Source organism: Citrus sinensis, chromosome 3 (assembly GCF_022201045.2).
Source record: "Citrus sinensis cultivar Valencia sweet orange chromosome 3, DVS_A1.0, whole genome shotgun sequence".
Taxonomy (NCBI): domain Eukaryota; kingdom Viridiplantae; phylum Streptophyta; class Magnoliopsida; order Sapindales; family Rutaceae; genus Citrus; species Citrus sinensis.
Window position 1 is genome coordinate 35153577 of NC_068558.1, and position 60483 is coordinate 35214059.

Consider the following 60483-nt stretch of genomic DNA (forward strand, 5'->3'; position numbering starts at 1 on the left):
TGAAATAGCCTCCATTTGAGCTTGATAATCTTGACTTTTATAAGCCATCAAATGAACACGATAGTCGCCAACGTGATGAATAATGGAGCCGAATTTATCTTGCATGCCATCATGCATGAAATTAAGTCAGGGAGCATTTACGGAAGGCTTAACTATTGCTTCCAAATGGCAAAATGGCCATTTCAAAAATGCGAAGAAAGTGGCCTAGAGAGCTCGTGATGAAATCGCCATAACTGTTTCAACAGAATCGTTGTTTATCTTTTAGAAGAATCCCTTATTAGTTAATAACCATATATAATTTTTCTGAAGGAGAGAACACGTACACTAAGTTCATATCTAATAAAATTAACTCGATATCGTAATCTTTTTAATCAAAATTTTTTTTATTAAAAAAATAATGATTCCTATCAAAAATCAATTTGGGATGCTATACAACTTTAACTTTTGATTTTTTTTTGGTCGGTGGTGGGACTCGACTTTGACTACTATCATTCTGTGTTTCCACTGTCAAAAGTTCCTTTCTTTCTGTAAATATTTAAATTATTGTCTATCTTTTTATAAGGATCAAAAAAATTTATAGTTTATGATGTGTTTAACATAAACAAGATTTTTCAATGGCTGGCTTGATAACAACAACAATACTGAATTAAGTAGTCAATAATTTTCATTCTTGGCTGGTATTAATTGCAAAAAATATTTAGTCATTTTCTAGATGTTTATAAATTCATCTTGACTTAGACCTCCAGTTTGATGTGTGAAAAGTTACAGGAAATTTTGAAAAAGATCTTGACTTGACTTGACTGCTTAATTTGTATTGCCATTTCAACGCTCTATATATTCAAACTTGGGCATATTTTATTCGTACAACTACACTCTGAAGAATCTATTTTTTCTGTCATAGCATCTGAAAAATTTTCCTTCATGGCTTCTTCTTCGCTTGCTACAAAAGGCAGATATGATGTCTTCTTAAGTTTCAGAGGGGAGGATACTCGTGATAACTTCACTAGCCATCTATTTGCTGCTTTGCGTCGAAAAAGAATTAAAATCTTCATTGATGAGGAAGCTAATAGGGGAGACGAGATTTCGCTTGCTCTTTTGAATGCAATTGAAGGCTCAAAGATTTCCGTAGTCATTTTCTCAAAGAACTATGCTTCTTCGAAGTGGTGCTTGGATGAACTTGTCAAGATTCTTGAAAGCAAGAACCTTAGTGGCCAAATGGTTGTTCCAGTTTTCTATCATGTTCATCCATCGGATGTTCGGAACCAAACTGGAAGTTTTGGGGATGCTTTTGTTAAGCTTGAAAAACAGTTCAAGGAGCTGCCAGAAAAAGTTCACAAATGGAGCGGTGCTTTGACTGAAGCATCCAATATATCCGGATGGGATTCTACGAATATGAGGTAACTCTTAGCTCATCCATCGAGTAACGACAACAAGTTGGTTTTTTTTTTTTCCCCTCTTTTAACATGACGTGACAGTAACTAACAAGTATCCATACTAATAAACTGGAACTCAAATGTTGAAATTCTTAGTGTTAATATCATTTATACATCAAATGTTGAAATTCTTAGTGTTAATATCATTTATACATCTAAGAATAGTAATGATATGAATATAAGCTCCTTGAACCAAACTCAGGGTACAAAAAATATTAGTTAGATAAAAAAATATAAAATCAAATTTAATTAGTAAGCGGTCCCACGTGATTAGGGATGGCAAAAATCCCCACGGGGACGGGTACCCTCGGGGATTTTTCCCATTCGGGGAGGGTACGAGGATAATTTTATACCCAATTTTTTATTCGGGGAGGGGACGGGGAAAATTTTTTACCCAATTTTTTATTCGGGGAGGGGACGGGGATGAGGTGGAATCCCTATCCCCTAGCCATTTCCCCATTTTAATTTTTAATTTTATTTTTATTTTTAAAATTACTAATAAATAAATAAAAAAATTATAAAATATTGTTAAAAATAATAAATATCAAAATAGTTGTATGTTGGGAAAGTGGTCACCCTTTGCCGGGAATTAGTTGAAGAGTATTAATTGAAGTTTTCACCAACTGTTTATTGCTTTGATTATACTGGTAGTAGTTCTTCTACTAGATCTACAGGGGATTCTTATAAGAAAGCAACCAAATGGATGACAGGTTTTGATGATTATGTAAACAATGGAGATTGTGCAGTTGTTGCAGATAAATTAGATTAATATTTGGATGAGAAAGTTATACCCCGGATGGAAGATTTTAATATTTTGAGTTGGTGGAAGACAAATGCTAATAGGTATCCTACATTAGCTTGAATTGCTAGAGATATTTTGGCAATTCCAATTAGTTGCTTCTGAATCAGCTTTTAGCACCAGTGGTAGAGTTGTGAGTCCATACCGTAACAAACTTCATCCAAGCACATTGGAGGCCTTAATGTGCTGTCAAAGTTGGTTACGAGCTTACAATAGCAGTATGAGTTTATTTTCATTGTAATTATATTATACATTTATTAATATTTGCACTTATAAGTTACGTTACTTATATCATTTTCATTGTTTTAGGTTTGAAATCTGAGGCTATCTCTCAATTTGCCACATTTCTTGAGGAAGAACAGGAGGAGCAGGACGAGCAGGAGGTAAATAGTTTTATTAAAAATATTAATTAAGTATTTACATTTATTTCATTTATTTTATTGCCGATATAAAAATAATTTTTTTTTATTGTAGGATTATGAAGATTGAGTCATTGACAAAGATAATTATTTTAATAATTTATATTTTGAATGTGACTTTGTAATGGATCAATATTAATGTAAGATATATTTTGAACTTTATTTTTATCTGAATTTTTTATTTTAATATGATTAATTTAAAATCAAAAATAAAAAAATGTATTAGACTATTAGTTATTCGGGGATCGGGGACCCTCGGGGATCCCCTGTTATTATTCGGGGAGGGGATGAAGATTCTCTCAAGCAATTCTGACGGGGACGGGGAGGGGACGGGGACATATGCAAAATATTGGGGATGGGTATGGAGAGATTGGTCCCCTCCCCTCCCCTCCCCATTGCCATCCCTACACGTGATGAAAATTATTCGACGAATATTGTATTTAAAAATTGATCAATTAGTAAAAATGCCTGAACCCCTTTCATTATTGATGTAAAATTATTAAGAAATTTCTTTAGGAAAAATGCCACTCACACCTCGAGATTTGCTTAAATGATCATGTAAACTGCCTTAGTATCATAAATAATCATACAAATCCCCTAATTTCATAAATAACTATAACGCTCTTTGATTAAAACAACTCAAATAAATATAAAAATAGTAATAAGATAAAAATAATAAATAAATAGCATATGATGCAAATAAAATATTACAATAAGTATAATTAACAAAATAATGTATATAATGAAAATTTATTTTAATATTAATTTATTATTAGTCTATCCTGATGGATTTTATTAATACTAAAATCTGTTTATCCAAAAATTTAAGATTTATACTAATGTAGACATAATTAAAAAAAATATTGAAAATAAAATAATATAAATTTTAAAAAATACTGTGAATGTTAGATATAATTATTTTAAGGGAAATTATCATTACATCACTTTTATTTTGCCTTATTTTCATCCAACCACTACAAAATTCTAAGATGTACTTTGCACCACCTTTCTTTTCACATTTGTATCACCTAGTCACTTTTACATTAACAATATTAAATAATTTTAATAAAATAACAATTTTACCCCCAAATAAATTAAAAGATCATTTTATTTTATAAAAACTTTAAAAAATAAAAAATATAATGATAAAAATATCCCTAAATTTAATAAAAATAAATCCCAAAATTAGAAAATTTCTTTTTAATAAAAATTATTTTAATATAAAATTATAATTATAAAAATAATTGCAAAATTTTTGGATTTAATAAAAATCCCCTAAATTATTAAAATTTTAGGATTTATTCTTTTAAGAAATAAATTCAGTTACTTTAATAAAATTTTACAAAATCATAATTTTTTAATAAATAAATTCATTTATTTTTATTAAAATTTTGTAAAATTATAATTTTTAATAAAAATAATTAATAAATTTTTTTAAAATCTAAATTTAGTAAAAATCAGTTGAGCACCTCTATTTGGGATTATTTTGTATTAAATTTAGGGATATTTTTATGATTATAATTTTTAATTTTAAAATTTTTTATAAGATAAAATAATCTTTTAATTTATTTGGGGGTAAAATTGTCATTTTATTAAAATTATTTAATAGTGTTAATGCAAAAGTGGCTAGTTGATACAAATGTGAAAAGAAAGGTGGTACAAAGTACATGTTAAAATTTTGTAGTGGTTGGATGAACATAAGGCAAAATAAAGATGGTGCAATAATAATTTTCCTTATTTTAATATTATTGAAAGAATATGACAGATTAATAATGTTAAAATAATTTTTTTAATATTCAAAATATTTTATAAATTTTATCTTATTATATATATATATATATTGTTATTTTAATTTTAATTTATATTTATTATAGAGCTTATTTAAAGTTAATTATTTCTTTGAATATTAAAAATTTATTAATGGAAGGCAAGTGACTTTTACCAGTGACAGATAAAATAGGCTAATTAATGCAATTTCAAACACATTGCCTACTACTTATCATAGGGCATGTTTTAGGCATGTTTATGCTAATTTTTCCAAGTCATATGTTGGTGCATAGTTGAAACAACTATTTTGGAAAGCTACTAAGAGCTGTAACAAGCATGATTTCGATAAGGCAATGGCAGAGATAAAAGTTGAAAAAAAAGCTGCATTTGAGTGGTTAGAAAGAGAACTACATGCTTATAATTGGTCGATGCACATATATAACAAAAATTACATGATAGAACATATTGACAACAATGCATTGGAGTGCTTCAACTGATGGATATTACCTTACCAAGATAAACCTTGCTTAACCTTGCTTGATAATGGTTGAAAAAAATCATATGTAGACTTATGAAATAGTTTACAGAGGGAAGAAATGAGGTAGCCACCTGGAAAAGACAGCTGACACCTAAAGTTTTGAAAGATAGGTAGACAAAAAAAGTAAGATTACATAAAAAATAATTATACAAACTTCTAGTTATCTGAATTTTCAATCCATCTAGGAGGCTTGTGGTGAAGTTAGAGACCAGAACGTGTGATTGCGATTATTAGGAAATTGCCGGCCTCCCTTGTCAACATGCGATGGCTGTCATTGGATATGCAAGACATGCAATTGACGAGTATGTTCCAACATAGTTTACTAGACAGGCTTACCTTAATACATATTAACCCTTGCTAAAGCTCTTTTTAACCAGATTTCTAATTAGTTCGAAGGGAAGTGCTTCATAGAAAATGTCAGAGAAGAAATAGAAAGTGGTGTTGCATTAGTGCATCTACGTACACAAACAAGTTCTTTCTCTATTATTAGGAGCAAGACTTGAAATGGGAGGCCCTAACATACCAGCGTACACTCTAGAGAAGCTCAAAAGTACTAAGATTCTCATTGTTCTTGATGATGTCAGAGAATTTGAACAACTACAATATTTAGTTGGATGGCTTGATGGGTTTTGTCCTGGAAGTTAAATTGTTGTCACCACTAGAGACAAACAAGTACTTCATAAAAGGGGAGTGAAAAAGACGAACATGTATATGAGGTTAAGAGACTTAACCATGGTGAAGAGCTTCAACTGTTTTATAAATATGCCTTTAGACAAAATCATTGCCCTTAGGATGATCTTAATGTATTGTCGAAGAAGGTAGTACGATATACCGAGGGTGATCCTTTAGCTCTCGAAGTCTTGGGTTCCTCCCTTCATCAGAAAAGCAAATAAACAGATTGGGAGAATGTATTAGATAATTTAAAACAAATTTTTTACGTCAATCACATTTATAAGGTGCTGAGAATTAGTTATGAGGAACTTAATTCAGAGGAGAAAAGTTTGTTTTTCGATATTGCATGTTTCTCCAAGGGAGAATATAAAGATCGCGTGGCAACGTTACTACATCATCGTCATTACAACGTGACTCATGGACTGAGTATCCTCGTTGATAAATCCCTCATTACAATATCTGAACATATCAACACGTTACAAATGCATGATTTATTGCAAGAAATGGGACGAGAGATTGTTCGTCAAGAATCTGCAAAGAACTTGGGAAACGTAGCAGATTATGGCATCGCAAGGATATTTGTCATGTATTCAAGCAGAATAAGGTAAAAAAAACAATTCTTGCTGAAGAGCTAGGACGTAAATAATTGTTGTAATGCGATAATTTCAAACTAAAGGTAATATCATTAAAGTCATGTTAGGTAACCAAAGTTGGTTGGTGTGAGTGGTTCGGCACTCTCACTCCTTAAGAGAGGTCAAGGGTTCAAGCCCCGCTCTCGTATGGAGTCACCACATTGGTCAGCACTTTACCCCTTACGGGTTGACCCGGTGCGAGTATGGATTAGTCTGGGTTGTGGTATAGGCTTAAAGGGATCTCCCACAGTTGGGGCCCACTCAAGACCACCTCGTGGTTCAGACAAAAAAAAAAAGTCATGTTAGGTAAGAGTTTAACATAAGGGTGTGGCAACTTGCCCTCTATAATATACTTCTGAACACTCTTACTAAGTGCACACATTTATAAATTTCGAAAAATCGCTTTTTATTATGAATACTCTCATAAATACCAAAATAGTTCTCATTTTATTCTTACACCCATCAACCAATGTCGCTTGATCTTCATGTTTATGCATAAAATACTAATGACATTTATCTTCTTCACCTGCTTCGAGCATGTTTCTTCTGCAATTGCCTAGTTCTTTTTCTTTACAAAAAAAAAAAAAAAAATCATCATCTATATGCCACTCATCTATTGGATGATGAGTAAAAAATTACTTCTTATTCAATTCTACCATTCAATTGATAATTGCTACATTAATTAAGACTCAAATGTTGGGATGATTAAAATTGAAAAGGTTATCAAACACTCATATATAATTTAACGACGTTGCAGAAAACAATTACAGCGGAAGCAAAAGAGCAATTGAGAAGTGAAGGAGTCAATGCCTAGTCAATGTCTGTGTTACCCCGGTGATCTAAACTCCAGAGAACTAATCTGGTAGACACCATCGCTCATCTTATGGATACGTGGGCCTTCACACGTGACCCACTAGATCAGAACCCATAAATCTATATCTCTATATTATATAAATAGCGTCATGTTTTAGTCATCGAATCTTTGCCTTATATAAACACTGAGATCCAAACAGGGAAAAGGATAAAAAGTTGTGACTTGTGAGATACAATCCAAAAAAGTTCATCAAATTTTGACTCCTAACCCGTATCTTATCCACTACTCTTCTCTCTCTTTTCATTTTAACGCTCGGCATGTCCTCTGGCCACTTTATATTTCAATGGTAAGTAAATTTTTAGAAAGCTGAGATATAAAATTTTATGCCAATTAAAAATTATGCAACTAGATTCGGATGTAATTCATAATTTATATCAAAATTATGGCTAAAAGTAGATTTTGGAACATACGTGGCCACGGGAGTGTCAAGTTTGTCCATATGGAGTTTATTTATTTTCTGGCTGTATATCTGTCAACTGGAATTGGGCCCTGCAATTCAATGTAGGAGATGCATCAACCAGTGACAAGCCATGCAGTCCTTCAAAGTTACTTAGAATTGAACCTGACAGATTATTTTGGGAGAGATTTAACATCTCCAAGCTTTCCATACTGCAAATTAGAAATATTTCTGTAATAAACGCCGTTGTTTCTGTTTCGCACACCTGATCAGAAGTAAAACCAAATTCACAAATTAAAGGAAACACACACACACACACACACACATATGTATATATTTGGTACCAAAAATATCAAACTTCTCCAGCCAACAAATGAACTTGCCTAACTACCAGCGCGCGAATCAACGAATGGATGAAATTAATTGCATCATAGAAGTGGGCTGCTAAGAAGTAGATTTTTTTTTTTTTATGCGTTGCAATGAGAATGAGTAATGAAAATTAATCTTTCGTTGTTAGGAAGCTCTGAAATGTTAGGAAGCTCCGACAACATGGGAGGAGGTAAAAACCCTAGTTTCGTGAGGGTTTTTTCACCGCCGTTGTAGGCGACGCGTTCAACGAAAAAAGCTCGGATGAGGGAAGAAGGCACGGATGAGGACAATCCGCCGCTGGTGACTTACAAGGAAACCCTAGTGGGCGATTCACAATATAGGGCGGCTGGGATTGGTGGAAGTGAAGCAGACTGGGAGTTTGAGGAGGGTGATGTGATTGAGAATCATGATGGAGTAATGCCATCTATAAGTTTCTCGGCCAGGATACAAGAGAAACTCATTCAACCATGGAAGAACTTGGTTGTGGTAAAGCTGTTAGTAAGGAATATTAGTTATAAGGCTCTTTGTGCTCGACTGGCTAACATGTGGAAACCTTCTATGGGTTATTCGATGATTGACTTGGAGAATAACTATTTCTTGGTACGATTTCGCAATGGAGGGGACGCCTTGGATGCTTTGACAAGAGGTCCATGGATCATTTTAGGCCATTATCTAACTGTGCAACAATGGACGCCTGATTTCGATAGCAAAGTTACGGACTTTGAATATGTCAATGTCTAGATTCGATTACCAGGCTTAGCCCTCCACTTATACCACTAGAAAACCCTTTACAAAATCGGCCAATTAGTTGGAGAAGTTATCAAACTTGATGACAATATAGAATCGTCGACAAGAGGTAAATTCGCAAGAATTGCTGTTAGGATTTCTCTTACAAAACCTCAAGTCTCTCAAGTTGAACTGAATGGAAGGGTTCAGAAGATTGAATATGAAGGGTTACCAGTCATTTGTTTTAAGTGTGGCATATATGGTCACAACAGTGGGGACTGCAGTGAGAACATTAACGATGGGCAATTTGGAGGAGAAGAGACTTCGGGAAAAGACAGCCAACGAGGAGATGTGCATGTTGCACAGGAGGATGGAAGGTCTGCGGATACCCACTTTGAACCTTTTGGACCTTGGATGGTTGCCTCCAGGAGGGGCGTAAACTAGCAAGTGGTAAGAAAACTGTGGGGGAGCCAAATCGGAATAGATCAATCCAAGGAAATATTGTATCAAGATTTCAAGTATTAGAACAAATTCATGAGGAGACTTTTAATCGTGTAATCCCAGAACTTCATGCTTTGCCCGACACATATCTACAATTCCAAGCTACCACCAGCAAAGCTAACCATGAGACAATACCAGCCAAAGCCAAGGAAAAAAGCCGCAGTTGTTATACAGAACCTACCTGAGGCCTTCCCATCCACGAAACCCTTTCAAATAGTTGATATCTCCCATGTACCATCGACTAGCCATAAAAACGACGTAAACAATATAATGCATGCAAACCCTAGCCTCATCCCTTGCCCTTTTACCCATGGCAAGTCCGCTGGCCATGTTACAACTACCGTTCCAACCACTTTAGACCCAACCAGACATACTGTGGTGTTTCGCTTGCCTCAGCTGAGTACACTTGTGGAATATAACTTTGCTAATAACACTTTGGCTGATGATGAGCTACAGGAAATTCAAAATCCACATTCTCCTAATCTAAATGACCCCCCTGACGCCATGGGTGGTTTTGATGATGGAGGTGTTGATAATATTACCAGGGAACTTGGTTTAACATAAGCTGATGCTATAAAAGAAGCCATGTCTGAAGGTGAAGAGTCAATGGTGGAGGAAACGCCCAGAGCATGCGTACAGCAGGTTCATGGGCAGTAGGTATAAGGATCATTTACCTCTATGTGTATATTTAATTACGATGATGTCGGTACTGTTTTGGAATATTCAGGGAGCGGCTTCCCATTCTTTTAGACAAACCTTTAAGACCATTATTCAAAGTTATAAGCCGACTATAGTGGTGGTTATGGAACCGCGAATTAGTGGGCGGAAAGCAGACAACTTCATTCAGGCGAGTGGTTTTGATCAATCTCATAAAGTGGAAGCAGTAGGTTTTTCGGGTGGAATATGGCTGCTATGGAGGGATCAGTTTCATGTAGAGATTACTTTTAATCACAAGCAATTTATTCATCTTAAGCTGCAGCATAACAATGTATTGATATCATGGATTACTGTGGTGTATGCTAGTCCAGTTTCGGTTATCCGCCGTGAGCTTTGGGATCACCTTAATCACCTGGCTACTATCACCAATGATCCTTGGATTGTTGGAGGTGATTTTTACTCGATCCTATTTCCAGAAGAGAAGATTAGGGGGTCTTCTACGGCAAGCGGTGTTTGCAAAAATTTCAGTAAATGGTTTCACAATAATGGGCTTCATGACTTGAAATTTAAGGGCCCCAGATACACATGGTCACGTGGCTCCCTTTCAAAGCGCCTTGATCGAGTTGTTTGTAATAAGGCCTGGTTTTTACAGAATCCTAATGCCTGGGTTTTACATTTTCCAAAAGTTGCATCTAATCATCGCCCCTATCCTAATTAGATTTGATCAAAGTTCCCGAAATAATAAATCTCCAAAGCTTTTTCGTTTCATGGCTGCTTGGTTGATAGATTCGAGGTTTACAGATTTTATGAAGACTCATTGGAATAATGAAATGCCTTATTATCGGGCGGCTTTGGAGTTTATCCAACAGGTGCAGCACTGGAATAAGAATAGCTTTGGGAATATTTTCCAAAGGAAGAAGGTTTTGCTGGCCAGGATTGGAGGAGTTCTAAGAGCTCTAGAACGGCGACCTCTCCGTAGTTTATATCGCCTTAAGGCTAAGCTTAAAAGAGAGCTGGAGGAGGTTTTGATGCAGGAGGAGCTGTTGTGGTTACAGAAGTCGAGAAGGGATTGGATTTTGTTTGGTGATCGAAATACTACATATTTCCATAAAAAAACAATTACTAGACGACGCCATAATAGGATAGATGCAATTAAGGCAGAGGATGGTCGGTGGCTCTATGACATGGATGTTATCAAACAACAGGCTACCAACTTTTTCTTTAACCTTTCTACTTCGAAGCAAGGGATGTATATGCCTTATTAGGTTTGTGGTGCTTTTCTGCGAATTGATGACTCTAGATTGGAATCCCTAGCTACAGAGATTGAGGAAAATGAAATTCAGCATGCAGTTTTCAATATGAGCCCACTTAAGGCGCCAGAAGTAGATGGTCTGCATGCGATTTTTTATCAGACTCAATGGCATATTGTGGGGGGGAGTCCTTTTGTAAGGCAATCAAGGAGGCTTTTCAAACTCAATCTATTACTGCTGAAGTTAACAGAATCGTGTTGGTTCTCATTCCAAAGAAGGAGCAACCAATTTCTTTTAGGATGTATCGTCCTATCAACCTCTGTACGGTGACGTATAAAACAATCACAAAAATTATAGCTAATAGATTGCAGGAGTTGCTCCCTGATTTGATTGGACCCCATCAAACTAGCTTTGTACCTGGCCGCCATATCACTGAAAATATTATAGTTACACAGGAGATTATCCATTCCATGTGGAGGAAAAAAGGGTGCAAAGGTTTTATGGCAATAAAGGTGGATTTAGAGAAAGCATATGATAGGCTGAACTGGTCTTTTATTCACAAAACTCTTCAGGAGCTGAACTTACCGACTATGCTTATTAATCTCATCATGGAGTGCATCACTATGGCCACGATGAATGTGCTCTGGAATGGTGAGCTTACTTCTGGATTTCGTCTAGGAAGGGGTGTTTGACAGGGTGATCCACTTTCACCGTATATCTTTGTGCTTTGTATAGAACACCTCAGCCATGGGATTTCTAAATCGATTCAACAAGGTCATTGGAAACCAATTCGATTAGCGAGAATGGGAACCCCTTTAAGTCATTTATTTTTCGCAGATGATCTATTGTTGCTATCGGAGGCTTCTAACCAGCAGGCTATAATTATTAATAAGTTTGTAGAGGATTTTTCTGCTAGCTCGGGAGCCAAGGTTAATAAATCCAAACCTTGGTTTATTTTTCTACTAATATATCAGTCATGAAGGCTTCCAAAATTGGCTCTGATCTAGGTTATTCAGTCAGTCACTGGCACTTTGGGGAAGTATTTGGGGATCCCTTTATGCCATAATCGGATGTCGAGGCAAACCTACCAAAGTATTATTGATAAGGTTGATCAACGACTTTCTGGGTGGAATGCTTCTCACTTGATCTTAGTGGGACGCATCACTTTGGCGCAATCAGTTTTACAAGCTATTCATGTGTACGCAATGCAAACCACAAACCTGCCACGAAGTATAAAAATGAAGATTGATCAGTTATGTCGGCGCTTTATTTGGAGTGGTTCGGCTGAGCATCAAAAAATGAGTTTGGTTAATGAGGATACGATTTGCACTCCAAAATGCAAAGGGGGCCACGGTTTCAAGAAGCTGAATATCATGAATCATGCCCTCCTTATGAAGAACACTTGGCAGTTAATCACTGAACCAACCGAGCTTAGTAATCAAGTATTGCTAACTAAGTATGGGATTAAATTGGATGAGGTTCTTACAAACCTGCCTACTCGATATGGGTCTCATTTTTGGAAAGCAATGGGAAACATTTGGGAGAAAACTCGAGTGGGAATGCGGTGGAACATTGGCGATTGGAAGAAGGTTAGGTTTTGGTGGGATTCTTGGGTGACAACTTCGAGCCCTTTGGCTGACTTTGTGACACAACGAATTCCAAATACGTTACTTAAGCGAGTAGCTGATTTTGTTGATGAAACTAAAAACTAGAATTGGTCTTTGTTTAGCCACTTGTTACCTAATAATATCCTTTTAAAGAGTGCTTCAATTCATCTTCCCAAAGTTTCTCACGGAGCTAACAGTTACTTTTGGGGAGTTTCCTCTAATGGAATTTTCTCTGTAAAATCTGCTTATGAGCTTTTAGATGATCCTGTTATCAATGCAGATCGTAATTTTTGGCGTTTGGCTTGGAGTTGGAAGGGCCCCCATAGCATCCGTGTTTTTCTTTGGCTCCTCTTGCATGGTCGGTTGAAAACGAGGAAGGAATTTCATAGGAGACATTTGGTTGTTTCTACTCAATGTGATAGATGTGGAGGGCCGGTTGAGGATATTCTTCATACTCTCCGCGACTGTGTTATGGCTAGGAGGGTATGGTCTTATCTCTTGCCTACCCATCATCCCCCTAGCTTTTTTCTTTGCTCTCTTACTGATTGGCTACAGATGAATTTGATGAATCTCAGGAGTATTGGAGAGTATGTTTTGGAGTAGCGGTGTGGAGATTATGGTTTTGGAGGAATGACGTTCTCTTTAATCATGGCTCGTGGGAGAGTGGCTTTATAGCCACAGACATAAAGGCTCGAACGCATAAGATTTTACGTTGTATTCACCAACCTTTGCTTGGGAAACAATAGCGAGTGGAGACACTTATCAGGTGGAAAGCTCCTATTTGGCCGTGTGACAGGTTAAATACGGATGGTGCCAGGAAGGGGTCTGGATATGCTGGGGCTAGTGGATTGATTTGAGACTCCAATGGAAATTGGCTCATGGGCTTCACTGTTAACCTTGGAATGTGTTCAGTTCTCTCGGCTGAGCTTTGGGGTCTTTTGCATGGCTTGAGAGTGGCTTGGGATCATGGCTTTAGACGTCTTCAATTGGAAGTGGATAATAAGAGCATAGTGCATTTTTTGGAAAGGGCTCATCCTTCAGCCAACGAAAATGCAATTCTTGTCAAAGCTGTTCGGGAATTATTAGCACGTGACTAGATCGTGCACATGGAGCATGTGTACAAAGAGGCAAATAGTGCTGCGGACTTCCTTGCTTCCTATAGCCTAACTACACCCATAGGCTTGCATGTTCTTCTTTTTCCTCCTCCTGCTATTTTTTATTTACTTTGTAATGATGCTTATGGGATTGCACACTCTCGTTTAGTGTTGCATTAACTCTTCGTGAGCCCTTATTTAATAAAAAAAAAGAAGTCGATTTTTTCGCTTACTTTGTAGTACGGTGGATGGTCAAACACGGCTAGAGAACTTATTTGAAAAATAGTATTAATTATTGACGGCTTACTTGATTTTTCCTTAAATGACAAGGACCGCATTAATTATAAATTATCCTTAATTTTTTAATTTTTTTTTCCAATCTATTCCTTTCTCTTAACATTTAATTTAACATTAACAATAACTATTAATTGTCCATTATTTAATCCAGTGGCAAACACTTTCAAGTTTACATTTGAGGGGGTTCACCTCTTTGTACATGCGCATGAAATTATTTTTTAATTATTACTATGCTGAGGTTATGGCAATTGTTTTAGTGATTGATTCTGACTATTCAATGGCAGTTCACCTTCAATTTTACCCTCCAACCCCTTTGGATTATTCGTAATTATTTAGCTTAATTGTCATTATATTTTGTCGAAAATGAGTTATAGACTCACTCACACTTTCACAGAGAATAATAAGATTACACAAACTGTCTTGCAAATCTCACCTCTTGCAGATACCTTACCTTTTCTTTCACTTGTGGTCTTCGCCTCTTGTAGAAGCTTTGCCTTTTCTTTCTAGAGATGCTATTGGCTTTTCAGACTATTGTTTCTGTTAACTTTTGGTTCCTTACTTTTCCTGCTTCCTGTGTGAAGCTTTTCAATATTTTAGTTTCTTGTATTGAATGAGCCGTAAAACTCATTTTGTCCCCCGCTAAAAGTTCTTCTCGTTTATCGCGGTTTTCATCAAGTAAAAATGAAAAAGTCAGTCGTTTTTTAGCCCAAAAATTTTGGTTACGAAACTCTTCAACATACATATGCCCCATTCCATCTCCTCACATGTGCTCACCACATGTGATGGTACAGGCAAGCTATTTTTATTCTGCTTGTCTCTTCCTATCTTGCCCTTACACTTGATAACGTTAACAGTTGGCCAATTCGAGGAAGCCAATCCCTCCAAGATGTAACACAAGTATTTCTTTGATAAAATGATTCAGGCCTTCATTATTCAACAATGGCTTATTTATACAAGCCAGACAAAAGAGAAACAGGAATGAAACAAGATAATCTCAACAAATCAAGAACTGGATACTTGAAAAACTAAGTTGATAATATCTCAACTAACTTAGGCTTATTCAACTTTACTACTACTTTAGACTTATTCAATTGGACCGAACATGACCATTAACTCAATAAGCATATCATATGATCTAACATTACTACAAACTGTCATGTTGTTAATTGATAATTTACCTTATCATCATCTCACTGTCACATGGTGAATTGTGTAAAGACCATGTATACGTTACACTGGTGATAAACTCTATCTCTCTACTTTATAAGTATAGCGTCACATTTTAGTCATCCAAATCTTTGCTTTTGTATAAACACTGAGATCCAACCGAGAAAAAAAATGTTGTTAGATACAATCCCAAAAGGTTTTATCAAATGTTGACTCCTTCTGACCCATATCTTATCCATCTATAGCTACCCTTCTGATGGTTGTCGAAGCCAACAAAAATAAATTCCTACTCTAAATAAATTGTGTATAGTGATTGAGCAGGGTCGTGTCCACAGAGATCGATAATTATTTAAATCCTTTTAAAATGTAAAACATAAAATGGGGGAATTGTTGACAATAATAAAAATCAAATTAAAATAATAAGAATGCAAATTAAAGTTGTAATTCAAATTGGAGAAAGCTCTAGTTGAAGGAATTAACTCAGCTTGATTCGACTACTGATCATTGATTCAAATATAGATTATTATTACTTATGAATAGACCGGTTATAGCTATTGAGACCCTCTAATAGCCAATCTCTCCTTAACTAGTCGATAACCAAGGTACGACCGTTGGATATTTCCCTAATCAATAGACAACCCTAGATACGATCATAGGATTTAATCAATTGACAGCTTGAAAAACCAGAGAGACCCAAATCCTAATCAACACATATGATGATTCATTTAAATTAGATTGTTTATTCTCATAACACAACTCACTGCTATGTTATTTGTCACAAACATTAAAATCTTCATACGATGAATCCTTTAATTGACAATAGATTAAGTTGATAATTAAATAGTGGCCAATTACCTAATTAACAAACATAATCATGAAACTAATTCAGAGAATAAACAAATACCCAAAAAGTAATAAAATAATTAAAACATAAGAAAGATCTCACAGTAGTGATGAATCAAAGCTTCATTATCCTTCAACCAGAAAAATAAGTTTAGTTCTTCATTGAGAGAAAAGAAAAATTAGATCTAGGGTTTCTTTCTTTTCCTCCAATCCAAATCCCCCTTTTTTTCACAATAGATTCCTCCCTTAAATACTCTCTCTCTCTTCTCTTTTAGAGTTCTATTTAAAATAAAATACTAATATCTAAAATATTAAATTCGTAATTACAAAAATAATCAAAAATATAAAATACGTTAAACTAAAAATTGCAGGTCCGCAGTTGACAGCACGCGCCCACGCCTTATCAACAAAGTTCTTCTGCCGCTCATAATTTCTCCAAGAGAACAATCATCCTTAAACATCATCTTATAGATCAATTTTATCACTAATCAATAGAATTGCACCTACAAAAGTAAAACACAAGTAAATCACTATTATTAAGTGCAAAACATCAATGTTAAGGGAAGTAAACAATGCAAAACTAGTGCATAAATTGCACTCTAACAAATTCTCCCACACCAAGATGATGCTTGTCCTTAAGCATATAACTCAAGACTAATCCCAAATCTCCACTCAATTCCAATCTCAACTCATCCAAAAACAATTTTAAGCAAGCATACCTCAAGAAATTAAGTCGATCAACATTCGAGAGATGAGGATTTTAAAGCATAGAATTTCATAAGATAGAATAAGAACATTCAACCACCAAGAAGATCCATTCAAAATTCAAGTGCAACAAGATTTAATAGCCCTCTCAATAACTTCACTCCATGCATTCAAAGTGTTTAGGGTATCATTTATGCACTCAAATCAAATCAAAGAATGCTATTACCATAAACTTGCTATTATATCACATCTCAATCCACAAAACATGAATAAAATGCAAAAATCTGAGGGTCTTAAAAAGGTTGTAATGGGGTTAAATAGGTTAAATGAAAAAGAAAGGTCTATGAAAGAAAAAGAGATCAAAATGAGAATAATGAACTCATTGAATGAACTTATGATATCAAAATGCTTATTTCTACTCAAGTCACCAAGAATGTAAACATTTTTTTTTCGATTTTTTTTCTTTTTTTTTCCTTTTTTTTGTTTTTTTCTTTTTTTTGTTTTTTTTTTTGAATCAAACAAAAGAAATGAACCTTGCACAATTTAATTCAAGCATAATGCTTGTTGATCTAATTGAGAAACTTCAATACAAGGTAGAAAAAGCAACAAAATATATCCACACAATGAGTCCAAAAATCTCCTTAAATTGAGGCTCAAAAAGAAGAAAAATGGTTAAGTAGACGAAGAGAATTAGATGGGTAATGGTTAAGGCTCAAACAAAGGTAGCAAATAAAGGTCTTCGGGTAGAGAAAAAGGAAAATGCGAGAATAGAAAAATGGTAAATGGTTTGCCTTTATCATTTTAATGCATAAAATCTCATAATGTGGCTTCAACATGCATAATAAAGCAAGTTCTAGAATAAACAAATTAGGATTGATATTCACATTACAAAAATAATTAGAGCAAAGTGGTTGCTCATAGGCTCAAATCCTCACAAAGTTGGTAAATTTGCCATCAAATCATGTACACTCTTCAAATGAATCAACCATCAATAGTGGTGTAGAATGAGAAGAATGTATGAGTGAGATATAAAAGGAAAGATAAAAAAGATAATAAGCGAGAAAGATGTATGTAGTAAAAAAAAATTGAAAGATAAAATGTGAGTGATGAAAGAATATGATAGAAAAAAAAATAGATGTGAATAATTTGAGATAGATGGGAAAAGAGTAGTGAGAGAGAAAGGAAAAGAAAATTAATAATATATGAAGCATACTAACTCAAAAATCATTTAAGGATGAGTAGAGTGAAAATAATAATTCCAGGCATCAATAATGCAAAAATCCCTCCCCCACACCAAGAACTTACATTGTCCCTAATGTAAGGTAATCAAAGCTCACATAAAAATTAAAGCGTAAGGATAAAAGATTAAAGGCAAAAAGAAACTTCCCTGAATTGTGGGCTTTGATCCACATAACGTCTATGGGCTTGGCGAAAATGGTGGGGTAAATCCCACACTCTCGAAGTATGCGGCCAAATTCTGCTCCATGTTCAGCTTGTGCTCCATTTTCTCTAACTGAATGCTCAAAGGTGGTGCGGATGTAGAAGGAATAGTTGGCGGGGCAGCAGTGTCGTCGTCTAACTCGTCATCAGAGGTAGCACCACTCCTAGCGTAAAGCTTCTCCAGAAGTTGAGTGGGTCCTGGTTCAGTAAACTGAAATCTCTTCTCCTTGAATTCGACCACACCTGTTCTTTCAAACACAGACATATCCAAAAATTCCTTTTTGCAAGCAGGATGCAAAACATTATTGTTGGGATCAAGCACACATAGGTTTATAGCTAACAGAGTAATGTATAGACTAAGAAATAAAGTCCTATACCGTTTAAGCACACTTTGAAATTGTTCCGCTAACCAAAAACCTAAATTAGGCCTCACATCATTTAACATGCACCAGATAAAATAAAATTCAGTTTTAGAGAAAACTCCTGAGTGATCTTTCTTGCCTAAAAAATTATATGCTAAGAATCGATACACACATTTCAAAACAGGATCACGTAAGAAAGAACTCTTTGATTTACTCGGGTCATAGGCATTGTGATCAACAGATAAATTACGCCAAAGACCATAAGGCTCAAAATTTTCGCTAAAGTCACAAGTTGTTCCTAAATATGCATCACTAGAAGAATAATCATCATCAATGAATCCTAAAGCTAGGTTAAAATCTGTGATAGAGTGTGAAAAATTTCGTCCCATTAACCTAAACTTGATGACATCCGGGGTATGCAAAGTAAAATCATTCGGCATATTAAATTGAAAAGTAGCATAAAACTCCCTAATCAACTCAACATAACCCAAACAATCAACATCAACAAATTTACGCAACCCAATCTTATCTATCAAAGAATCAAAATTATCCTTAACATTTAATTTTTCAAGAGTCGGGTAATGAATATACTTAGCTGGAAGTATTTTGCGCGTGGAAATATCTTTGTACCTCTCTTTCTCTTGTTGACTCGCGAATGCGAGGCACCCTCCGAGATTGGATTCCGCAAGTGGCAAAACACTCATGCCTTTTCCATGCTTCGATCTTTGTCTCACGGCTTGGCGTGAATATGAAATTGTGTTCCATGGAACCGTAGTGGGAGCGGCAATCTTAGATTTATTTGCGACGGGTGTCTTTTTAGATGACTTGGAAGTAGATGCTTTCCTCTTCGGCATTGTTACAATGATTGCACTCACGGATTTCGATTTACCCGGCTGGAATACAAGGCGTAGGCTGGTTGCGTTGCGTTGCTGCTCGGCTGGAGCTTGCGTTGCGCGCTAGTGCTGCTGCTCTCGCACGGTTGCTGCTGCTACGCGGGCTGCGGCTGCAGGTTGCTGCGGGTTAAAAAGATAATCAACAATGATTTTTTTTTTAATTAGGGATTTGTGAACAGTGATTTTTGATTTTTGATTTTTGTTTTTTTTTGTTTTTTTTAAATAAATAAATATATATATATATATATATATATATATATATATATATATATATATATATATATAAAAGAAAGAAAAGAAGGAAGGAAAAAATAAATAAATAAAAGTTTTTTTTTTTTAGTGATGAATCACTTTGAGACACAAAGAATTTCAGAAGTACTTTTCTAATAAGCACGTGGGCACGCCTTAAAACCATTTTACTTTAAAAATCACAGAAGTACTTATTGGTTAAGACGTGGGCACGCCTTATCAAAAATTTTCTTTTGGCTATCACTTGTTCTTCTGAATCGCTAGATGATTCAACTAAATTAGGCACCGTATCTATTTCAGAAAGCAAAGGCGACAATGATCGTTGCTTAGCTCACTTCGTCTGCTGTCTCAACTGGTGAGCTGTCTTCTCAATTTCAGGATCAAACACCTGTACGAGAAGAACGAACCATACACCAAGTAAAATGTAAAAAGGATTAAATAAATGACACCAATCCCCGGCAACGGCACCAAAATTTGATGGTTGTCGAAGCCAACAAAAATAAATTCCTACTCTAAATAAATTGTATATAGTGATTGAGCAGGGTCGTATCCACAGAGATCGGTAATTATTTAAATCCTTTTAAAATGTAAAACATAAAATGGGGGAATTGTTGACAATAATAAAAATCAAATTAAAATAATAAGAATGCAAATTAAAGTTGTAATTCAAATTGGAAAAAGCTCTAGTTGAAGGAATTAACTCAGCTTGATTCGACTACTGATCATTGATTCAAATATAGATTATTATTACTTATGAATAGACCGGTTATAGCTATTGAGACCCTCTAATAGCCAATCTCTCCTTAACTAGTCGATAACCAAGGTACGACCGTTGGATATTTCCCTAATCAATAGACAACCCTAGATACGATCATAGGATTTAATCAATTGACAGCTTGAAAAACCAGAGAGACCCAAATCCTAATCAACACATATGATGATTCATTTAAATTAGATTGTTTATTCTCATAACACAACTCACTGCTATGTTATTTGTCACAAACATTAAAATCTTCATACGATGAATCCTTTAATTGACAATAGATTAAGTTGATAATTAAATAGTGGCCAATTACCTAATTAACAAACATAATCATGAAACTAATTCAGAGAATAAACAAATACCCAAAAAGTAATAAAACAATTAAAACATAAGAAAGATCTCACAGTAGTGATGAATCAAAACTTCATTATCCTTCAACCAGAAAAATAAGTTTAGTTCTTCATAGAGAGAAGAGAAAAATTAGATCTAGGGTTTATTTCTTTTCCTCCAATCCAAATCCCCATTTTTTTCACAATAGATTCCTCCCTTAAATACTCTCTCTCTCTTCTCTTTTAGAGTTCTATTTAAAATAAAATACTAATATCTAAAATATTAAATTTGTAATTACAAAAATAATCAAAAATATAAAATATGTTAAACTAAAAATTGCAGGTTCGCAGTTGACAGCATGCGCCCACGCCTTATCAACAAAGTTCTTCTGCTGCTCATAATTTCTCCAAGAGAACAATCATCCTTAACATCATCTTATAGCTCAATTTTATCACTAATCAATAGAATTGCACCTACAAAAGTAAAACACAAGTAAATCACTATTATTAAGTGCAAAACATCAATATTAAGGGAAGTAAACAATGCAAAACTAGTGCATAAATTGCACTCTAACACCTTCTCTCTCCTTTTCCTTTTACACTTCAAATGGCCTCTTGCTACTTTAATTATATTTCAACGATAAGTACTTCTATTAACGAAGTTGAGATGTAATTAAAATTTTGTCCAAATTAATGACGAGCCTTAGAGTTTGATATTTCCAATCGGTATGATGATCAAAGCAAGATTTTTTTTTTAATCCAAAATAATGCAACTAGATTAGAATGTAATTCATAATTTATAAGGATCGTTAATTCTATTGGCTTTTGTAGCAAAACTATGGCGATAAGGAGATTTTTGAGCATTATCTCCCGAAGCTTTAGGCGAGAGATGGAATAATGGCTCTATATCAATGGTAGTTTCGAAATTGGGGCATGGAAGCAGTTGGTTTACAGAGGCCGTACAAACAGTTTATTTCTTATTTCTTTTCTTTTTCTTTTTTTTTTTTTGGGACAAAAACGTAGCTAGTCTTTTGTGGCCCTGCGAACTAAATTTTTCTATTTTGTGTTGTGTGTCTTCAACTAACATTCTTTTGTTGCGAATTGAGGCCTACATAGCATGATGTGTACGATTAGCTTGTGCAACAATGAGTAATGAAGGCATATATTTAAAACTCAAATAATAATGACTAGTCTAGCAAAAACCAATAGATATAGCAGAGCAGCCTCTCGTGCATGTTCATATTGGGAGATGAAGACGAAACTGAGGAAAGAAAATCTCTTGGATCCCCTTGATCACTTCCAGTGTAACACTCCGAAACTGTACACGTCGGGTTTTTCTGTGATCTTCATTGTGTAAGCAAGCTCCGCAAAGTCAACTGAAAAAAAAAAAAGAAAAAAGAAACATGGCTTACTCTGTTTTAAAGATCATTGTGTATTAATTAGAAAGCTTTCATAAGCCAACGGAACGTGTTACATAATGATATTCCTCAGAATGGCACCAAAAGAATATTATATACGTGGAGAAACAATGACAAATCCATACGTGCTTGCGCATACAGTCCAATTGCAAAGTGAGCTGAAAAGTGAGCTGCATATTCCAAATACAACAACACATTCTTGCTTGATATGCCTCGATGGTCAATCGGTGGAAAGAAATCGTGGAGCAAATATTATCACATTCATTCTCTGATTCCAACCGAATAAATTCTTTTGATGTTGCATTACTGCTCAAGATTGTCATTGTTAATCCTGAGCTTCATTGTACAGACTTTATTTGGTGATCTTTACCTCATGTAGATGCTTTACCTTTTCTTTCGCTTGTGGTCTTCACCTCTTGCATAAGCTTCACTTTTTCTTTCTAGAGATGCTAATGGCTTTTTAAACTATTATTTATGTTAACTTTTGGTTCTCTACTTTTCTTGCTCCCTGCGTGGAGCTTCTGATTTTTTTTTAAAAATTTCTTGTATTTAATGAAGGTAAAACTCATTTTGTCCCCCCTAAGCTGATCTGTTGCGTTTTCATTATTTCTTTTTTATTTTTTAGTCTTTGTTTAGCATCGCTTATGCAATGATCATAAGTATTTATTTAATTTCATAATCTCTTTTAAATTTATTATTGTTGCTAGTTAATTTTTTAGTAGAGTTTTTGAGGATTAACTAAGTTATTTTACCTTTACAAACAAAAGTTCAAATTCTGAAATTTTTAAAGTAAAGGTTGAAAAGCTTTTTAAAATGTTAAAATTTTAAAAATATCATTTACTTATTTGATAATTTTATTTCATTTATTTCATAACATAATTTTAAAAGAAATTGCCTATTAAAGTAATAATTTTTAATAAAAGCTTTTGTTCACAATCAAATAATTAATTCTTTTTTATTTAAAAATTTTACTTGTAAAAGCTCAACTAACAAAACTAGAGTAAAATAAGCTTTATTTGAAAAATTATACTAAAGCTCGTACACTAAAACTTTTCTTATATTGTCATGAATTTAATCAAGTGAAAAGAAAAAAGTCAGTTAGTTTTGAGCTGCAACAGTTTAGTTACAAAACTCTTGAACGTATCCCCCATTCCAACTCGTCAAATGTGTTCATCACTGCCCCGTATGCTCTTCAAACTAAAATATATTTAAAATCAAAACTCTGATTGGACGTAGTCTTTTATACATACCAGGAGGAATAGAGAAAACGAACGAATGCATAGACAGCTTCATGAGGCACCCCAGGAATTTTGATATATATGAAATCATTGTTTACCTTTGATTGCTGCAGAATATTCCCCAGCACAGGTGAGGCAATACTCTGCACAAATAACAGTTCTAACTTCAGGAATTTTCTCACATCGAAATTGAATATTAATGGTCCCAGGATTTCTTCTATCCATTTATAAACAGAGTAATTCCAAACACTGTATATTTATGTTGAATAGATGCCAACTCTTCAAGCAGGTTCAAAAATTGCTAACTTAGCCACTGGACCGTCTATTTAACATTCATAAGGTCATCTCCGAAGTGAAATTACTTTACAGTACTAAAGCAATTGTCATTGAGAAAACCCGGTGTAGCTCTACTTTAACAGAGAAGTAAGGTAAAGTTCAATAAACTAACCAGTATACTGGAATGAACTGGGATACAGGATTTGTCCTCGGTAACAGCATAGACATCTGCACCATTTCCTTCCTTGAAAAGCTTATCCCATACATCCTTTGTTTCCTTTGGAACAAAACTACAATGTAAAAATCTACTGGGATATTTGCTTTTTGTACAGGGTTTAATAGGGAGAGGGGGTGGCTTGGGTATACTACAGTTTTAGGGTACAGAAGAGGTGGGAACTTCCAGCACATGTAAAATATCGGCTGCATTCCCCTCCTCCACGTGTATATTAAACGACCCACAGAAGGATTCACCAGCGGCACAAAGCTAGGGAGACTCAATATCTGGCGAAGCCATCAGCTACAGAAGTATCTGAATATTCAAATGACACAATCTCGCTACAAGAACTGCATAAACAAAGTCAAATAAGAAAGTGAACAACAGTCACGAACCCGTTATACGAAGGAGCACTAATCAATCAAGAACTTGTATAATGTTTGCTCTTTAACTAACATAAAATAAGCAATTAAGAGCGGAAGTAACAAAAAATATCTAAATGCAACAATCAACGGTTGATGTTGTTGAAAAGTCAGCCCACAAAGCTTATTTTCACACGTTTTTTCTTGACAAATTGGAGGTTGGTGGCACAAATATTTGACAGGTTGTTGCCATGCATGCATTCAATTTTGGAGAAGCAAATTTGAAGACAAATTTCGATTTGAGAGAAATAGAGAGCAATTGCAAGTGAGTTCTTTGAGAGAATTTGAGAGAGCTTCCACTTGAGTGTTCTAGTGAGGTTCCATGTGGGTGTTTTGGGGTTGTGGGTTTTGTGAGTTTTTCTCACTTTTGTAAATTCAATTTGTTACTAAAATTATCTTCTAGTTTTTACTTGTGGACGTAAACATTAAGCCGAACCACGTAAATTATTGTGTCCTATTTTTCTTTACATTTGTTTAACACTACATTTATATTTCTCCTGTAGTTGCAATATTAGTAATTGCTCAACCTGTGTTTCCGCAACAGATGTGCTATAAACTAATCCAAATATATAACTACATGGTTCAAAAAAAATCTGAAGGTTGCATCAAAGTTCTTATATGAATAAACAAACAAGAATAGAATCAATACCATTCCCAAAGCTATTTGTTGAATCATGCTGTTCGTGGGATTAAAATACTTCTACAAAGGAATCTTACAAAATCCAATCAATCAAACACACGTATTCACTTTGAAATTCGTGTTCATCAGTTCAAGTAACAACAAAATTTGGTCAAATGAACCATGCCATAATGTACCCAGATCAATTTAGTGAAATAATATAAAGCTGTAACCAGAATCATGCTTAGCTCCACAGAAAAATATAAAGAATAAAAACTTTTAACCAGAGTCATGCTTAGCAGCAAATCTGGGTACAAAGTTAAGAAAAAATGAAGTGAAAATTGTGTGAATTAGGTGAGCTTTAATTTTCAAGGAAGGTAAAACGAAATCTTGAAGCAAAAGCGTTGACTGAAAAAACTGAAAAAAAATTAAAGCTTTAGTACATCGTCCTAGTCGATCAAAATTAGAAGAAGCAAAAGCTGGAGGAGATATTTGGAGTTTCCTTTTGGATTGATTTATCTCAGTAAAATTATTATTATTAATGTTAAAAGAAAGAATTTTTGATTTGATATGAAGTACTCGCCTACGTTGCAACAGTTGCAACGTACCACACTTTTTGTCCACATGCGTAATGGCCGTAGGATTTGGAGCGCTTTCATCTAACGGTTCAGATGAGTCCTGAATATAAGTAAAGTAGTCGGTTGCCAACCGAGATTGTAGATAAATATAATAAAAAATTAAATAACTCAAAACTGTTAAAAATTAGGTGATTGAATCAGTGTTGAGAGGACATGGTCGAATTCATTGCGAAAACCCATTAATTCTTGAAATCTGTTTCACACATAGTAAAATCAGATCATGAAATTAATTGCTAATTGAAGTGCGGTCGTATGAGGCTGAAGTAATTTTGAAATTGCGGCAGAGAAATTGAAGACAATTATATCGTTGTGGCAGCCAACAACGACCGACATTGGGTGGAGCCGAAACTTTAGGAATTAGGCAAATGTAATTATATGGGAAAAGGGTGGAAAAAAGTCTGTTTGATCCGTTGATTAGCCATTCGATCGGATGCAGCAGGTAACTACTGATAAGAAATTGTAAATTTTGAATGAAAGATTTAATTGTGGTAATGAAGTTAGGATTTTTTGTTATGTTTTTTATGGAAGAATTAGAGAAGGGGAGAATGCTTTCCAGGAAGCATTGTTTAATTTCTTTGTTTAATTATTGTTACTGGATTTGTAATGTATTTGAACTTGAAAATAAGAAAACAGTAAGATTTTGAATTCGTTGTTGGAGCTTTTAGAATTTAGATGTGTTTGGTTAATACTTATCTCATATTCTCCAGCTGCAATGCTTCTTTTTTTGATGTAACAACTCCCAGTTTGTTATATTTCTCTATTAGATTTTTTATTGTCAAAGGCTTTAGATTCTTCCAATTTCTTTTTTTTTTATCACTATTTTTCTCTTTCTAATACTGATGATTTTGGTTTTGGTCTTGTTTTGTTGTTTTAAAAATTTTCCAACCTATGTATTTGATCATGGTTTCATACCGTCAGGTTTTACAGACAAAGAGGACCAAGAAGGCAGAAATTGTTGGAAAGTATGGTATGTATTAAGGCTAGTTTTATTCATTTTTCCGGTTTGTTTAGTGTCCTCAAGTATAGATGTTATGGTAATATAGGCTTAGATTTTTTTTTTCCCTTGGGATATTTTTATATCAATAGCAGGTAGAAATATTATATCTCATTAAGCTTTGAGCATGAATTGTGGGTTATTGACATGTTTATTCAAGAAAGCTTGCTACTGGCATTATATAAATAGAAATTTATAATAGGAAGCATATTATGAAAAGCCTTGTGGTGGTCTTTCTCTAGCTTCTTGTTATCCCTAGTTTGATGCTTTAGTTTCTTTTTGCATGTGTGGCTTGGGGATCTTGGAATTATAAGTATTATTCTTTTCCAAGTACTCATTATGGTGCCAGTCTTAAGAAGGTGGAGGTCAGTCAACACAGTAAGTACTTCTGTGAATTCTATGGGAAGGTCATACATTCCCCTCTTTCCTGCTCTTTATCATTTTTCATTTCTTTTTATGCTCATGGTTCAATGACTGTTCGCTTTTGCTTGTGGATGTATTAAATGTTTACATATTCCTTGCTGTAGGAAGTATGCTGTGAAGAGGAAGGTTGTGGGAATCTGCGGTTGCAAAGACTCTGGCAAAGTTGAAAGCTGGAGGTGCTTACACTTTGAAGAAACATTCTCATTGGCTGTCATATTTACTTTTATAATTCAATTTAAATGATTCTAGATTCTGTCCTATGTTCCTTTTCAGGATTTCTAGTGCTGTGACCGTGAAAAATATCATTTGGAGGCTGAAGGAGCAGATTGAGAGTTAATTTTGTAGCCAATCTATCTTTTTTTTTCATTTATTTGTGATGGGAGTAATTCCTGGGGCAAGATTGTCTAAATGGATTTCTATACTTGGATATTTGGTTTAGAAAGTTTTGAATTTGAATCTCTTTATTAAATAGATTTTAATGGACTTTTAGTTTTATGGTATTAGCCGCATGGTCTATTGCTTCAAAATTTTGGTGTCAAAAATCATGGCTATAATTATTTAAATGGGCCACAATAAAAATTGATCTCCACCATTAGTAATCATTTATAAGAAACTAGCTCCAGTTGAAATCAGATATTTTGTTCGTGTATTTTAGTGAAATGAAATCAATTCCTTTAAAGGCATAAGTTGATTATCCTTTTGGATTTAATCTATTAAGGCATTGATTTGTTTCATTGAAAGAACTATTGAGTTCACATACAACAGAGGTTGGGCTCGAAGGTCTTCTACCAGCGCTCCAACTCTTGCATTACATTTAGCTTTACAAAACTCTTAAGAAGATGGAAAAAGACAAATATTAACTAAACACACAAGCTATTGTTGTCACCTCTGTTCTCTCCTTCCATTCCCCATTAGTCTAGGAATGCATATAAACATTTAAAAAGACAGATATAATATAGTTCTCTTTCACCATCTTACTCTAAGAAGCATCATTAATGCAGGGACTTCAAAAATTTGAGGCCCCTTCGACAAAGAAAGGTGATGAAGATAGGACGATGACTCACTAATCATCATCGTCTAAAAGTTGTCTGGACTCTAGTCAATTGTATTACTATATGAGATGCATATAGGTATATATCATAGAGTGGCAAGAGGGATGCTATCTTTGTTGTTGCTGTGATGCATTTGCTTTTGTACGGCCTTAAATACAGCAACTCTAGCTGCATTTATTGCGTTGTTAGCCGCTGCTACAGCCCTGTTAACTTTCTCATCTATCCTAGCCACATCATTAGCTTTTTCAGCCGCTTGTCGTGCTTCCTGATTACAAGATAACAATAAGAAAAAAAATCCCCACTCGAACAACAATTAACTTGAAGAAAGTTATGATGACATTAATAAGTTTGTGTAGCTCAGTGTGGTTTTCTCACAGACAACGAAAAATTTAAAAATAACTTCTGACTGTTATCTTAAATTTCATTAATCTTTCTAACATCAATAAAATGCTGAAAGTGAAGACGTGTTAATTATATTACAAAAGGAACATTAAAACATCTACAGTGGGACAATAAAGCTGTAATAAATTTTAGGCACTAGCAGCTGTAGAGTGGTAATTGAATAAAAGTTTGGTTAAAAAGGTTCAAATACATGCATTGCATTGAGTACTTTGGAGTGGTAAACTGCAATAGGTGATACAGGATGAGTCGTATTCTGTGTGCTTGGAATGTCAATAATTCCATTTTGCCTAGATAGGTTTTCCCATTTTTGAATGTGTACATTCCAAGCCCTTGTCTTACACCCTCATGCCAGACTCCTCCATACCAATGCCCATTGGCAAAACAATAGACGCTGAATCCATGTATCTTGTCCGCAAAATATACTCTAGCATATGTGTCCCCATTTCTAAGTAAGAAACTTGGATATCAATATGGGAAGAAAAAGATTCATATGCCTATGCATTAAAAAAAATAAACCAGAACAAACAATTACTACAATCTACCATTAAACTCACTATCTAATAAAATTCAGCAATGTATCCAAACCAACAAAATGAACACAAATTATCCTTATAAATGACATCTTCAAGATCACTATAACCTTTGTCCACTGATTAATAAAATTACCATCAAACCTAAGCTCACTTGCATTATCATCCAATAGATGTCAGCGAATCCACTAAGGGGTAACAATCTAGTACTAATGTAAGAACACTAATTTGAAACCAGTGAAACACAATCACATGATCAATATCACTAGTAAACTCATGGTGATGAAATCAAATGATATAAAGAGCAGACTTCATAGATCAAAACTACATGGCTCACACTATAATCCTTATTGACCATATTCTAATAGATAAATGCCTCATCTTTCCTCATCTATGCAAGTACCACTTCGTTAATTCAATTGAATGCAATTAACAATGTCCTCAAAATCGAAGTAAAAACCAGAAAAGTAGATCAATAACCATGGAAACCAATGCAAATTCAAAGGTCATCGGTCCCCAACTCTGACAACAAATAGCGCAATCCAATCACAAAAACTTTATAAACCTTAACACGAGACATCCCAATTAATTAATAAAACTAAATCCATAAGGGGAAAAACATTACCTGAAATGGCAATGGCCAAGGTCGTGCTTGACCCCCCACTTAAATTCGCCAACATATCGACTCCCATCCTCACAAGTATGAACTCCACATCCATGACTTTGCCCATTAGACCACTCACCTGCATAAGCATCTGTGGTATAAAACTTATAAACCCCAAATCCGTGCCTAAGATCTTGCCCATATTAGCCCCTATATCAGCTCCCTCTGGCCCAAGTCTCGACTCCGTACCCATCATATTTGCCAGTAACTCCAACCACCCTCATATCTGCCACTTAGATAATACACACCACTCCCAGAATATTTCCCCTTTTGATACCTATCTTTATAAACGTCGCCCTTGCTGTAAACTTGCACCCAGCAACCCGAATTACCCCTCTTTTCTAGCTTGGGCCTTGACCTAATTGACCAAAACACAGGCAGAGGCGGCCTCAAGATTTTGGAAGAATTAGCAAGCTTAATTGAGGAAGAACAGACGAAGAACAAACGGATAAAAAGCAGGCGAGAAAGAGCAAGATTGAGAGAGAGCAATAAAGCCGCGGACAAGGCAAAACCCAATAAGAAATCGAGAAAAAAATGAATGACTCAGATGAAAAACAAGAAAATAAAAAAGGGCAACGATAACAACATAATCAGTTGCAAATGAACTCTCAAAGGACGGAAGTATTTGCAGCAGCAGATTTGGCAGCAATCAAAACGAAAAACAGAGACTAGGTTTGCGAATTCGGAGAATTGAATTGAGGGTTTAAGTTATTCGATCGGCACAAGAACTCCAACTGGCCACAACGGTTGCAAGTAGCTTGATCAATTATGTAATAATTAATTTCAGCCGTTAGATTGAATGAGAAGCACCCAACGGCTTCGTTCCATAAACACAAAAACTGTGGTATGATACCACAATTGCAACGTAAGCAGACCTGATATGAAACGAAGGAACGTGGGGAAAAGGAGAGGGGTGTGAAGAAGGAGTGAGAATGAAACGGTGATGTTTTGTGGGTGTAGTGGGGGGAACAAGTGGCGGGATGAGAAAGAGGCGAGTGACAAAAACAGGAGGGAAGTGAAAGGCAGTGCACGCACGAGTCCTTTATATTTATTTTATTCATTAGGAAATTGTGAACAGTGAGTTCCAGTACGGGTGTTCAGAATCCGATTCGATCTGCTCAATTTATCTGATTTGTGAAAATTCGATCCATATAAATCTGATCCGTGGATCCGTGAATTAGATATGGATTGAAAATTTAAAAATCCGCAGTTGATGGATTGGATATGGATTTACTTCTGTCAATCTGTAAAAATTCATGAATCCGCAATATATATATAGTTAAAAAAATATTATAAATTTAATTAAAGAATATTATAAATGTAACATTACATAGTTACATAAACAATATAACATATCTTAGCCATTACCCAATAATAATATAAAATAATTAAATAATCAAATATACAAATATAATCAAAAGTCATCTTCTTCCCCGAGTCCATCGAGACACTTCACAATCACTGGTTCCAACCAAACAATTGCACTATCACAACCTTCAAGATCGCCACCCGTACTTTTCTTGGTTCCCATCATTGATGGCTCCGTAATCACCACTTTTTGACAAGTGCAACAGCCCTGGTGAAGGATCAGACTGTGATTGGTTTCAGAAACTTTGCCATTTCAATTAATTGTGACTTTATTTGAACAATTAATTTCGGCGTTATATTAATGTATTATTGTAACTTTATTTAAACAATTAATCTTAGTGTGTTTTATTTTGAAATTTTAAACGTATTATTGTAGCTTTATTTGAACAATTAATCTCGATGTGCTATATTTTGAAACTTTGAATGTATTATTTTGTTTTATTTAAACAATTAATTTGTTTAAATTTTATTCAATTTTAAATTTAATTAGTAGTAAAATTACTTTTATATTAGAGTTTTTTTATTTCATTAGTTCATGGATTGGGGAGAAGTAAAAATTTTTAATTCGGATACTAACGCGCAAAATGGTGGATTTGATATGAATTAAGTTAAATCCGCATCCGATCTGCAGACGTATGGATTGGATATGGATTGAGTCAAATCTGCATCCGATCCGCAGATGTATGGTTTGGATTTGGATTAAGTTTAATCAATCTGTGGATTGGATTGGATTGGATTGAAAAATTATAATCCGTAAAATTATGGATTGGATATAGATTGATGTCCAATCCATAAAATCTGATCCATGAACACCCCTAAGTTCCCGTACAGTGTTGCTTTTATTTTTTTTTTTGCTTTTTAAAAAAATCTTTAATATATATAAAAAAATACCGTAGTTTTGATGGTGAAATTGATATGATATTTTGTAAACATTTATCGTATCGCGATAAATTGAATGAACGTGTTTCTTTTTCTTTTGCAAGTTTAGGTAGGTTTCGTGTGAACTTCCCTGCTTACGTATCATTTTTTTTAATTAATTCGGAATATTATTATCTTTTTGTAAGATTTTGGATACGAATAATTGCAAACGGAGTACGATTTTTGCAGGTAATTACTTTTCTGAACAATAGACTTCATTTATTTACAAATAACCTATCAAAAATAACAAGATAATTGGCTGGGTTCTAACCAAACATATAAATCAAAGCAACAGAATACAACTTTAGTTAAAACATCTGCTATTTTATTTTGGTCGTAATAAGTATTGAACATTGTAACGCTATACGAGTAGTATGTCAATCCAAGATTAGCTAAACTACAAGTAAATTTTACTTTTATTTGAATTTAATTTTTTTTGTTATCAAATTTACACAATTTTATTAAGTGTTAATGCTAGATCCTTATCTAATAACTTAAATATTAATATGAGTATTTAGCAAAAAAAGAATATTATGACCGATTCATTAGAAAACTTAAAGTTAATTTGTAGCTGCGATGTTAAGTTATTAACAAATCTACTTTAAAAAAAAAAATCATCTACGTGATATTTGAATTCATATTCTTATATGAGTTAACAACTCAGATGTGATCCCATTAACATGATAATTATATTTATTTTTATTATTTTAAATTTTACTCCCACAACCATCAAACAATTCAAAATCTTTAAAGAAAATGCCACATAATGCTAAGTAAGTGAATTAACATTATCACCTGACAGATCCAACTAGTGTCTTATCTAAAATTTTAAATCTAACTTACTCGGTGGCTAACTAAAACTTTAATTAAGTAAACACTTAAATGTAATTTCTTAAATGATATAATTTTGTAATTTGATTAATATTTTAATTTTAAATCTCATAACACTTAGCTTGTTGCTGAGATAAAGTAAAAGCTCAAGTTCTCATTAAATGCAGGGGACCTTGTTTGTTTGATTAATTGGTTGACTATTTATCCAATTTGGATCGTTTTCTTTTTTTAGGCAAAAGTTCCGTGAATTTAGGGGTTTTCAGAATCCAATTCGATCTGCTCAATCTGTTTGATCCGTGAAAATTCGATCGGTATAAATTCGATCCGTGGATCTGTGGATTGGATATGGATTGAAAATTTAAAAATCCGTAGTCGATGGATTGGATATGGATTTACTTCTATAAATCCGTAAAAATTCGTGAATCCGCAAAAAAATAAAATAAAATATATATATATATTTAGTTAAAAAATTATTATAAATTTAATTAAAGAATATTATAAATGTGACATTACATAGTTACATAAGCACTAGAACATATCTTAGCCATTACCCAATAATATACAAATAATCAATAATCAAATATACAAATATACAAATAAAACTTGTAAAAATTGTAAAACAAAATGAAATCAAAGTCACACGCACAAGCAAAAGCAAAGTAACATAACTCCAAGTTACCAACAATTTGCAAAGTCACCCAAAAGCAAAGTAATGCAACACTAAGTCACCAACAATTTGCAAACAAAAAATCCTAAACTTTCCCACCGTTACATGTTAACATAAATATTTCTTTATTATTGATTTTGATAATAATAAACTTGATTAAGATTTATTAATCTTTTAAAAAAAGCTCAAAATAGTTTTCATATACTTTTAAATCATCATTCTCACTTTATAAAGACTTTATATTCTATGAAAATATTTTTGGTTATTCTCATGTTAAAGGTTTCATTTGAAAAAGGTTTGAGAATTTTGATAATAACAAGTATTGCTTCAAATCCTGTAATGGACCTATTTGACAAGTTTAATAAAGTTTTGGGACATAGTATAATTTTATAAAAGTTTTGGGACCAAACTATAATTTTACAAAAAATAGTTCACTGTAGCAGTCACTGTAGAAAATGACAATCCGACATCTTGATAATGGCTCGCCGACATCAAACAGAATTGAAGATTAGTCTCTAGACACTAACGTCGATCCGACATCTAAATAATGGCGATCCGACAATTTAAAAATTCAGCCCAACGGTCATATTGACTATTCAAAACGGCAATCCGATATCTAGTTAACGGCGATCCGACAATGTGCAAAAAGTCAATAACAGCTAGTTTTTAGCTCCAACTATAAATTAGCTCAATCAAATTCAAACTTTAACGATTCCAACAATTATTATTGAGCAAAGTCTTGGGCAAACAACATTCATTGAGCCTTAAATTCTTATATTCATCTTGTTTACTCACACTCTGGATCTTCATTTGTAATCAAACACATTGTGTGAGAGAGATTTGTTTTGTAATATTCTTTAAAATCAAATTGAGTGATAGTATGTGTTGGGATACACTTGGGGTTAAGAGATTGGGGATAATCTCTTGTTGTAAAGGTTTATTGACACCTTAGAAGTCAAGTATAAGCATTTAAAGCCTTGGAGGCTTGCTTAGTGGAATCTTCAAGCCCGGAAAGCTTGGAGGCGTGGACGTAGGCAAGGTTGGCCGAACCACGTAAAAATCTCCGTGTTTGAATCTCTCTTTCCTTATCTTTTTATCTTGTGATAAATTTATTTGTTAATTGCTTTAAATTTGTTTTAGATTTGCATTGAGTTTTGCTTTAGAATTGAATATTTTTTAGAATCTCAATTCACCCCCTCTTGGGTTGCATAACTAGAATTTCATCACACGCACTAGCAACACCCAATACTGGTTTAATACACTCTCGACATCGATTTGAAGGGCGTCAACTGTGTGATTCCAACTAGAGCAAGCCATCTTCTTCCCGAGTCCATCGAGTCACTTCACAATCAATGGTTTCACCCAAACAATTACACTATCACAACCTTCAAGATCGCCACCCGTACTTCTCCTGGTTCCCATCGTTGACAGCTTCATAATCACTACTTTTCAACAAGTGCAATAGCCCAGTGAAGGATCATACTGTGTTTGGTTTCAAAAACTTCGCTATTTCAATTAATTGTGGCTTTATTTGAACAATTAATTTCGATGTTATATTAATGTATTATTGTAATTTTATTTGAACAATTAATTTTAGTTATATTTTGAAATTTTAAACGTATTATTGTAGCTTTATTTGAACAATTAATCTCGATATGCTATATTTTGAAACTTTCAATATACTGTTTTAGTTTTATTTAAACAATTAATTTGTTTAAATTTTATTCAATTTTAAATTTAATTGGTAGTAAAATTATTTTTATATTAGATTTTTTTTAATTTCATTAGTTCATGGATTGGGAAGAACTAAAAAATTTTAATTCGAAAACTAATGAGCAAAATGGTGAATTGGATATGGATTAAGTTAAATCTGCATCGGATCCGCATATATATGGATTGGATATGGATTGAGTCAAATCCGCATCCGATCCGCAGATGTATGGATTGGATTTGGATTGAGTTTAATCAATCCGTGAATTGGATTTGATTGAAAAAATATAATATGCAAAATTGTGGATTGGATATGGATTGATGTCTAATCCGTAAAATTCGATCCGCGAACACCCCTACGTGAATCTATCGTCTTCCTTTTGATTTAGACTAAAGCAAATGGATTCTAAAATAGATTAATTATTTATCATCAAGTTTGTTACAAAAATCTTAATTTTTTGGCTACATAATGTATCCATACAAAATATGTATATATTACTTCAATAGGCAGTTCTAACCAAATTTGATATACCTAGCCAAATTTGATATACCTTTCTTTGGCGCAATAATTTTACCATTTCAAATTAATTCTATAGAATTATAATGTGACAGTAATAAATTAAGGTAAATTTAATATTGTATTATAATGTGCTAAGTGTAAGGTTTAGATCAGACTATATATTTATGAACACAAAATCTTAATATAAGGTTGAGATAGCCTTTCTTGACAACCTCCATTATAATGAAAATATATAGTTTATATTACATTGAAAATTGTTTAATACAATGAAGATTTTTCATTGAAGATTTAATAATATTGTCATAGGATGTTAACACTAAATATTTTACCAAATATGATACAACTAAATATTTTACCAAATATAATACAACATAGTGTTAGCTTATAATAGTATATTTGCTTCAACCTAATGTACACAACTACATTTTGTAAACTATAAGAAAAAAGCATGTTAAAGTAACATGTACGTATGTTTAATAAATTGAATTAAGGTCATGTTCTTGCAAGGAAGTTCGTTACCGTATAATTTTTTTTATAATTTCTCAGAAGGAATATTCAGTTGAATTCTTTTGATTTTTTTATTTACAATTTATAAATAAAAGATGAAAAAAAAGTTGAATACAATTTATCACGAGAAGATAGAGTAAAATAGAGATTTTTTTTAAAGATCCTCTATATTATATTCATGTAACTTACAATCCACTCACTATTCATATGAGAGGGTTATAAATTACATGAATGTAACACAGCATTAATTTTTTTTAAATAGTTTTATTTTCTTTTCACAAAGAGAATAGACGGAGTGGTTTGCGTAGAGATGGGGCCCATCTCGTACGTCCATTTGACGAAAATCTTGTGATTAGAACTGGAGAAGCAATCATCATCGGACGCGTGGACAATGGATAGGAGTGAAGGAAAATGGGGCGGCTATTAAGTAAGTGTTTGTGGAGACTGACGAAAACGAAAGGAAAGACAAATAAAAGACGATGTCGTTGTAAAGCGGGAGTGCTTTTTTTTCATGAAAAAGGTATGATCATCATGATTAGTGAGCCCACGTTATGTCTCGTCGATGGGGTCCATGTTTTTCTTTTTCTTTTCTTTTTATTAAGAGTGGCTCTTAACAGAGCTAAGAAATAACAAAGCGGGGATAAACTACCCCATAAGTGTCTTGAGGCATAAACTGGAGCACCCCTTTAGGTGGAGAGTTAAAAAAATGAAGCCCTAACGAGATAGAACAAGCTAAAGTAGCCAAATAATCCGCGGCAAAATTAGCCTCCCTGTAAACATGATTAATCTCCACCCGCCAATTACGTCTGATGAGTTCTTGAATAGCACGAATGAGAGGAGAAAACTCATTGGAATTCACCATGTTGTTCTTCACATGTTAAGTAACGCAGCGACTATCAACCTCAGCATAAAGCCATCGGATCCCTTTATTCCACGGAAGAAGCAATCCTTGATAGAGACCCCATAATTCCGCCATAGTCACTGAACAAGTCCCTAGATTCATCTCAAAGCCAGCAACCTAATGACCATTGTGGTCACGAATTAGGCCCCCTGCAGCAGCTACACCAGTCACCTTACAGGCACCATCTGAGTTCAACTTACACCATGGCCAATTCGGAAGCGACCAACCAATCCATTTATTGACTTTTCTATTTGTTGAAACCAAAGAAGACCCTTGAAGCAAAATCACCTCCTCCATGCGAGCCTTGACATCATTAATTATGGATAAGCCGTCCATGGATAGTCCGTTCACCTAGAACTGGTTCCGCCAAAACCATAATCTCCATATCGCTATACCAAAGAAACAAATCCAGTTTCGGACTCCATAAATGCCATGCATTCTGGAGATTATTCATCATCCATTCTTTAAAAGAAGCTTGGAAGAAACGCTGCCTCATTGCTACTGGGATTACCCGATACCAAAAACCTGTCATAACCATGCAGTCTCTTAGAACGTGGAAGATATCCTCAACCGGGGCCCCACATCTATCACACTCCGTATTTATCAACATGTGCCGCCTTGCAATTTCAGCTTTGGTTTTCAACCGACCATGAAAATCTAACCAGATGAAGACTTTAACACCCTGTGGGCCTTGCCACTTCCAAGCCAACTTCCAACTAGTATCCTGTAAAAGATTATCCGGAGGACTGATAGCATAATAGGCCGAGGAGACCGAGAAATTCCCCTTATTAGAATGCGACCAATAGAATTGATCCGGACCTAACAAAACTGAGGATGGAAGTATTGACGCAATCTTCATGATGGCCGTGTTAGGAAGAAAATGATCAAATAACGCCCAGTTCTATTGCCCATTCGCTGCCACACAATGAGCAACCATTAAATGAGTTAGATGATCGGGAATAGGAGAAATGACCTGGCTCGCAAGGGGCTTATCCTTATAAACCCAGCAGTCCCACCAAAACCGGATTCTTTTACCATCACCAACAGACCAGCACACACTTGACATCGTATCTCGCCATATCTTACCAATAGCTTTCCACATATGAGATCCATATCGAGTCGGCAATGAAAGAGGGGGGTTGAAATTATTAATCCCATATTTGGTACACAGGACCCGAACCCATAGGCTATCCTTTGCTGAGATGACTCCCCAACTGAGCTTCATTAAGAGAGCGTTATTCATCACATTTAGATCCTTAAGTCCTAGTCCTTCATAAGCCTTAGGTTTGCACAAATTATCCCAACTAACCATACTCATCCGTTGCTGATTAGAATTTCCACTCCATATGAATTTCCTGCACGCCTTATCAATCTTTAGTTTAATTCCAGTGGGGAGGCTACTTGTTTGCATTGCGTAAACTGGGATAACTTGTAAAACTGTCTGAGCAAGAGTTATTCTGCCAACCAAAGACAGTAGAGACGCATGCCAACCCGATAGGCGCTTTTCAACTTTGTCAATAATGTTCTGCTATGTATGCTGCGAGACACGAGTATGCAGTAGCGGCAGCCCAAGGTACATACCCAAATCCTTGGTGACCAGCAACCCAAGTTCAGCCACAATTCTTTTCATGCTCCGAGCCAAAATATTTTTGGAGAAGAAAACTTGAGATTTAGTCTTGTTAACTTTAGCTTCTGAGCTCTGGCAAAAAGTACTCAAGACCATATTTATCACCCCAGCTTGCTCAATATTTACTTCAGCCAAGAGTAAGAGGTCATCAGTAAAAAATAAGTGAGTAAGAGGAGTACCACAACGAGCAAGTCGAATCGGTTGCCACTCCCCAGCAGTGACAGCTCTATTAATCCCATGGCTGAGCCTCTCTACACATAGGACAAAAATATATGGGGAAAGCGGGTCTCCTTGTCGTATACCTTGGGAGGGAACGAACTCATCAGACGCTTCACCATTCCATAATACTTTCATTGTAGCCGAAGTAATACATTCCATAATGATCTGAATCATATCTCTAGGCAGTCCCGTTTCCTGCAGCGTCTCATAAATAAAATCCCAGTTAAGTCTATCATACGCCTTTTCAAGATCCACTTTAATCACCATGAAACCTTTCTTCCCTGTTTTCTTACGCATGGAATGAATAACTTATTGGGCAATCACAATATTATCAATGATATGACGGCTAGGAACAAAGCTAGTCTGCTGAGGACCAATAAGAATCGGCATTAGTGTCTGCAGTCTGTTAGCCACAATTTTAGAAATGGTTTTGTAGGCCACGGTGCATAAACTAATCGGGCGATACATTTTTAGATTAACCGGATGATCAACCTTTGGGATGAGAACTAGAAGCGTATGTTAATTTCCTTAGGAATACTACCACTGCTGAAGCTATGCTTTATAAATCTACAGAAAGAGTTTCCAACGATATGCCATTGTGACTGATAGAAAATCGCGTGAAGGCCATCCACGCCAGGGGCTTTTAGTGGCTTCATGCTAAAAATAGTTTGCCGGATTTCATTATCCTCAATGGGAGCAGTGAGCCCTTGAGTAAGAGCTGCATCAAGAATAGGGAAGCAGCCCCTGATCGGATATGGTCAGAAAGCCAAAGTCTCACTAGTATAAAGAGCCGAGAAGAAAACCGTGGCGTGTTGCTTAATAATTTCATATCCACAAGCCATTCCCCATTATCATTCTGAATAGTTGTGATTCGTTTTCTTCTATGTCTGGCCAAAGTTTTTTGGTGGAAATAAGCCGTATTTCTATCCCCTTGGATAAGCCAATCTTTGCGAGATTTTTTAAGCCACAAAATCTCCTCTTGTGTAAGAATTTCCTCTAACTCCTTCTTCAGGTTGAGCTCTAACCTGACCAAACTTCGTCGATTATTATTTTCTAACACCTTTTGAGTCCCCCCAGACGTGCTAGGATCCACCGGTTGCTCTGAAAAATATTCCCAAAATGGTCTCTATTCCATACCAAGGCCTTCTTCACAAAATTATTAGTAGCATTTAAATACGGCAAACTATTAATCCAGGCATTAGAGACAAACTCACCAAAAGAATTGTCTGTAAGCCATGCAGCCAAGAAACATAAAGGTTTTTGTCCCCTAGCACTGCTAGCATCATTACTAAATCGAACTAAGATGGGTCTATGATCTGAAGAAATCTTTGGCAAGTGTAAAACTGCATTGTCTGGATACTTGTTTAGCCATTCTGCATTAGAAATAGCTTTGTCCAGCCTCTTCATAAGAAAACCACGAGACCAAGTGAAACAGGGTCCATGGAAATTTAAATCAAACATTTCATTCTGATTAAACCAACTCTTAAACAGACCACAAACCCCAGAAGTATATGTAAAGCCACCTTTCTTCTCAGCAGCACATAGAATGGAATTAAAATCACCTCCCACCAGCCACGGGCCATGAATCGTTCTTTGAAATTTCAAGGTGATCCCACAACTGCCTTCGCAAAATAGGATTAGGGCTTGCATACACCGCTGTGATCCAAGATTCAAGGATGTTATTCTTTGAAATTTTGAAATGGACGAATTGCCTGTGATTGAACAAGACTTCCACTTCAAAATAACCCCGCCATAGGATTCAGATTCCACTAGAAAAACCCGAAGCTTCAATACGATGAGAATAATCAAATCCGCTGCATTTAATAAAATCATCGGCTTGCTTCCCACTGATTCTAGGCTCCATTATAATAACCATAGAAGGGCCATAATTTTTAATAAGGGTATTAAAAGAGCGACGAAAGCCCTTCGAAGCAGCCCCCTGTACATTCCAAAAGAGAATTTGTATCTTCATAAGAAAAAAGTTGGAGAAAAGTAGAGTCTTACTGCAGTGGCCGAGATGCCTCTTCCGCTAGGTCCATATTGGACAGAAAAATTGGATAGAACACTCACACAAATAGCATAATGCACACATCGGGCTTGTTTACAAGGGCAAAAACTTAATTATAATTTTTTTTATATAAATTTATTTTATACAGACTAACGTGATTAAATTAAATATTATTTGTTTCATATAATTTATTTTTAGTAATTTATATTTTATCTAACCAATAAATTCATATCACATCGCTTTATATAAAAAAAAAATTTATACGAGAGTTTGTAATTATCATGATATCATTGTGACTTACAAACTAAAATGATTTAATTTTAATGATAGAAAACTTATAATATTTTTATTATTTTTATTAAAATATTATTTAAAAGTTATATTTATTATACATTATCAATTTTTACTTTTTTGTTGTAGTTTTATTATTCACAATAATTGTGATTTAAGGAGAACAATACCTTAATACCACACAAACTCCATTCACAATACTTTTGTTCATTCACGAATATTCAAGAAATTATAGGTATTTATTTTTTAAAACAAAGAAACAACTAATTTCGTTTCATCCCAATCAGATTAAGCAGATGTAAACTAATAGATGGACCATTAAACTTTCTTTATCGACAAGTCCGTGCAAAAAGGAAACGATTGTCGATGCATTAAGTATAGTACAAAGCATTAATATGATTTATTTTATTTTTAAACCATTAGTATATTCTGTTGGGTACAGAATCTATCGCAAAATTTCATTGGGATCCATGTGAAACTCGTGTTGGATAAGTCTTGACTATCGATTTACTGCTTAACAGTGAACAAAAGCTCAACCGAACACCGAAATTGGTCCAAATTTTTTATCCAAAATTGGGCAACCAAAGAAGGATGAAATTCATAGTATTATTAATTCTGTTGGCTTTTGTAGCAAAATTATGGCTAAGGGGATTTTGGGACATATCTCGCGAGGGTTATGTAGGGTCGTGTGCGTCCATACTCTCAAAAGCTTCAGGCTAGAAATGGAACGCTGAAAAGTTGAATATCGAGCCCAGGTTCAATGGCTCTATATCAGTGATAGTTTTGAAATTGGGGGCATTGAAAGAGCTGGTTTACAGAGGTCGTACAAGCAGATTTTATTTCATTTTTAGCAAAAACGAAGCTAGTCTTTTGTGGCCATCCGTATACTTAACTTGTGCAACAATGAGAAATGAAGGCAAATATTTAAAACTCAAACAGTAATAATGATTAGTCTGGATATTGGATTCCCATTTAAGCAAGAAAAGGCAACCTTCGTGATTGATACTAACTTGCGCTGAACATCGAACAACGGATCAGGTGGAAACCGAGGATCCAACATTTCATCAAGTTGCATCGGAAGATGAAGTTGAAACTGAGGAAAGAACATCTGATCTCTTGGATGCTTTTCCTTGATTACTTCCAACACTAACACTCCGAAACTGTACAAGTCGTATTTTTCTGTGATCTTGATTGCGTAAGCAAGCTCTGCAAGGCCAAGGAGAAATAAAAAAGAGAAAAAAAAAATGTTTATTCTCTCTTCAAAGATCTATGCGTACAATTAGTAAGCTTTTATATCTATGTGTTGCATGATAATATTCCTCAAAATGGCAACAAACGAATATTACAAGGCATCGGCAACGCCTTTTATCCCGTTCATTCTCTGACTCCAACCCACTTAACTCTTATGTGGCTGCATTGTTCCTCAGGATTATGGCCAAGCCACCCCTTTCAAGAAATTCATAAACTAAAATTGAATGTCATTCATGTTTTACAATGCCCTGATGTCGTATGATACGGGTTGGGCAAAACTGAACCGGAACCGAAAAAAATTCAGTTCCATTCGGTTTTTCTTTTTTGTTTCGGTTCGTTTTTTTTTTTAAGTAAAAAATCCGAATTTATAAACACCGAACCAAATTTTTCAACGACTTGTATCTCTGTCAAGGCCGCAATCTCGTTTAAGAATTCTTTAATTTTGATCAAGGGGCGGCTCAATCATATTTTAGGCCCTGGGCAAATTGTTTTAATTAGGCCTTTCAAAAACTTTGAGATAAAATGTATGTATTAATTTTATTAAAATTTTTATTTATTTAAAATTAGTTTCTCTAACTTTTGAGATGCATAATTATTAATCAAATTTTTATATTCTAATTTTCCTAACATATATTTCTCAATAGACAATATAGTTAACCTATTTAATCTTTCCTATGATATATTTGATGTTAAATAAGCTTTTATCAGTGGCCTTTTTGAGATTAAACTAACTTTTCTATTCTTCTCTTGCTTTTAAAGTTTTTTGTATCCTAATGTATATTTTTTTAGTAGACATATTTTTTTCTAGTGAAACAAGAGTAATTAAGCAAACAATTATGCTAGATAATTACAAGAAAACAACCTATGAACACAATAATATTTTTAAAAAGAAACAAAAACAACTGAATAACATAATTAATTAATAAGAGAATGGAAAGATAAAACCTAGAAATTTGAGAACTTTAACTTTGTTATATTGAGTCTTTTAGTAGCAGTGATCAAGGAATAATAAAATAATTGTTTTTTTTTCTTAAGTGAAAAGTAGGGTAGAGAAAGTAGTTTTTTCACCAAAGTAATAAAGGTTTCATGAATTTTTTTTATTGGATAAAGATATTAATAGATAATAATTTAAAAAATGTGGCTTTTATAGAGTTTTAGACGAAATATATGGAGGAAATAAATGGGATTAAAATTCTTAATTATAATGTTAAAAGGTGACTTTGTAAGGATTTAGTAGTTTGTTTATGGAAAATATAATTATAAAATAATAATTAATATAAACAATTAATTAATAACTATAATTTAGGAATAAAATTAGGGGCCTTCATCTGTAGTGGGGCTCTAGACAATCGCCTAAGTTGCCTAGTTGATCAAATATAGGACATCAACTAACTCTGAAATGAAAAATTAAACATTCGGAAAAAAAGATTAACTTGGTAGAGGTCTTTATAAGAATCAAATGAAAATTAAATCATTCAACCGAAATTCACAACCAAATTTTAACTACCAAAGTTGTTATCACAACATTGGCGATTCTACGAAGTATAAGCCATTAGAGCATTCAAGACATTTGGCGAGAGCGATAAGTTCCTTCAAATCGTTTACTCAAAGCTAAGACAAATCATCCCCCCCCCCCCCCCCCCCCCCCAAAAAAAAACTAATTATTAGTGGTTTATCTGATTTTTGGTTAAATCATAAGGACTGCATTGCAAATTATCCTCAATTTTTAATTCCTTTTCCCCTATCTATTCCTTTCTTTTAACATTTAATTTAACATTATCAATAAGTAAGAGCCACCCATTAATTAATACAGTGGTACATACTTTCAAGTTTACATTTGATGGGTTCACCTCTTTGTACACGTCGCAAGAAATTATTTTTTTAATTATTACAAACTGTCTTACTAATCTTGGTCTTCATTGTACAGACTCGATAGACTCCACATGTCCTCAAATGTGCTGATCACTGGCCCATGCGTTCTTTTATCTAAACCTCTAAGGAATGAGCAAACTTTATTTTATTTATAAATGAAAGAGTTGAGTACACCAGATACCAAGTATATATGGATGACGTAATAACCAACGCCTCCTGATTCTTGAAAACTAGACCAAACAATCTACAGCACATGAGAAAAATAAACCAAGCAAATTACAAGTATGCTTAGAAAATGAAGACTCAGTCAAGGCAGCTGAGGTTAAATCCGTAATTGTTGACTGACTATCTTCATAGTTGGTCTAGACTCCGGACTCTCATTTAAGCATGAAAACGCAACCTTCACGATTGATATCAGTTTTTCTTGAACACTGCGTGATGGAGCTGGAAGACGCGGGTCCAACATTTCATCAAGTTCTATATCCGTGTTGAGGGATGAAGATGAAATCGAAGAAAGAAAATCTCTTGGATGCTTCCCTTTGATCACTTCCAGCGCTAACACTCCAAAGCTGTACACATCGCATTTCTCTGTGATCTTCATTGTGTAAGCAAGCTCTGCGAGGTCAACGACCAAAAATATATATATATATATATTTACTCTGTTTCTGAGATAAATGTGCATAAACTAGTAAGCTTTTACAAGTCTACTGAATGTACTACATAATTTTTTACAACAATATCTAGGTACACTGTCTTGTTACCACACCCATAACATAAAAATATTCCTCAAAATGGCAACAAACGAATACTAAATACCTGGTGCAACGTATCCGTATGTGCCTGCAAATTCAGTCCAGTTGGACGAGTCTGGCTTCAGAAACTTAGCAATTCCAAAGTCTGCAACATGAGCTTCATATTCCAAATCCAGCAACAAGTTCTTACTTGATAAGTCTCGATGGACGATCGGAGGAAAGCAGTCATGGTGCAAGTAAGACAAGGCATCAGCTACGCCTTTGATCGTATTCATTCTCTGACTCCAATCCAGTTCTTGTGCTGCTGCATCACTGCTCAAGATCGCAGCCAAGCTACCCCTTTCAAGAAATTCATAGACCAAAAAAGAGTGTCGGGCATGTGAGCAAAATCCATAAAACTTCACAATGTTTCGGTGTCGAGTCTCTGTCAAGGCCTTAACTTCGGTCAAGAATTCTTTTTGATCTGCAATCTGATCACATGGGAGTGGTGAGTGAAATTTCTTAACAGCTACGACTTGCCCAGAGGGTAGTTCAGCTCTATAAACACTTCCATGTCCACCATTTCCAATGCAATACTCTGCATCAAAATCATTTGTTGCTCTAACAATTTCATCATACACAAGTTTCCGATCAAAATTCAATATAGAAAACAATCCCTGAGGGTTCTGGTTGCTACTTTGTCGGTCTCCTGAGTCTGAATTCTGCTTTCGAAGAATGAAAATTGCTATCAACGCCATTGCAACAAATAGTGCTCCTAAAACTGGGAACACTATCGCTAACCACTTGGCGCCAGAATTTTGCTTGTGTGACGAGAAAACTTTGCATGGTTGCATTCCTTTCACACCTCCACACAATCCCTTATTCCCCTCTAACGCTTCCACTGGGGCATTCCGAAATGCTGTGCTATTTGGAACTGGGCCTTGCAATTGATTATCAGAAATGTCAATGACTGATAGACCGCGCATTCCCTCAAAGCAATGTGGAATCGAACCAGAGAGATTATTGTGGGAGAGATTCAACTTTTCCAAGGTTTTCAAACTGCATATTTGAAATGGTATCTCTCCTCCGAAGAGGTTATGACTTGCATCTAATTCTGAAAGTTGAACTAGCTTCTCCAATTCCTTTGGCAATTCTAGGACAAATTGGTTGTTGCCTAAGCCCAAGTAGTGCAATTTCTGGAAGTTGCCGAGACTTTCTGGGACTGAATTGTTGAACCTATTAGCAGAAAAGTCGAGGTATTCAAGTTCAGTGAGTGAGCCGATTTCTGTAGGTAGACGCCCTGTCAGTTGATTCCCTCTCAAAATGAGCTTGGTTAGAGAATTTAACTTCCCAAGTTCCTTCGGAATCTCCCCAACTATATGATTCAATGAAAGATCGAGTGCTTGTAGTTGAGACGAGTTTCCAATCTCACGCGGTATACCTCCAGTAATGTTATTCATCGAAACATTGAGAGTGCCTAATTTTGGGCATTTCCCCCAATTAGACGAGATTTCACCGTAAAAATTATTGTGGCTGAGATTTATGAAAGTCAGGTTAGGATAAATGCCCAAAGCTTCTGATATATTTCCAGTAAGGTTGTTTCCATCAAGGCGTACTCGAATTAAGCGTGTGCAATTTCTCAAGCTTTTAGGGATTGTTCCTTGAAAATGGTTGTTAGAAACACCAAAATATTGTAGTGCTCCACCTCGACAAATATTGTGCGGTAAATAACCTGTAAAATGGTTGTTACCCAATCCTAGCCTAGTTAACACAGGAATGTCGAGGGAGGGAGGAATGGAACCGGATAGGTTGTTATAAAGGAGGACTAGTTCTTTTAGGTTGGTCAAATTACTAACAGATGGTGGAAGAACCCCCTTAAATTGATTTTGGTCCAAACAGAGAACGCTAAGAGACCTCATATTTCCTATTTCATCTGGAATGGAGCCAAAAAGCTTGTTTTTAGACAAACGTAAAGTTGATAAACTGGTTAGATTACTAAAGGAAGGTGGAATGTGACCGGTGAGTTGATTTTCATTCAACTGTAAATCAATAAGGGACTTCAATTTTCCTAAACTTGACGGGATAGAACCAGAAAGTGAATTTCCATAGAGGTATAAATAACTCAAGTTTCTCAAATTACCAAAAGAAAGAGGGATTGGACCACTAAATTTATTAGTGCTCAAATCTAATTGGGACAAATTTTTCAAGTTTCCAATGTCAGGAGGAATGAAACCAGAAAGTGAATTATCATTAATAACCAATCGATACATATGGCTCAAATTTCCTAAAGGAGAGATTGAACCGTTCAAGTAGTTAGAGTACAAGTAAATATCCTCCATAGAACTCAATTGGCCTACTTCTGGTGGAATTGAGCCATCCAATTGGTTAAGCTGAATGTGAAGGACCTCCAAACGACTCAGAAGACCAACCTCTGGTGGAATATTTCCAGAAAATTGATTGGATCCTAAATAAAGATATCTGAGATTCGAAAGGTTACTAATTGGAGGCGGGATAGTACCAAAGAATCCATTCCAGGTGAGATCAAGATAAACAAGATGAGGAAACGATGAGAAAGAGAAATCATGAAGCGTACCGTTTAATCCTACATTTGGGAGGCTGATGTTGACGACTCTTCCAGCATCATTGCAGCTGATTCCGGACCAAGAACACGGGTTTATTTTGGATGAAACATTGGTGGCGTCGTTAATCCAAGAAGAAAGGAGAGATCGGTTATGGTTTTGAAGGCTGGCTTTCCATTTGAGAAGAGCATAAGCTTCTTCATTAGAATCAGAAGAAACAGGAAGAGAAAAATTTGACACAAAGAATAGGATCAAGAAAACAAGAGAAGAAACTACTGTATGCAAAGTGAGTGACCCCATTGGTATCGAAATGGAACATTGGTTCAGAAAACAAGCATAACGGGAGCCACATTTATAGACACTATACGAAAAAAATTGGGTTGGCTATTTGGAGTAAACTAGTCAAAGCGTCAAGTAGAGTTTAGTGAAAACACAAAGAAGAAAAAACGAAGAAAATTCGGAAGTCGACAAACTAGAATTAGGTCTTTTATTTTTTTATACTTTTATTCACTAAAAGAAAACAGGGCACTTGTGAATAATTAAAATTTTCACAACCTTAATTTACTAAAATGTTAAAAACCATTCATTCACTAAAACTTTGTAAATTTAATTTGTATGCCTTTTCTTAAAAGAAAAAAATATTTAATCCGAATCACCTGTAGGGATCTTATATCTGCTATAGAAAGCACACAGTTTCTTGAATTTATTTTTATTAGTTTTTAATCTTCGATAAATTTTTAATAACCTTATTTCATCACCGATGTTCAATCATTACAAAAAAAAAAAGGCACACGATTGAATGGTAAAAATTATAATCCATCTAAGCTCCCATAGCCTAGTTAAGATCGATTCCCCCCACACTGGGGAAGCTTTAATTTTTTTTTGCGTATAGGATGGGATGGGGTTATGATATGTGAAATGGGGAAAAAATAAGAAAGAAAAAGTTCAAACGTGAATTGTGCTTCTGTGTAGACAGGCATGATTATTGGTGCACATGGCGTGCCTGGAAAATGTTGTTCTCTTTTGAGAAACGTGAAACACACGGAATATGTTTAATGTGAGTTCATCCTTATTTCTGTCAAAGCCGGTGGCTGTCAAAGCCTAACTTCAAATTGGCTTTGACAGCCGGCCAAAGAAAGAAACAAAAGAGAAAGAAGAAAAAGAAGAAAGAAAGAAGAAAAAAAAAATGGGAGGTGCGGCCCAAAGAAAAAAATAATAATAATAAAAATAATATATAATTGATTAATAGTGCCAAAACTTTCTCTATAAATAGAAACGAAGAGAATGAGCAAATTCATTCCATTAAGAGAGAGCAATTTAGCATTTTTGAGAGAGAGTTTAGAGAGCTTGAAATTATAAGCTCTTGTTATGGTAATTTGAGAGTTTGGGTATATTGAGGTTTTGGGAAGTGAGCTAAAATACTACAATACTTGTAACTCATTTTTACTAGTAAAATATTTCTTTTTTGTCTTCGCCCATGGACGTAGGTTAAAAGCCGAACCACGTAATTTATGGTATTCTCTTTTGTGCTTATTCTTTATTTTTCTTCCAATTTTATTTTAGTTGTGATTCTGTTTCACTCACCAATTTCCTAATAATTTCCGTATCACTTGTCTTAAGACGATTTCAGATTCATTCTTCCGGTCTAAGTTGGAAACTTGGTATCAGTAACAAATAAAGATGCATTCGAGACTTGTTTAATGGAAAAAAATAGCGAAACCCTCATGCTGTTTGAGTAAATTAATCGAACCCTCCCACTTGATTTTTTAAAATATATTCAAATTCTCTTGAACGTCAAACTGTTTTGATGATCTCACTATTTTACCTTTGGTACTGTTTTACCTTTGGTATTTGTTTGATACTTAGAAGATGAATATCTTTAATAATTTAATTAATTAAATAATTTCTTAAATCGTAATAATTAAAAATTAACTGCAAAATTATTTGAAAAAGTAAGGGAATTGTCATAGTTTTTAAATTAATTCTCAAAAAATTTCGGAATTCTTCAGAATTAATTTAATAATTAAAAGCAAAATACATATACATATACTTTTTTTTGGAGAAAATAAGTTGAGCATAAACAATAAAAATAGTATATGTAAATATATTGTTTCAAATTATTTTATTCTTCAAAAAAAAGCTATACACACACACACACGTATGTATGTATATTAATTTTGCATTTAAATCTTTCTTATAGATATAGCTATATATTGTATTTAAAATTTTCCCTTGATCACTTGCAATACTAACACTCCGAAACTGTACACGCCATATTTTTCTGTGATCTTGATTGTGTAAGCAAGCTCTGCAAGGTCAAGGACAAATAAAAAAAGAGAAAAAAAATGTTTACTCTCTTTTTAAAGATCAATGCATATAAATTAGTAAGCTTTTATAACTCTATAGAATGTGTTACATAATAATATTCCTCAAATTGGCAACAAAATGCAAATGAATATTAAAAGGCATCGGCAACGGCTTTTATCCCATTCATTCTCTGACTCCAGCCCACTTAACTCTTTTGTGGCTACATTATTGCTCAATATTATGGCCAAGCTACCCCTTTCAAGAAATTCATAAACTAATTGAAAGTCAGTGATGTTTTACAATGCTCTAATGTCGTATCTCTGTCAAGGCCTCAAACTCGTTCAATAATTCTTTAATTTTGATCAACCATCCACATTGATCAAATATAGGACATCAACTAACTTTGACATAACAAAATTAAACTGTTGTGCGCGGAATGTGGAATCAAGCGCACCAAATAATTATTGAAAAATAAAGGACACAAAATTTACGTGGTTTGGTAATTAAACCTACATCCACGGAGGCAAGAAAGAATAATTATTTATTTAACAATTAATAGAGTACAAATATTTGAGTAACGAATCTCACTTCCCAGAAACCCAAATATACCCAGTACTCTCACACTCTGCAGGAAAGATAAATTCCCCAGACACACTTCTCTCAAAAGCTTAGAAACTTATAAGCTTAACAATTTTGGGATGATAAACAAATGAAGAATGCTTAGCTATTTATAGGAAAAATGTTGGCACTATTCATGAAACAAATATCAAGAAAAAAACCGCGTTCAAAACGCGTCCAAACTGCATTCAAAACGCGTTCAAACCGTGTGCAAAAAATCTACACGGATTTGACTTGACTTTTCAACAAATCTCCACCTCAGCGAAAATTTATCCAAATCTGAGCCGATTGATAATGATCCTCCAAACTTCATCCCTCACATGATCCTCAAAAAGATCCATATTGGCTGCATCTATCCGACTGCCTACGTACCCAAAGGTTGGGATCAAGCCTGCCGTAGTTCCTGTTTCCCAAGGAAATGCCTCAACATAATCGAAGGATCTGAATTAATTTCAAGCAATGTTGAAACTTAATTCCCGAAATCACCTTTGTCAACATGTCTGATGGGTTATCTCTGGTATTGATCTTCTTTAATAACATATCATCGCTCTCGATAATCTCCCTCACATAATGATATTTCACATCTATGTGCTTCGTCCGAGAATGATACGTCTGATTCTTTGCAAGGAATATCGCACTTTGGTTATCACAAAAGACCTTAATGTTCTTTTGGATCTTTCCAAAATCACCCAACAAGCCTCTCAACCATATAGCCTCCTTGACAGCCTCAGTTGCTACCATATACTCTGCTTCCGTAGAGGACAGACCAATTGTCGATTGCAAAATCGACCTCCAGCTAACCGGACCTCCACCCAATGTGAATACATAGTCCGTTGTTGATCTTCGCTTGTCAATGTCTCCAGCGAAATCAGAATCACAATACCCAACACATTATTGACCACAATCCTTTTTGAACAATAACCCAACATCAACTGTCCCATACAGATATCAGAGAATCCACTTTACCGCAAGCCAGTGATTTTTACCCGGATTGTGCATATATCTACTAACTATGCTCACTGCTTGAGATATATCGAGCCTTGTGCATACCATAGCATACATAAGACTACCCACAACACTAACATATGGAACACGAGCCATGTAATCACGCTCCTCTTGAGATGTAGGACATAAAGAAGAACTTAATTTGAAATAAGGAGCTAGAGGTGTACATACCGGTTTAGTTTTGTTATCCATATCGAATTTTTCTAGCACTTTCTTCAAATAAGACTTTTGAATCAACCATACGCTCCCATTCTTCTTGTCTCTACGAATCTACTTCCTAAGTATTCTCTGTGCATCACCCAAGTCTTTCATCTCGAACTCAGAAGTCAACTACTTCTTTAATCTTTTGATCTCATCTCTATTCTTTGAAGCTATAAGCATATTATCGACATAGAGTAACAAATAGATGAAAGCTCCACCCGGTAGTCTTTTAAAGTAAACACAATGATCGTGTTCACTTCTGGTGAATTTCTGCCCTTGTATAAATTGATCAAATCTTTTGTATCACTGCCTAGGCGATTGCTTCAGTCCGTACAAAGATTTAATCAACCTACACACATGATTCTCCTTTCCAACAACTTTGAAACCACAAGGCTGAATCATATAGATTTCCTCCTCCAAATCTCCATGTAAGAACTTCGTCTTAACATCCAATTGAGCCAACTCTAACTCATTTTTTGCAACTAAAGCAAGTAGGATACAAATGGAAGTATGTTTTACAACTGGAGAGAAAACTTCATTGTAGTCAATACCTTCCTTTTGAGCAAAACATTTTGCCACGAGCCTTGCCTTGTATCGAGGAGTTGTTTGATTCAAAGATCCTTGCTTTTTGGTGTAGACCCATTTATTGCCAATAGCCCTTTTCCCCTTAGGTAACTTTACAAGTTCCCAAGTCTGGTTTTGATGGAGAGATTTCATCTCTTCCTCCATGACTAACTTCCATTGATCACTTTCACTGCTACGTAATGCTTCACCGAAAATTTTGGGGATGTCATCATTAATAACTGGAAGTGCATAGGCTACCACCATATCTTTAGTAAGTCATCTGGGTTTCTGTATCTCTCTTCTTGGCCTCCTTGTTGCTATAAAATCATCATTATCTACATCATCAATTGTTTCTTCATTTTGTGGGACATCAGAAGAAACAACCTCTTCTTCAACTCTAGGTGTCACCTCCATAGTTGAACACTTCTTTGATGTAGAACTAACTGGTACATATAAAGTTAATTCAAACTCCACCCGCTGCAATACCTTTGTGGTCTTGTTCTCCACCTGCTGAGAACCTGAAGCTTTTATCATTGAAGCTTCATCAAATGTGACATCTCTGCTACACACAAACTTTTTGTCTTCGAGATCCCAAAGCTTGAAGCCCTTTACTCCACCTTTGAATCTCATAAAGATAGCTTTTCTAGCACGAGAATCCAGTTTACCATCTTTGACATGATAATAAGCTGGACACCCGAATATACGAAGGGAATCATAGTCTTGTGCATGCTTTCCAGACCATATTTCCATAGGAGTTTTACCTCCAATTGCAGCAGAAGGCAACCGGTTTACCAAGTGAGTTACATAGCTCACAGTTTCAGACCAAAACTTTTTATCTAAACCAGCATTAGATAACATACACCGTACCTTCTCCAGTAAAGTACGATTCATACGCGCAGCCACACCGTTCTGTTGCGGAGTATGTCTCACCGTGAAATGTCTTTTAATACCCTCGTTCTAGCATACTTGCAAGAATGGATCAGAAGTATATTCACCCCCATTATCAGATCGTAATACTTTGATCTTTCTACTAGTTTAAATCTCCACCAATTTCTTCCATTTCACGAAAATCTCTAGAACTTCATCCTTTGCTCGCATGGTGTACACTCACACATGTCTAGGGAAATCATCAACAAATGTAACAAAATAATGGCTTCCACCAATTGATGCAATCTTGGTTGGTCCCCATACATCACTATGAACATATTCAATGATCTCACGAGTATCGTGATTAGCTGTACCGAACTTGACCCTTGTTTTCTTGCCTACTATACAATGCTCACAGAAATTTAATTTATAGGTTTTGGTACCTTTTAAGAGTCCCTGCCTCATCAGAGTTTGCAAAGATTTCTCGCCAACATGTCTCAGTCGTACATGCCATAGCTTGGTGGTGTCACTGTGCGCCTCAATAAAATTTGCTTCATCAGTTGTACCTCCCTTCAAATAGTACAGATTGTGACATCGAAGCCCTTGCAGAATCATCATAGCCCCATGTGTAAACTTCATTATACCATCTTCAATGGTAACCTTGTAGCATTTAGCTTCCAAAGCACCCACAGAAATTAGATTTTTCTTTAAAGCTGGAACAAATCTAACCTCTTTGAGTTCTCTAATCATTCCATCAATCATCTTGAGTCGAATTGTTCCTATCCCCATTGTGCGACAAGGTTGATCATTCCCCATCACAACTGCTCGGATTCTAGATTACAAAAATCTGTAAACCATTCCTTAATGGGACACAAATGATAAGTTGCTCCAGTATCAAGTATCCACTCGCTCGAACTAGCCACATATGTTGCAGGAGTAATACGTAGTGAATAATCAGAGCCCTCATCTTTCTGTACCATGTTTGCTGCTGCTGGTTTCTTCCCATCTCTCTTTTGAGTCTTTGGATAATCTTTCCTCCAATGGCCCTTTTCATGACAAAAGGCACACTCGTCTCGAGCTATATTTCTATTTCTCGATTTGAATCGAGAATTCTTTCCACCACGCTTATTTTGTTTCTCCTTCGCCTAATCTCTGCTCATCAAAGCTTCAGACGATGCTCATTCAAAATTTTTATCATTATTCCGAATCTCCAAGTTAGTCAATGCTGTGCAAACATTTTTTAAGATGATCACGCTTTTCCCATATATCAAGGTAGTCAGAAAATGGCTATATTCCTCTAGTAGTGAGTATAACATAATCATAGCCTTGACTTCATCCTTAATATCTTCATCAAGATTCTTCAAATCAGCAAGTAACTTTTTGAATCTTGAGACATGATCGTGCATTGACGCCCCATGCTTCATTCGAAAGCCATATACTTGGCTCATTGTATGAAGACAATTTTCAGGACTTTTCAGTAGGTACTTGTCCTCCAATGTACGCCACAAAGTCACCGCACACTCCTCATCTTTCACCAAGTATTTCACCTCCTTGGTCAAACAAGATCTGATCTGACCACAAGCTTTCTCGTTCATACGATCCCAAATTTCTTCATCATACAAGTGTCTTTTATTTTTCAGAACAACATCAAGATCGATTTGAATAAGGGCATCCATAACTTCGCTCCTCCACATGTTGAAGTTGATTTTCCCATCAAACTTTTCAACATCGATCGTTTGACCTCCTATAATAGGTGCTGAATAGCGATTTGACAAATTTCGCATTTCACCTGAAGTGTCTCCTGAAATAGTCTCGGTAGATCTCTCCCCAATTCTGGAAGTTTCACCTTCTACCATTTTCTCAACGAACTATTTCCACATGAAAAACAACCTCTATGATGTTAATTTCGCGTGAATAAATGCACCAGGAAAGTTCCCAGGAAACTGGACGGGAACTTAGTCCCAATTAAAAACCAGAATCCTTAGACTCTTATCGCCTTTTTTGACAGAACTTTCCTACACATGCAAAAATACACACTACTTACAATAGACTGTCTCTCAAATACAAATGGTCGTCTCCACCGTATTCTTGAATAGTACCGTATACGTGAATAGTACTATATACGTGAACAGTACCGTATACGTGAATAGTGCCATATATGTGAACAATACCGTATCCCCCAATTACAAACCATCGGCTCTGATACCACTTGTTGTGCGCGGAATGCGGAATCAAGCGCACCAAATAATTATTGAAAAATAAAGGGCACAAAATTTACGTGGTTCGGTAATTAAACCTACATGCACGGAGGCAAGAAAGAATAATTGTTTATTTAACAATTAATAGAGTACAAATATTTGAGTAACGAATCTCACTTTCCAGAAACCCAAATATACCCAGTACTCTCACACTCTGCAGGAAAGATAAATTCCCCAGACATACTTCTCTCACTTCTCTCAAAAGCTTAGAAACTTATAAACTTAACAATTTTGGGATGATAAACAAATGAAGAATGCTTAGCTATTTATAGGAAAAATGTTGGCAGTATTCATGAAACAAATATCAAGAAAAAAACCGCATTCAAAATACGTCCAAACTGCATTCAAAACGCATTCAAACCGTGTGCAAAAAATCCACACGGATTTGACTTGACTTTTCAACATAAACATCCCGAAAAAAAGATTAACTTGGTAGAGGTTCGGTATAAGAATCAAATGTAAATTAAGTCATTCAACCAAGATTCACAATCAAGTTTTAACCATCAAAGTTATTATCATAACATTGGAGATTCTACAAAGTATAAGCCATTGAGCATTCAAGAGAATTGGTGAAAGCTAGAAGTTCCTTCAAATCATTTACTCAAAGCCAAGACAATCATTCCAAAACTCTTTTTAAGAAAAAAAAAAAAAGATCAAAGCTACTATCCTGATGAAAAGTAATTTCAAATTCACAAATAAGAAAAAATATTGGTACCAAAATATCAATTTATCAAGCCAAGAAATGAACTCGCCTAGCTACCACCACGGGAATCGGCGAATGGATTAGGATATGAATCCGAAAGAGATGAAATTAATCGCTTCATAGAAGTGGGTTTCTAAGAAGTCGATTTTGTGTTTAGTGCAGCACGGTTAATGGTACTAATTATTACTGGTTTATCACAAGGACTACATTGTAAATTACCCTCAACTTTTAATTTTTTCCCCCATCTATTCCTTTCTTTCAACATTTAATTTGACATTATCAATAAGTAAGAAACACCCATTAATTAATACAGTGGCACACACTTTCAGGTTTACATTTGAGGCGTTCACTTGTGGCAAGAAATTATTTTTTATTATTACAAACTGTCTTACTAATCTTGGTCTTCATTGTACAGACTCCACATATCCTCAAATGTGCTCATCACTGCCCCGTACGTTCTTTTAACTAAATCTCTAAGGAATGAGCAAACTGTATTTATAAATGAAAGAGTACACCATACACCAAGTATATATGGATGATGTAATAACCAACGCCTCATGATTCTTGAAAACTAGAACAAACAAACTACAGTACATGAGAAAAATAAACCCAGCAAATTAGAAGTGTACTTCGAAAATTAAGACTCAGTCAATGCAGCCGAGGTTAAATCTGTAATTGTTGACTGACTGTCTGCATCGTTGGTCTAGACACTGGACTCTCATTTAAGCATGGAAAAGCAACCCCCATGATTGATATCAGTTTTTCTTGAACACTGCATGATGAAGTTGGAAGACGCGGGTCCAACATTTCATCAAGTGCTACATCCTTGGTGAGAGATGAAGATAAAATCGAACAAAGAAAATCTCTTGGATGCTTCCCTTTGATCACTTCCAACACTAACACTAACAGCTTTAATTGATTGAATTGAAAGTGAAGGACCTTCAAATGAGTCAGAAGACCAACCTCCAGTGGAATTTTTCCAGACAACTGATTGGATTGTAAAGAAATGTAGCTGAGTTTCGAAAGGTTACCAATTTGAGATGGGATGGTACCCAAGAATCCATTAAGACTGAGATCAAGATGCACAAGCTGAGGAAACGATGAAAATGAAAAATCACTAAGCGTACCACTTAATCCTGTATTTCTGAGGCTGATGTTGATGACTCTTCCAGCGTCACTGCAACTGATTCCAAACCAAGCACACGGGCATATTTTGGATGAAACATTGGTGGTGGCGTTAGTCCAGGAAGGAAGGAGAGATCGGTTGTGGCTTTGAAGGCTGGCTTTCCATTTGAGAAGAGCATCGGCTTCTTCATTAGAATCAGAAGAAACAGTAATTGAAAAATCTAGCAAAGAAAATAGGATCAACAAAGCTAGTGAAGAAACTACTTTGTTCATGTTTGTTGACCCCATTGACATTATAAAACACAATAAAACAAAGTAAGATAAACCAAAATGTGTTAAAATTCAAAATTAAGATCATTTGAGGACTCTCAGCTTTCAAAACATACAAATTAACAACGGTGCAGAAAACAAGCATATAGGATGCCAAATTTATAGAAACCACATACAAGAGCAATTGAGAGGTCAACAATTCAATGCATCAATTGATATTGTGGAAAAGTCTTCCAAGATCAATATATTAAAATTAGTAGAAATGCTAAAGAGAGAAAGCAGTAATACTGTTTCTTTCTTGATATATATTAGTACTGCTCTAAACTTATCCCAAAAATGGTTCATTTTGTCGCAGTTCTGTCAAATCAATCTTCGTATCGAATGCATCTTCTTCTACGTCAATGTACAACTTGAAGCTGTCCGTCTACTACTTGTTGGTTAATTAACTTGTAGGGCAAATTTCTTTGGTACGGTAAATGAGAGTAAGTTAATCTGATTAATTTAGCTTGGTGTCACAAAACTGTATTCACGTTGCGTCTTCAATGTGCAATTCATAAAATGTTAAAATATCTAGCCTTTTCCGCTAAAGCTAACAAACTGTTAGATTAGTGCTCAAATATTTTTCTCGGAGATTCTTCTTATTTGGATAGCAACAATTCAGAAAATGTTAAAACGCTAGGGCATTTCCAATAAAGCTGACAAACAATCAAGAAGAATGATAAAAGTTTTTCCACAAAGATTCTTCTCTCTCTCTCTCTCTCGAAGAACATGAGAAGTCATCCTACGAAATAGAATAAAAAAATATTTGTGGTCAAGATTAATGGACAAATTGTCTTAAGGTTTTTTTGGATCCTATTGTACCGAACAAACTTATTTACTGGGCTTTTGTCTCCCGAAAAATCATGCCAGTAAATGAAAGGAAAATAACACACCGTTTGGGATTGTCTTTTCGCTACCCTTTAATTTTGTCATTATATGCCTCTTTATTAAGTTACTAAAATTTTTTTAATATAGGTTAAAGTCTAAAGAATATGATTTTCATTTCCGGAAAAATCATTGGAGTTATTTGGAGGAATGCCACCGAGTTATTTCTATTGTATTTAGGGGGGGTTTGGTATGCCAAATTTGGTACACCAAATTTATCCCCACGCAATAAACCCTTGCCAAACATACGATAAGTTTTAGGGCATTTGTGAATTATTAAAATTTTCAGAAAGTTAATTTACTTAAATATAAAAAATTAGTAATTCACTAAAATTTTGTAAATCTAATTTATTACGGCTTTTCTTTAAAAAAATTAATCCAAATGACCTGTTAGGATCTCACATCTGCTACAGAAAACACGGTTTCTTGAATTTATTTTTACTATGTTTTTTTGATAAAATTTTAATACTTCATTTCATCATCAATGTCCAAAGGGGGTCTTAGGTCTTAATGCCCTTTTTAAAATCTTGATGGTGTTGGTGATCATTTTCTTAAGTTTTAGAGTGTAGATGTCCTTTTCTCGAAAAAAAGAAAAAGAAAAAAAAGGGAGAAAGTTTAAACGTGAATTGTGCTTCTGTGTAGACTGGCATGATTATTGCTTGGAAAATGTTGTTCTTTTTTGCGACAACCGACGCACATGGCACATGTTTAACGTGAATTCATTTATTTCCATGTCACTTGGCTTATTAATTTTTTCTTCCAAACACACTGATTATGCATTGATTCTTCCATGCCTTTCAGATTCATTCTTCCGATCTGAGTTAGACACTGTAGTATTCAGAAATTAAGATGCATTCGACACTTGTTAAAAGTTTAATTTCTTAGACACTTGTTTAATGGGGGAAAAAATGCAAAACCTCCCTGTTATTTGACTAAACTTATTAAAACTCTCTTGATGTTTTAAAACACATTCAAACTCCTTGATTTTCAATTTTTTAATACCATTTGATTCTTGATGGTTGTTTGACATTGAGAATATAAATACCTTTAATTATTTAATTAATTGAATTTTTTAATCATAATTGATTGAAAAATTAAATTTAAAATTATTGGAAAAAGCAAGGAAAGTGTCGTCATTTATTAATTAATTCTGAAATTTTTTTCAAAATTTATGAAAAATTAAATGCAAAACTAATATGTGTGTGTGTGTTTTAAAACATTAGGGGAGTTTCAATCAGTTTAATCAAACAATAAGAAGATTTCACTCCTTTTACCCTTGTTTCATGTTGCTCTCTTGCTTATTCGACTGATGAAAGTGATGGATTCTGTCATATATTTCTACATTTTCTTTTATTAGCTAGCATTAAGAAAATAGAAAAATTGACTGTAGCTATGCGAGACGGCAAAGTATAACGTCACATATAAGAGCCTTTTCCTTGAAGTGACTTCTCTGTAATCTTCGATCTGTTTGTCTTCTTAATTTTCTTCAATTTGAGCAATAAACATGCTGTATAGTGTTGACAATTGGATCAAATTAATTCCTATTTTCACGATGTGAAAACTTGAATGGTGTTTTCTGAAACACTCATTGATCCAAATTTTAAAATGAGCTAGGCATGTTGCATGCAAATTACGTGTGCTCGTGGTAATTAGGCATCATAAATCACTCTTCGACTTTGTTACCATCGACCCAAGAAATTTATTCACATGTTTTAGTTGCCACATTACTGTAGAATTGATGGCTCTAAAAGCAAAAGGCACCCTAATGTAGTTAATTTGCCATATGAAGTTTGCAATTGAAGTTGTGCAGAAAGTATAGGGTTAATTTGGGTATTTAGTTTTGTATCCTATATAACCTAGCATTTTGAAATGAAATGCATTAACTTTTCAACGGTCTTACGTGTAAATAGTAAAACATTTGACAGTCAATAGATTCCATGAGATATCATATCATAAAGACTTCTTGTT

General features: G+C 34.8%; 3 protein-coding genes, 2 long non-coding RNA genes and 1 pseudogene across 6 annotated transcripts; 4 read left to right on the plus strand and 2 right to left on the minus strand.

Moving 5' to 3' along the window:
- The first annotated feature begins 921 nt into the window (after positions 1-921).
- Positions 922-1401, plus strand: LOC127900785 (disease resistance protein RPV1-like). Its single transcript, XM_052436017.1, has one exon. It carries the CDS (start codon positions 922-924, stop codon positions 1399-1401), a length of 480 nt encoding a protein of 159 aa, XP_052291977.1.
- Positions 1402-2263: 862 nt separating this feature from the next.
- On the plus strand, positions 2264-2813 carry LOC127901405 (uncharacterized). The gene is made up of 3 exons (XR_008053546.1): positions 2264-2450; positions 2542-2615; positions 2707-2813. It is a non-coding gene; the product is annotated as an uncharacterized LOC127901405 (long non-coding RNA).
- Positions 2814-9827: 7014 nt separating this feature from the next.
- On the plus strand, positions 9828-10502 carry LOC127900786 (uncharacterized). Its single transcript, XM_052436018.1, has one exon. The coding sequence runs from the start codon at positions 9828-9830 to the stop codon at positions 10500-10502; it is 675 nt and encodes a 224-aa protein (XP_052291978.1).
- Positions 10503-25586: 15084 nt separating this feature from the next.
- Positions 25587-27528, plus strand: LOC127901399 (uncharacterized). The gene is made up of 2 exons (XR_008053544.1): positions 25587-26047; positions 26527-27528. It is a non-coding gene; the product is annotated as an uncharacterized LOC127901399 (long non-coding RNA).
- Positions 27529-28614: 1086 nt separating this feature from the next.
- Positions 28615-30216, minus strand: LOC127898682 (phosphatidylinositol 4-phosphate 5-kinase 7-like; annotated as a pseudogene).
- A 14277-nt stretch (positions 30217-44493) lies between these two features.
- Positions 44494-48013, minus strand: LOC112496727 (MDIS1-interacting receptor like kinase 2-like). Of its 2 annotated transcripts, XM_052435961.1 has the most exons (3): positions 47688-47835; positions 45180-47572; positions 44494-44978 (listed from the first exon to the last, which is right to left on the minus strand). In XM_052435961.1, exons 2-3 carry the CDS (start codon positions 47431-47433, stop codon positions 44686-44688), a joined length of 2547 nt encoding a protein of 848 aa, XP_052291921.1. In that variant the 5' UTR covers positions 47434-47572; positions 47688-47835; the 3' UTR covers positions 44494-44685. The 2 variants fall into 2 exon arrangements, with proteins under 2 accessions (XP_052291921.1, XP_052291920.1); XM_052435960.1 differs by having other exon boundaries at positions 45180-48013.
- Positions 48014-60483: the final 12470 nt, after the last annotated feature.

Coding starts and splice junctions, on each gene's coding strand:
- LOC127900786 (XM_052436018.1), top strand. CDS start 9,828: ATGTCGGTACTGTTTTGGAATATTCAGGGAGCGGCTTCCCATTCTTTT.
- LOC112496727 (XM_052435960.1), bottom strand. CDS start 47,973: ATGGGGTCACTCACTTTGCATACAGTAGTTTCTTCTCTTGTTTTCTTG. Junction 44,979..45,179: donor ATACGGATACGTTGCACCAG/GTATTTAGTATT, acceptor TTGACCTCGCAG/AGCTTGCTTACACAATGAAG.
- LOC127900785 (XM_052436017.1), top strand. CDS start 922: ATGGCTTCTTCTTCGCTTGCTACAAAAGGCAGATATGATGTCTTCTTA.